Source organism: Homarus americanus, unplaced genomic scaffold, assembly GCF_018991925.1.
Source record: "Homarus americanus isolate GMGI-L3 unplaced genomic scaffold, GMGI_Hamer_2.0 scaffold50377, whole genome shotgun sequence".
NCBI lineage: Eukaryota > Metazoa > Arthropoda > Malacostraca > Decapoda > Nephropidae > Homarus > Homarus americanus.
In genome coordinates, this window is record NW_024713496.1 from 1 (window position 1) to 56384 (window position 56384).

The 56384-nt window shown below is 40.2% G+C and overlaps 1 pseudogene; it reads left to right on the top strand.

The window, feature by feature from the left end:
- The first annotated feature begins 11995 nt into the window (after nt 1-11995).
- On the top strand, nt 11996-32910 carry LOC121872205 (annotated as a pseudogene).
- The last annotated feature ends 23474 nt before the right edge of the window (nt 32911-56384 follow it).

Consider the following 56384-nt stretch of genomic DNA (forward strand, 5'->3'; position numbering starts at 1 on the left):
CTAGAAGTTACGTAATAAGCTTACAGGCTGTCTTATTATAACGGTACAGGGATAGTTATTCTGTTTTCTCCTCCATTTTCCGTTTTCTTTTATTTTTCCTCCATTTGCTTTTATTTTCCTCCATTTTCTTTCATTTCCTCCATTTTCTAATTTTCTCCATTTTCTCCTGTTTCCTTTTAATTTCTCCCATTTCTCTCATACTTTCTCTCTTTATTTCTTTTATTTTTCTCTCCATTTTCTTTTATTTTTCCATTTTCTCCACTTTCTATTTTCTCTCATTTATCATTGTTTTTGTCCCTCAGTGCCTGTGGTTTATCGCGGTGTTCACTATATCCTGTTGTCACGTCTCGTAAATATATATCATGTTTATTAAGGTCACGATGGAGGGTGTGAACGACCTGGGGGTGACTCTTGACCTTTTTAGTTGTTGGTTTCCTGGACGAGTGTGTGTGTGTGTGTGTGTGTGTGTGTGTGTGTGTGTGTGTGTGTGTGTGTGTGTGTGTGTGTGTGTGTGGAGGGATTGAGTGTGGGTGTTTGTGTATGTATGTATGCATGTATGTATGTATGTATGTGTAAGCTCATATCCCAATCAGCTCCCCATAGTCTCTGCTTAACCGAAGCTAATCTATTACATTACCCGGATTTAATTCATCAGTACGGGATTTTCATACACCAATAAACGGATTTTCACCTTCAATTAACCGATTCCACTATGTCTCTTTATCCGGGGGTCGATGAGTGTTATTTAACCCTCTAGTCTTTATATCCGGATTCCATTCACATTAACCGGAGTAAATGATTTTATCCGAATTTGTAATGTTAGTGTCACCAGGCTAATATCCGGTCTCGATCTTATTAACTGAGTGGACTGTTGGCTACCGGTAAGGGGGTGGTCAGTAATCCGGGACCGGTTTCTGCCGGTACTGGATAATCCGTGTTGTCGGAAATCCTCCTTCCTTCTACTCTTTTCCTTCCCTTCTTGTTTTCTTTCTCCCCCTCTTGCTTTTCCTCCCCCTCCTACCCCCCTCTGTTGGGGGACGAATAACCGGGAAACTCTTTGTTTTATGTTTGTTTTGCTTGTTTGTTTATTCATTGTTTTACTTGTTTTAATTTGTGTATTTGAAGGAGGGGAGGAGGAGGAGGTGAGGGGGGAAGGGGAGGAGGAGGGAGGGTGAGGGGAAGGGAAGGAGGAGAGGGGTGAGGGGGGAAGTGGGAGGAGGAAGGAGGTGGGAGGGGGGGGAGGAGGAAGGAGGGGTGAGGGGGAAGGGGGGAGGAGGAAGGAGGGGTGGAGGGGGTAGGGGGAGGAGGAAGGGAGTAAGAGGGGGAAGGGGAGGAGGAAGGAGGGGTGAGGGGGAAGGGGAGGAGGAAGGGAGGGTGGAGGGGAAGGGGAGGAGGAAGGAGGGTGAGGGGGAAGGGAGGAGGAAGGAGGGTGAGGGGGGAAGGGAGGAGGAAGGAGGGTGAGGGGGAAGGGGAGGAGGGGAGGGTGAGGGGGAAGGAGGAGGGAAGGGAGGGGAGGGGGAAGGGGAGGAGGAAGGAGGGTGAGGGGGAAGGGGAGGAGGAAGGAGGGTGGGAGGGGGAAGGGGAGGAGGAAGGAGGTGGGGAGGGGGTAGGGGAGAGGAAGGAGGGGAGAGGGGGGAAGGGAGGAGGAAGGAGGTGGGAGGGGAAGGGGAGGGAGGAAGGGAGGGTGAGGGGGAAGGGGAGGAGGAAGGAGGGGAAGGAGGAGGAAGGAGGGTGAGGGGGAAGGAGGAGGAAGGAGGGGTGGAGGGGTAGGGGAGGAGGAAGGAGGGTGAGGGGGAAGGGAGGAGGAAGGAGGTGAAGGGGGAAGGGAGGGAGGAAGGGAGGTGAGGGGGAAGGGGAGAGGAAGGAGGGTGAGGGGAAGGGGAGGGAGGAAGGAGGTGAAGGGGAAGGGAGGAGGAAGGAGGGGTGAGGGGGGAAGGGGGAGGAGGGAAGGAGGGTGAGGGGGGAAGGGAGGAGGAAGGAGGAGGGGAAGGGGAGGGAGGAAGGAGGGTGAGGGGGAAGGGGAGGGAGAAGGAGGAAGAGGGGAAGGGGAGGAGGAAGGAGGGGGAGGGGGAAGGGGAGGAGGAAGGGAGGTGAGGGGTAGGGGAGGAGGAAGGAGGGTGAGGGGAAGGGAGGAGGAAGGAAGGTGAGGGGAAGGGAGGAGGAAGGAGGAGTGAGGGGGAAAGTAGAAATAGGGAGGAAAACAAAGAGGAGTAGAAGTGAGAGAGAGAGAGAGAGAGAGAGAAGAGAGAGAGAGAGAGAGAAAAAGAGATTTTAGGGACACACAAAACACACAACCACAACACAAACACACACAACACACACACACAACACCTCAGGATTAAGGAGGCCCAGGACAAGTCTGGTTGGAAAAACCTGGGGTAGTTTATTGCCGTTGGTGGGGCTGTTCTGAAACCCAAACCACGTGGGGGGGGGGGCAGGGGGGTGAGGGTAGTGGATGGTGGTGGTGATGGAGTGGTGGTGATCGTGGTGGTGATGGTGATAGTGGTGGTGACGTGGTGATGGTGATATGGTTGGTGATGGGTGAATACCTGCTGGTGATCGGTGGTGATGGTGATAGTGGTGATGGTGATGGTGAAGTGTGGTGATGGTGGTGGTGATGGTGTGTGGTGATGGTGATACTGGTTGGTGATGGTGGTGGTGATGGTGATAGTGGTGGTGATCGGTGGTGATGGTGATAGTGGCTGGTGATCGTGGTGTATGCAGATAGTGGTTAGACAAAGCAATCAACCCAAAACAAACTTAAAACATTTTAAGCCTCACTAAAGACACAGGCTAGTGGGGGGCGCAGGATCACAACACCCAAACTCGAACAGGAAGATATTTACAAAAGTGTTTATAATCTAATTAATGCCAAAGGTTATCCCTCTGGACAAAATAGTGTAGAGAGAGAGAGGTGTTGGTGGTAGTTGTGGTAGGTGATGTGGTAGTTGTGGTAGGTGATGGTGGTGGTGTGGTAGGTGATGGTAGTAGGTGGTGGGTTATGGTGGTGATGGTGGTGAAGTTGGGGTAGATGGTGGTAGTTGCGGTAGATTATGGTGGTGAGGTTGGTAGTTGTGGCAGGTTATGGTGGTGATGGTGATGGTTGTGGTAGGTGATGGTAGTTGGTGGGTAGGTTATGGTGGTGAGGTTGGTAGTTGTGGTAGGTGATGGTGGTGGTTGCGGTAGATTATGGTGGTGATGGCTGATGGTTGTGGTAGGTGATGGTGGTAGTTAGTGGTAGATTATGGTGGTGATGGTGGTAGTTGTGGTAGGTGATGGTAGTTGTAGGGTGATGGTGGTAGTTGTGGTAGATGATGGTGTAGAGTGATCCTCAAGTCATTCATAACACTCTGAGGTTAGACACTAATTGGGGGTTAGGTTAGTTGAGGCAGCTCAACTGGAGTCAACTGGGCCATGTAGAGATAATCGGGCCAGGTGAGGTCATCCAGCACCATCAAACTGTGAGTGTGTGTGTGGTAATAATAATAATAATAAAATTAACTGTTTATTGAAAGAGCTGGCAGCCAGAAGGCTGAAAATATACAGTTGCATATTTGGGGAATGGGTTACGAATTAAATAATATACAAGTAAAAAGTGATGTACAAATAAGACATATAATAATCAGATGGGGAAAAGCCAAACTACAGTTCATTTCAACATAGTGACAGTGCAAGGAGTAGTGTTTACTGGGAGTACCATTTATTAAGTTATGATAATTTTACAATGGTTGGGACTGGGTTGTTCTTATAGCATCAGTCTGCACATGGGCTGGATGCGGTTGAAACACAACCACAACCAAACCCATAGTGGTGAAGCCACCAAATTTCAGATGAGGTCGTGGTGATCCAGTGTGTGTGTGTGTGTGTGTGTGTGTGTGTGTGTGTGTGTGTGTGTGGTGTGGTGACAGCTGGTGTGTAAACAAAACGTGTGTGTGGTGAAAGCTGGTGTGTGTGTGGTGACAGCTGGTGTGTGTGTGTGTGTGGTGACAGCTGGTGTGTGTGTGTGTGTGGTGACAGTTAGTGACAGCTGGTGTGTGTGTGGTGACAGCTGGTGTGTGTGTGTGTGTGGTGACGGTGTGTGTGTGTGTGGTGACAGCTGATGTATGTGTGTGTGTGTGTGTGTGTGTGTGAAAGACAGCTGGTGTGTGTGTGTGAGTGAAGCTGGTGTGTGTGTGTGTATATGGTGACAGCTTGGTGTGTGTGTGTATGTGGTGACAACTGGTGTGTGTGTGTGGTGACAGTGTGTGTGTGTGTGTGACAGCTGGTGTGCGGTGGGTGACAGCAGACAGCTGGTGTGTGTGTGTGGCATGACAGCTGGTGTGTGTGTGTGTGGGACAGCTGTGTGTGTGGTGACATGGTGACAGCTGGTGTGTGTGTGTGGTGACAGCTGGTGTGTGTGTGGTGACGGTGTGTGTGTGTGTGTGGTGACAGCTGATGTATGTGTGTGTGTGTGTGTGTGTGTAGACAGCTGGTGTGTGTGTGTGTATGGTGACAGCTGTGTGTGTGTATGTGGTGACAGCTGGTGTGTGTGGTGACGGTGTGTGTGTGTGTGGGTGACAGCTGGTGTGTGTGTGTGGTAGCTGGTGTGTGTGTGTGTGTGTGGTGACAGCTGTGTGTGTGTGTGTAGCTGGTGTGTGTGTGTGTGTGATGACAGCTGTGTGTGTGTGTGTGTGTGGTGACAGCACCAGGAACCAGCTGTGAGCTTCCATAAGAGGATATATACCTGAGTCTTACAGCTGGTGCGTCTTTGTCCTCACCTGGAATGGACATGTGGTGTGGTCCTGATGTGGGGGCTGGGGGGGTTCTGTGGTCTTGGGGGGAGTGGGGCAGGGGGTGTGGGGAGGGGGGGCAGGGGGTGGTGGAAGTTAATGCTCAAGGTAGCGTTGTTGTGTGTTTGTTTGTGAAGTGAGTTTACGTAAATAGTCTGTTTATTTTGCATTGTTTTTTTTAGTTATTTTCCTCTTTGTTCCTTTTATTTGTTTATCATTTGTATTTATTTATTTATTTATTTATTCGGAAACTCAGCCCCAGACATATAAAGACTTCAGAAAAAAACATTAATTGAAATATAACATTCATATTACAATTTTAAAACGTAAATAAAAAGTTAAATTTATTGATTATAAATAAAATGATATGAATATAAAATTAAACGAAATAAATAATGAAATGCCTTATTGTTAGAGTAAATTTAATTATTTTGAAAACAACTCATTAAATTCTGGTAACACTGATTAACCTCGACTCTATTTTGGTAATATATTTTTTTCCCGGTTGAATTCTTTGGGATGAAAAATTGAAAAAGATGGTTTTATTTTTTGGTTATGTCTTGTGGTCTCCTGAAGGCACGAATACACCAAGGTATATAATATATTTGCGAAGGTGACCAATGTAATGTAATGTCCCTCCTCCTGCCAGTCACCGCACCTGCAGGCGTCTCCCGTGTTATTGTTTGGCTTTGTTGACATTAGACGGATACATCGCCCACGAACGCGCCTTGGTTGACTTATGAATCCGGATCTTGCGTCTTAAAGTCTCAAACAATTAAAATTTAATTTATTTTTCACTAAGATATTAACAAAACTTATTATAAACTGTATTTTGAGTAGGATTAATTTTAATACCATTTAACCGTTGATGTTTGTGTTAATATAAGAGGGTCAGTTAGATACGTAGTGACGTCTTTAGTTACGAGGGAAATTTAACTTAAGAACCTTTGAGAATCGTAATGTTGGATTACCTGTCTGATACACACACGCACACAGGTAGGTTAACGATCAGGCAGGTGTACAGATTGACCCATAGATAGATAGATAGATAGACAGACAAACTGATCGATAAATAGACAGACAGACACAGCTGACGGAAGAGAGGAATGCTTACAACCAGGAAGAGAATGAATAGTGAAAAACCTGCCTGGCTGAAGGTGGGGTGAGCGCCATTTCTTGCTCCCCACCCCACCCACTCCACCCACCCCACCCACACTCCTTTTCCCACCCACACACCCCACCCCAACCCACCTACCTCATCACCTCTCTTCCCACTCCACACTAACCTACACACCACTCCCTTTCCCTCACCTTCCTCCTCACCTTCTCCCTCACCTCCTCCTCCTCCCACCCAGCACCTCTCCTGTCGACCCCTCATTTCCTGTTAACACACCTTTCATCTCCTCCTCCTCCTCCTCCTCCTGATCTCTCTATTTCTACTATCTGGCATCTGTCTCTCTCTCTCTCTCTCTCTCTCGCTCTCTCTCTCTCTCTCTCTCTCTCTCTCTCTCTCTCTCTCTCTTTCTCTCTTCTCTCTCCCCGCCTACTCACCAGCTGATATTTTTCCGCTTGAAGGGAGAGAAGGGGGGAGGAAGAGGCACTGGGAGAGGGGGAGACACCAGAGTAAAAAGGTTACAAAGAATGAGAGGCGTGGTGGGGGAGAGAGGGGAAGGGGGTGCTGGAGGGAGAGAGGGAGAGAGGGAGAAAGAGGAGGAGAGAGGTGATGGAGGGAGGAGGAAAGAAGAGAGGGGAAGAGGGTTGGAGGAGAAGGGAAAGGGACGCATGAGGGAGGAGGAAATGAAAGGGGGGGGGAGGGGGACTGACATCACGTAAAGGGGGGACAGTCTGGTGGTAGTAGTGTGAGGGTAAGAGGGACGTATAAGCCACCCAGGTTAAATAATACAAAGATAAGCCCTTGTTATCTTGTGAGGTGGGGTTAGGTTAGGTGGGCCAGGTGTATGTGTTCTCACGTCTACAGGTAGGAGGAAAATTAAACTTAAGAATTATTTGAGAATCTTTCCTTGTGTTCCGCGCCTGCTGTAATAATAATAATAATAATAGTGTTAATAACGACAGTGGTGATAATGATAAAAAATAAATAATACTCGAAATATAACAACAATAATAATAACAGCAATAACAATAATAACAACAATAACAATAACCACAAAAGCAGGTAAGAGGGCTGTGGTTCCTCGGGTCAGCTAAGGTCAGAGGTCAAGCTGTAATACCCAACGTAAATTTATGGTAATGTGAAGGCTTGGTGTGGGAGGTACAGCTCTTGTGAAAGGTTTGTGACTTTAAATGATGACGATAATAACATCAATAACAATAGTAATAATAAATAAATAATAATAATAATAACAATAATAACAACAGTAATAATAGTAATAATAATAAATAATAATAATAATAATAATAATAATAATAATAATAATAATAATAATAATAATAATAGCCCAAAACAAATAACAAACAAAAATAACCTCACACATTACAGACGCACCAAAATATAGAATGAAAAAAACGGTCCAATATGTTCTACTGTGTACTTAGCTTGTGTATGTATAGATTGGTTCCTAGTGTTGTATGCATAGAGTGTGTGTAAACGGATATCTGTTGCCATAAACATAGACAGCAGGGAACCAGGTCGAGTTACCTCCACTTGAACATATCAAACCATTAAGTAATACTGTTAAAATATCACCTTACTGCTTCAGATATAACACATTTTATAAATAGTTCTTGAGTAGAGAAGCATACAAACTTCAACAGGAGAATAACGAACGAAAATACAATATTATATTCTGGGGAGACAGAAAATCGGCGCCCCGGTATAGCAACATTTCACAATTATCCAGAACAAATTAATATGATTTAGGGAATATTGTGTGACGTAAATTAGGTTGGGCATAGTGTGGTATAAGGTAAAAATTGGTGTTGGTTATGTTGAAAAGTTGATTTGGCTGTCGAGAGTCGAGAGTCGAGTTTCCTTTAAATGGTGGCGGGGTGAGGTGAGTTTAATATTTGTGTTTTACTTGTGTTTTATCATCGTCTCGTTAAGTAATTTATGTCTGCATATATACTTGTTTATATCAACTATATAAAGAGCATGTTGAGACGATAGAGGTAGAGTTAGGCCCGACTGAAGTGGTTTAAAGAGACATTTCTGGTGCTGGAGGTATTAAAGAGTTATGGGCAGTTAAACGTGCAAGAGTGTAATAACGAAGACGTGGAAAGAAGTGAATGAAGTGGCTGAAATAATAATAATTATGCAGCGGCTTCTCTCACGTCCACAAGAAACCAAAAATTACGCCATGTCAAAGTAAAAGTTTTCCATTTAATATGCTGATGGGTCCCCGACTAGGAACTGGTAAGGTTAAGTATGTTTCTTTGGTTAGGTTAGTGCGGTCTCTTGGCGTCGGTTACTTGGTTTTCTTGTCAACTAAGGTTAGGTTTAATTTAGAAGTAACCCCATTTTTACACATTTGCCCGAATTACGACATTATCCACTGTAAAGCACACGATAACTAAACATAGCGGTTCAAATACGCAACTCGCCGGACCGTAAGTTAAATGAAACAGAAATGTTATCATAATTTCACATACGGGGAAATTATGCCGTGTGACCCATGTGTAGTGTAGTTATACTGTACTTGAGTGCCGTAACGCTTGTACCAGTCTGTGAACACTACTGGTCAGCGTCTGGGAGGGTGGCTGGAGGGGTGGGGAAGGGAGAAGGGGTGGTGGGAAGGGGAGGTACAAGGGTGGTAGGAAGGGGTGATGGGAGGGAAAGGGGGTAAGGGAAGAGATGGGGATGTAATAGTAAGGATTATAGGAGGGGGGGGGGTAGGGATGGGAGGTTAGAAAGGAAGGAGAGAGAGGGAGGGAGAGGTAGGAAAGGAAACAGGAAGGGAAGCAGGTAATGTGAATGTTACCACCAGACTATGTTCAGGGGTGGCTCCCTGTGGTCTGGTCACCTGATATGCTATGCTGATGATATCTGCATTATGACACAAACCAAACTCAGGCTCCAAGCCTTGCTGGATGTATTTGCTCGGAGAACTGTTGAATGCGGTCTCATAATATCTGTTGACAAGACGAGGGTCCTCAATCCTCGTCCTGCTCCCCCTCTGCGTCTTGACTATAACATTAACAGCATGCCCTTGGAACTATGTAGCTCCTATAAATATCTTGGAATTTGTGTGAATGATGCAAACTTTGTCAGCAACCTTCGTGACAAACTAATGCAGCGCATTAAACCCCTCAGAACCCTTGTTGGCAAGGGCTATGGAATTAACATCACCTATGCTCGTACTTTCTATCTTCACTTCATTCGTTCTGTAGTTGACTATCATGCTCTCCATCTTGTGACTATTCCGCCTAAACAACTCAACAGCCTTGAGGTAGTGCAAAATGAAGCCATGCTCATCATTCTAGGTTGCCCAAAATCAACCAGAATTGTAAACATGAGGAAAGAGCTTGGACTGCCCTCCCTGTCTGAGAGGATAGCCCTACTTAATACCATGTTTTGTGTCAAAGTTTTGAAGAACAAAGGTTCTCAAACTACAGCTCAAACTGAGTTGATGTTCTATCAAAGTAATCCCGACCATCTCGCTAACCTTCCACAAAAGACTCTCTTTGGGGCGTGGCTGCATAAAAGTGTTGCACATCTCCTGAAACTGAATTTTGTGACGAGAGGTACCGGTATGGCCAACAAGGACAGAACCAGACAATGTGATGTAGTCGTGGCCAGAATTAGGCTAGATACAGACACACCTGGCAAGTTAGTAACGCTGTACCCATACCGGAACACTCAGCATGTAAACTTTGACCTTAAAGCATAACACTTGAACACTATATTATTGAATGACACTGTCAAAGACTTCAGGCCACCTGGCTTATTGTATCTTGAACTATGTAATTACTTCATTGAATCAGGGTGCTTAGACATTCTTGCTGTTATCCCAAATTTGCTGCTGGCCCACACTGATTAGTCTTCAATTAGAATAAGACGTACAATGTATGTGATCCACTGACCCATATATGCTGCTGGTGAATGTGATGTATTTCCTTCTTTGTGTACGAACCTCTGTCCTGTATGGCAGAAAGTGACATTACCCACATGAATCTGACCGACATATGTATGTATGTGTGCGTGTGTGTGTGTGTGTATATGTGCATGTACATGTATATGTGTATGTATATATGTATATGTATGTATATATGTGTGTGTTTACATATATGTATATGTACTGTCAATGAATATGATGCAACTCTTTGTGTATGAACCTCTGTCCTGCATGGCAGTGAACAGTGACATTACCCATATGAATCTGACCTCTATACATTTATAGTTGTTAATGAATATGATGTATTTCTTTGTGTATGAACTGTCCTGCGTGACAGTGAGAAGTGATACCACCTCAGTGCAGACCTGACTGAATTACTCCAGAATAGGCAAACTGTACTACAAGCTTTGCCAATAAATTTGTTAAACTAAAAAAGGTGTGCTGAGAGACTTCAGAGAGAGAGAGAGAGAGAGAGAGAGAGAGAGAGAGAGAGAGAGAGAGAGAGAGAGAGAGACCCCGCTGGCTGTGTTGACTGTGGGGAGGCAGAGACAGGCGTGAAGAAGCTACTGTGTGTGTTTAATAACCATAATAATGCTCCTAACAACAACAATAATAATAATGATATACTACAATGTAAAAGACAACGTGATAATAGTGTAGGAATATATATATATATATATATATATATATAATATATATATATATATATATATATATATATATATATATATATGAATGGTTGGTCCTTTTATTCTCAGTAAACATGGAAAAGTAATTACAACACTTGGGCCATTCTACAGTGTAGTCATCCTTATTATTATTATTATTATTATTATTATTATTTTTATTATTATTCATTGTTGAAGGTTGTCTCAGCCAGAAGGTCCTCACTTACATTGATAAAACACGTTGATAAATGTTTAGAATGGCTACAGGTGTAATAATGTATTTGGAGGTTAAGTTTAAATGCTCGTTTCAATGTATATAGTCCAATCAATCAGGAAGGAAAATATGAATTGGTACATGTAGTTAATACCTGTACATGCATTATTTTCTATTGGACAGAATTGTTGTGTACAGTACTAGCATTTTTATTCCCTCAAATTTTCCCTCAGTGAACTAAAAAAATTAAGGTTTCTTTAAGTAATAGGTTAAGTTATTCCTGTACTAAGGTACCAGGCTCAGGTTCACAGGTGTTAAAAATTACCTCTAGATCTTGATTAATTCAGGTGTGGTTTACTGATTTAAAACAACTTTACAATTCTTTATTATTTACCTGCATAGTGTTTGTATAGTATGTCCGTCAAGTCATCTGTGTAGAGTACAGTAATACGTACAGGAATATAAGTACGATATTCTAGTAATTATGGTAATGTAAATGTACCGGTATTTATAGTAACAGTATTTTCCAGTACAGTACATATATTAGTATTTACATTTGTTTGTTGGTTATACAGTACTGTATTATCTGTATGTATGTGAGAGAGAAGAAGAGAGAACAAGGTGGTACAGTACAGTGATGGTTGGTGGTCAGTGTGTGGTTGGATCCCACTGCAAAATTATGGGTTAGGTTGTGGAGATTCGTAACCCATTCCAGGAAAGAAGACCTCCCACTCCTGTAACATTTAATACAAGAAAGTATAGTACACAGTTTACTCTCTATTATAAACTATACAAAATTGACTTATCACAAAAAACTGTGTGAATTATACCTTTACTTGTTTAATTACATGAAATCGTATTAGACATTAGTTATTGTGAAGATTAGGATCATCTACTTATTTCACCTCATGATTCAACACCTAATGCTAACCTAACCAAACATAACAACCTGTTTTAACCTATTATAACCAAAACTTAACAACCCTTGCCTTACCAAGTCTAATCTAACCATAGTGTAGCCATTGTTAAGACTTGTTAGTTAATATAAGTCACCTCACTCCTCGCCCATGTCACTGTTGTTTGTTTACTCCTAGCTACATGGACACACGCACACACACACACACACACACACCCACACACACACACACACACACACACACACAAGTTTTAAGTTCCAGGAAGAGTTAGCAACATGTTGTGGATTGTAATTGTGATGGAAGTGTATTAGAGGTACAGTACAATTTATCTAATCAAGGTGGTTTGTGTCCACAGACGGAGCTGTCCCAGGCCCTGCAGCAGCTGTCGAGAAGGCGAGGGCTGCCACAGTTCATCCACACCCTAAGACTTTCTCAGATGAGGTCCACGTGAGTGACTTAATCTGTATTTTACTTTCATTTGTTTGTATTGATAAGCTGTATCTGGATACAAGCTGTTGTATTATATTGAATAGCGTGTGTACCTGTTATTACCATTCTCGTGTAGACGTTTTGTATTGGATTTGTTTCTCGTACTGTAGGTCAGAAATACTCATATATAAAATCTTAAACAAATGCCTCTATATTGAGAATGTGTACATAGTTAACCCAAAATCATGCTTAAAGTTAGATAGAGTGAAATAACTTGCTGCATCATAATGAAACCACCCATTAACAAAGTCACACTGGCAGGGTAACTGTCGGGAAGTAGAGGGAGTGATAGTGGCCCAGGTGGACGCCTGGTGGAGGCACTACAGGTCGCCGCACTGACCTCATCAACTGGGTCAGGAGACAGCGAGATACCAAGGTCAGTAGCTCCTTCAGCTTAGCTCTTACTTTTTATGCTCATGACATTAGTTGCCTGATGAGTAATAATAAAATTCTACTGTACTGTATTGTCTTTATTGTGTACGATATTTCCTGCACAGAAGTTAGTTTATCCTCAGGTGATCGTTGACATTAATAAGCTGTGATTATTTTATAGAAACTTCAAGTGTTGACCTTTAAGCAAGAGATGATCATTTGTATTGAGTTCTTCCTTACCACATGCTCTCACTGAACATATAAATGCTGTTACTTATAGGAGCCGTGTGGTAAGGAGGAGGTGAAGGGAAGTGAAGTCTTATAATTCCCTCTAAATCTCTTTGATACAGGTTCATGCACTGAGAGAACAAGTACAGGACTACACCCACACCCTACAGTCTACCACGGCCACCATCCACTTCTGTATCGAGGCTCTCAAGGAGTCTGACCCAGCATCATTCATGGAGGTGAGAGGCAGGATAATTCTCAATGGTTGCTCAGTCATGGCATTTAAAATTATATATATTTATTTTATTAATTTGTGTATTTATTTATTTAATATTTTTTTTTTTTTACGGAAATGAATACCAAATTTTCTTGGCTAAATCCTGAATATTATGATAGAGGACTGCAGTTAACAAGTCATAATTAACCCTTTGTTTATTAAATGTTTGAGTTTATCAAGTGGTTCCAATACTTAAGTCAGTGTAGTGAAAGATGGTCTGACTCTTTTGATCATAGGATATAGCCAGGCACCTGTTACTGCCTCTTATTATAAAGAATTACCGTAGGTTTTATGAGGGTGTTTATGAGCCAAGTGGGATGGTATTAACCCCTTGTGTATAGGCCCCATCTGAGGCTGAATACAATCATCTCACGTTAGCCAAATAAAATATCACAAATAACGTCCTGTAGTGAAGGAGTTAATAGCACAGACCTGTAATACAACATGGAAGATTAAAGTGAGAAAAAATGACAGAACATGGATGGAACTTTTTCTAAAAACTTGTGGTAAGGTGTTCATGCATTACTCTGTGTTTTGGGAGGATTATTGCCACTTACTGTATTACTGCACAGTATTTAAATGTTAAAGGGATTATGATTCTAACTTTGACTTGTATACTTTATGTCTGACCTTTTGAGGCAACTTGTATAGTATTGAGACTTGCCTTACAGAATTAAAGTAACTACTGTACCATTGATTTACTCATTCATGGCCGTTTTAGGTGGAAATTAATGCCAAACACGTAAGGTGACGTATTTCTTCTTGTAGGCATTGTCGTTTTATCTCTTTCTGTGTTCTTTATATATTTATTACACGGTAACTCTAAATGTTACTGTGAATGAAGAAGAGCTCGAGGTGTTGTGTATTGTGATATGGATTTAGAAATGGGTTCATAGGCTGTTACAATAGCTTCTTACCTCACTTGTACAGTTTATTGAAGGTCTGTCACATAATGTATTCTACCTGTTGTATATTGGAGGTCATAGGAGCTGCAGACAACATTGTAGGTGCTGTAGTTATGTTTGTTGTTTTCCTACAGTATGTGTTGGGGTGTCCACTTTTGGGGAGGGGATTATTCCACCTGGAGGCAAAAATATAATAATAATAATAATAATAATAATAATAATAATAATAATAATAATAATAATAATAATATAGTAATAATAATAATGATAATTAATAAATATGATAATAAATAAAATAATAATAATAATAATAATACTGTAATAATAATAAACCATAAATAATAAAAAATAAAAATAAATCTAGAGTGAGAAAGGACATACCCTGTACGTTATGTATGTTGTGTTATCAAAGTAAAAAAGTATTGAGACCCTGCAATTGTGTGTAAATGAGGCAGAAAGTCAGATCATCAACCTGGGACTTGGTCACATTTGGCTTCAGGGTCTACCATTAGACAACACATTATGCTTCCAATATCTTCCCAGGCAGTATACCCCCTGTTTTGGTAGCTGCCTACTACCTACTACCTACATACAATACTTGTTTTGGTAATTGGCAGGTTATGTTGTTAGCTACTACAAGATAAGTTGGTAATTTATTCAATACAGTTTTCTTGTAACTTTAGTTTTGATTTCTGGTAGGTACAGTACACTCCTAATACTGTATTATCTTCCTGTATCTATGTCTTGGATCTTATTGTATTTTCAGGTGGAGTTTTTGTATTGCTCTTATGTTGTGGATGATTCACATGAGATGTACAAGATATTTAAGTGGATGTAGTGTATTTACAGCTTGTTCAAAATCACAAAGTTAGTGTCTGGCTGAGAGGTACTTTTGTCCAATTTATTAGGCCAGTACACAACCAGTCACCCCAATCAGGGAAGTGAGTGCCAGAAAGAAGTTACCCCAAAAGTCTTCCTCCTTTCCTGTGTTCCTCAGGCTCAGGAAATCTTAGAGGAGCGGTGGTAATACGATGACTGGGACTGGGAGCAGTCCATGGTGCGGGCCCTAGAGTCCCTCCCTGTCTTCAACCTGACACTGGACGATAAAACTCTCTTAACTGCCATCCAGCAACTCACCTTCATCCAGCTCAAACGTAAGTGATGAGATTTATTTTTCTCAAATATATAGAAATATGGTCTTCAAAGTTTTTATGATATGGTTTGGGAACTTACGTGTGTGTGTGTGTGTGTATGTATATGTCTATGGGCCTAAAGATAGGTGTGTTAGGATATAAGTGACTATATCTCCGAACACCTGAATTTTTTGTACTTGTTTACCTGTAAGTTCATGAGTTCAAAGTTGTTGGCCTGACTCTTATTTTTAGGTTTATAGACATGCTGTAAATGTCCTCTTGACACACACATACAGGTTCCCAAAACAGTGTCATTTACCAACTTGAAAACCCTGATGTGAGAAGCATTCAGCTGTGGTCATCCTTAAATATTACAACATCAGAGTCAAGAGTCATGGCTATCTAGTATATACAGTAGAGGTTTTACTTCTTCACTTGAGAATATAAAACTAATGTTGGTAAAATGAGTTACTGTATTGACTGAAGAAAGTATCATCCATAATATTAACAAGTTACAGAGTATTACTAACATATCTCCACTTAGTAACACTTGCTATTGGGTGACTTGACTCCCAGTAGTTCTCTCATAATGGTAGTAGTTGTTTCATGAGTATGTATTTTAGTTATTTGATACAACACAGAGGTTAAAATGGTTTTCCTTCCATGCTATCCTAGGCCCAGTTGTTACTCAGCCACAGTCAGATGGCCAGGTGGGGAAACGTTACCCTTTCTTGTTGTTTTGCTTCATTGTGTTGGTGTAGTGTGTGTCCCAACCTGACTCTACCAGTGTCCCTTCAACTAGTTACACCAATCTCTTTAACTTGTACCAGAGAAATAATATTATTGTGTTGGATCTATCAGTACTGTATTTTCTAAAGTTACTGTGCTGGTGTTTATGATACAAACTTAAATTAGACCATATAGTATTCCACTTTATTTTTACTATGTACTGGTATAGTCAGACTGGGAGGTATTCTGCAATATTGAATTGGCATGCTTTATACATGAGATATATTTACAACTTTTATGGCTTATACACATAGTACAGCATCCCATAGTGTTGCCAGTATTGTTTACCTGCATTGTTATACCCAATACTCTTGGATTTAAGGCAGGAGGTACAGAATATTACAGGACTTTTCTGTTCTATTGGTTTGTCTGTCTTTTTCTCTTTCGTTTTATTATAACTATCTATTCATGTCTTGTGTTATTATTCTCTTTGGTCAATAAAAATACAAATTGAGGTTTGATTTCATGAGTGACTGCGGCCAGCTGTTGTGTTGTCCCGTAATCTGCCATTGAACCACAGAACTTTTGGTCCTCTTATAAGTTTCCACAAAAAATTCTATCCCACAAATAAGCTGTGTGAATGTCTCTAACTGTTGTTGTTGTAATGTTATTACCTACGCTCAACAATGAAGGTCTTTAATCGTGTGACAAAGTTAGTATACACTACTCCAACAATGATAAAAACTAATGAGAGATAGAGCTCCCTGTTCCTAACTCACTGGTTGATTGGAGAGATGACTTTCCCAGCTGCCTTTACTCCATTCATAGTTTGGCTCCCAATCAACTGGTCCCACTCCACTTATGTGTCATCCAGTCATCATCCACTAACCACCAACACAGTGGATGACCAGTTCAGGGTCATGGTAGTGTTTGTTAGGTCCTCATGGTCCTGTACATGCTGGTACAGGTATTCACATACATGTTTCTGCTGTACCTTCATCTCCATCCCACCCAAACTTGATAGCAGGATTATGCAGCCAGTGTCTAGTACTGTAAGGAAAATTTGAAGGTTTCTAATTATATCTGTACAGTTAAACATGGCAGTATGTTGGTTAGACTTTCAATTTGTTGGATTTTTATCAGTGAGATGTAATTTATTTCACTGATACAGCTGATGTTTTCCCCTTATCATAACAGCAGATAATAAGCTTCATTAATTTTTGTTGTTGTTTCAAGAATTGTTATCATCCTCTCGCCTTTACAGTCTTGGGAACCTGAATAATTATCTCCATTACCATTTATTGCCATATGTATGCTAGTGTATGTTAACCATGATCACCTGATGGCAGCTCTTGCAGTCTTTCTTGTCAGGTTCTTGTCTCTGAATATGCTATGTGTCTCATAGGCCTGAAAAGGATATTGTAATGTTGTCCCTCCTGTGCTGTTCCTGGACACACACTTCAAATATTATACACAGATATGTTCTTACAAAGTGGAGGTTTAGTCAGTCAGGATTTAGTCAGTCAGTGGAGGATTTAGTCAGTCAGTGTAGGATTTAGTCAGTCAGTGGAGGATTTAGTCAGTCAGTGGAGGATTTAGTCAGTCAGTGGAGTTTAGTCAGTCAGTGGGATTTAGTCAGTCAGTGGAGGATTTAGTCAGTCAGTGGAGGATTTAGTCAGTCAGTGGAGGATTTAGTCAGTCAGTGCAGGATTTAAATCAGTGGCAGGATTTAGTCAGTCAGTGGGGGGATTTAGTCAGTCAGTGGAGGATTTAGTCAGTCAGTGTAGGATTTAGTGGGTTATTAATGAAAAGTAGGATTCCATCACCATAAGGCATGAAGGGTTTGTGAGCCCCACAAGAGCCATTCCTTTATTATTACTTGTTGGTGGAAGCTTATATAATTGTTTGATGTGATTATACTACAAATGGGGATACAGGTATTACTGTAATTGATTTGATGTTTTGTCAACAGTCACCCAACCATGTTTATTTAGTGAAATGGCCACCCAACTATGTGTTTATTTAGTGAAATGGCCACCCAACCATGTTTATTTAGTAAAATGGCCACCCAATCATGTTTATTTAGTAAGGTGACCACCCAACATGTTTATTTAGTAAGGTGGCCACCCAACCATGTTTATTTAGTAAAATGGCCACCCAATCATGTTTATTTAGTATGGCCACCCAATCATGTTTATTTAGTAAGGTGGCCACCCAATCATGTTTATTTAGTAAGATGGCCACCCAATCATGTTTATTTAGTAAGGTGGCCACCCAACATGTTTATTTAGTAAGATGGCCACCCAATCATGTTTATTTAGTAAGGTGGCCACCCAATCATGTTTATTTAGTAAGGTGGCCACCCAATCATGTTTATTTAGTAAGGTGGCCACCCAATCATGTTTATTTAGTAAGGTGGCCACCTAACATGTTTATTTAGTAAGATGTACACCATCATGTTATTTAGTAGGTGGCCACCCGATCATGTTTATTTAGTAAGGTAACACTTTAATTTGGGTAGGTCACCTATATACCCAGACCCTACTAACACTTTACAGAAGAAAGATGTGTGATGCTTCTCTTGGTGTGTGTGTTGTAGGTAGAGCTGCACACATCATGGTTCTCGTGTTTGTGAGTTGTCAGACATAAAGAACAAGTGATGGGTGCTCTACAGGCCTTACACCCTTAGTTATGTAGTAATGCGTAAGCAGACCTGAAGAGCTTGTGTGACAGTATTAGATTAATTACTTGAAAGGCTAGTGGGATGATGGCTTAAGTTGTGTGACAATATTAAGTTAATTACTTGGATGGCTAGTGTGATGGTGGCTGTGTATTAAATCGTATTGGTTGAAGTGATCTTTTTAATGTGATAACTTTATTTGAAAATTATTTGATGATATTTTTAATAAACCACCTGATAGCTTTAGTGCAGTGGGTGTGGCTATGATTATAAGCTTATGATTGATTGTACTGTATTGAGTTTTTCTTCTAAGGTAATACAGTGTTTTTCTCTCCTATTAAATTGATATGTAGGTCACAAACGCATGGAATACTGAAATACCGCACTATACTTAATAGGAGATGTTATGAGACAGTCTCCCAAAAGGCCCAGGTAGTTTTTGTTGATAACTTGCGTTTTGCAGCCCCCGCACCCCGTCCATGATCCCAGAGGAGTGTAGTGCCGAGAACAACAGTGTGACCATCGCGGGCTCCTCACCCCACCTCCTGTGTCACCGGCTACACCCTGGAGATAGATGATGGCTCCAATGGGCCCTTCAGGGTGAGTTAGATTGTGTCTGTGTTACCTGTCTGTCTCCCATCATACTCCTCCTCTCCTTCTGTGGATGGGTCAAGAATGGTTGGAAATAATCTGGTACAAAAAGTGTAGAAAGCCAAACTAGTACAGTAGGTGGAACATCACACGGTTTCTTCATATCCTGAACGTGAAACCAAAACATACAGACAGTAGTGAGTTAAGGAGGGATGAGGTGATGTGCTACAGTACAGTACTTGTATCAAAGGCAGAAGGTACTACATTATGTACAGTGCCAGAGAATAGACACTATTGTATTAATAAACACCAGAAAAAGCCTTCATTAAAGGCATCACATTAGGTTTCTAAAGTTTTAGTATTTAATATTTGAAACTGGTTAGTTGTATTAATCCATTTGGGTAACTGTTACTTTACAGTACAGTATACTGTACATAGTTTGCCAAAATCAACAATATTTAGAATGAATGTAACACCTGAATCCAAAAGGTACTCTATTAGTATAGTTTATAAGAAACTACTATGTCAGTAGACCTAAAGAAACCAACAGGGTAATACAACACCCAACACACCAGCTGCTACTGAATTAATTTCAATATTCAGTAGACCTAAAGTTATTGAGTTAATACAACAGATTAAGTACTGTACTACAGTATTGTATTAATACTGCATGTCCAACACACCAGGTGCTATTGCATTAATACACAACCCAACTGATCGTCTACTTTATTACTACAACATCCAGCAGACCATATAATATTGTCTGTATAGTAGCTCCCAAAGACATTTTTAGTGAGGTAATCTAGTAATGTTCCAACAGTGTAGGAAAGTACAATGTACATAGAGTGCATAAACAATACCATAATTGTGTTAGTCTGGTTTTCCTGCATCATCCACATGGAAACAAAGAGCTGGACCAGATGGATGTGTATTATGATGCCACATTGGTACTGTCCACCACCAAGCAGGCAGCTGACACCACCAAGACAACACCCTTTTAATTTCAATGATTATTATGTTGCTTGTAACGTGAACCCAGAGTTGAGTGACCAATAAAAGTTGACTTGGAAGTAAATACCTTGTGTGCTTCCATCAGTGTTATGTTTGCAACTGATGATCCAGGTACAGTAATTATTTTGGCATTAGGCATCAGGTCATTATAGAGGGAACCACTTTGTTGTGACACATCAGATGCTGTTGTCATGTGTCAGCAGCAAAGGTGTACAGTACCTGTAATTGTATTCTTAATCATCCAACAGACTGGATGTTATTGAATTAATACAACTTAGACAAATCAGAGGCTATTGTATAACTAAACATTAAGATACCTAATACTATATTAATACAACATGCAGGACACCAGAGGCTAGTGTATTAATACAACATGCAGGAGACCAGAGGCTAGTGTATTAATACAACATGCAGGAGACCAGAGGCTAGTGTATTAATACAACATGCAGGAGACCAGAGGCTAGTGTATTAATACAACATGCAGGAGACCAGAGGCTAGTGTGTATTAATACAACATGCAGGAGACCAGAGGCTAGTGTATTAATACAACATGCAGGAGACCAGAGGCTAGTGTATTAATACAACATGCAGGAGACCAGAGGCTAGTGTATTAATACAACATGCAGGAGATCAGAGGCTAGTGTATTAATACAGTACAGTACATCATATATGGAGTATACAAGAGGAGGAACATTATTTTAGATCCCTACAGAGGAGTTGTGTATAAAGGTGGAAGAACAAATGGATTTGAGTTCCCCTGTTGAGTGTTCTTCATGGATAGTCACTCAGTTTATTATGTACAGTCACCTGCATCTTATACATGGTACAGTGGCTGGTGTGTTTTTTGAGTAGTGGCAATTGTGGAATGCTTCTAGCTTCTTTATTCTGACTATTATTGTGTGGTTTCTTAGGAGCCATTCTGGGAGTTTTAATACAATGTAAACAAACACAGTTGCCACATCTCACAAAACATGCCAGCCACTGTGCCTTGATGGCTCATTCTAATTATTTTTTTTTTTACTGTTTTAGGAAGTGTACACAGGAGGGAGACAGTTTGCACCATCGATGGTTTGCACTTCAACTCCATCTACCGAGCCAGAGTGCGAGCCTTCAACAACACAGGAATTCCCCTTCTGAACCATTGTGTTTGCAGACAGCTGAAGGTAAAAGGATTGTATTGTATTGGGTTCTGTTTTGTGTTGGATATTACGGCATGCTGGTGGTAAGGATGATACTACAGTGTTTAAAGGAGGTAATGAAAGGAAAAACAGATTTTGAAAGTATTTTATTTAGTTAAGAACATAGAATACCATTGCAAATGAAATAATTTTAGATGTGAAAATGAGAGGTGATGAAGCCATACTAATTATGGCTTTGTATAAGAAACATTGTGATGGTAGTGAATAGATTAGGTTGTTAAGCTTCACTAATGTCAAACAGAGCCACAGTACAGTACACTGTGTTTACTCTGGTGATGATTCTCTTCACAGTTTCCTCTCATCTGTGAGTCTGTGTCTCTTCTCACTGTAGATCTTAAATCCATAGTCATTTAATATATTAATTAAGGGTTGGCCAATTTAAACCAATAGATTAAACCATAAAAAATTAACTCTGCTCTCATTCTTGGTTTTTAATAAATTTGTCTTGGTTTTTATTACTTACAGATGTTTTTAATGATTTATAGTAGATTTGGAAAAGCCTATGATAGGGTGAAGAGAAAAGCATTGTAGGAGGCATTACAAAGTGTATGGGGTGGGAGGAAGGCTATTAAAGGCAGTAAAAGCATTCTATGAGAACAGCTGGGTAACAATAATAGTAAATGGGAATGAGTGAAACATTTGAAATATATAGGTGTTATGTCCCTGGTTGTGAACTATTATACACTGGTGAAAGTGGTGATAATAAGCTTTCTTACATGGCTGAATAAATGGGAGCATAGTTGCCACTTTCCAATATAACTGGTCACTGCATCTGTGTATGGTTGGGCTCTGATTCTAAAGTCAGATCACATATTATATGGGTTCAGGGGAGCCAAGTTGCCACTGCCTATCTCCCCTCCCTCCCTCCCTCCCTCCCCAACAGTACCTTTTCACAGTGATGTATTGAGATGGAAAAGAGTATAAATGATTGTTAAATCATCCTGAACATAATGTTTAAAATTAATAGCATATTAAAGAGTTATAAAAGGACTTAAAAATACTTAAAACTTATTAAAACAAACATAATAGCATTAAAAGATAATTATAATTGAGCCAATGTTTCTTAATAAACCAGTGGGTTTTGCCAACCCTGCTGTGCCCATATGTTATAAATCACTTTTATATACATTTTCTTGCAAATATAAACTATCATGACTAAATAAAGACGTTAGTTTTCACTTTCCAAACAAATGTCGTTTGACATAAAAAATACGCCCGACCTAATACTGTACAGTACTGTACCTTGATTTTCGGCACTTGGGGTCATACCATGGATTTTGTTCAAGTTTCATACAAAGGCACAACTTTACATGATGATTAAAAGTCTGGTTTCACAAATTAATTATTCGACAGTAATTAGTGTTAATTAATGACCTTTGAAATAATTATAGATACTAATTAGAATACAGTGAGTTTTGCTATAACGGCGTGTTTTGACAATTAACATAGCGATTTATGAATAGAGGAACGATGTTTGTCTTAGCGAACGCTTGTTTGCTGGCTTTGCTTACTATTTCTCCAATTTTGTGGTATTAACTGTGAATATGGTAAAGAAGAATATCTCAAGAAGCGTTCTGTTGATGCATTCAGTGATGATCGAAAAGAAAGGCTATAACACTTGAAGAGAAGCTCGATGTTATCAACCTCAAAATCACCCTTCTCCCCATCAAGTTATATTCATATTTCTTCACAGTAAAGTGTTACGTTTACTGTATGATTTAATTATTAGATATGAATGTAACATTTATTCAGACTGTGCTAACCTTTGTGTTAGGCTAACTACTAAAATTTTTCGATTTGAGTAGTAATCTGCACCTAACCCTATTTTCTCCATATGCCCTGTTATTTCTATTACTGAATTTCTATAACACAATGTTTTACAAGAACACAACTATCGCGTTATAGAAGAACTGACTGTACTGTACTGTACAGGTTGTACCTCTAGTCCGGCAACCTCGGGACCTGACTGGTGCCAGACCATGGAAATTTCGGACCTTGAAATTACCCTTTTCCTGGATAGTTAGTGACTTGTGCATACACTTGGAAGCACTAGCACCACTTTCACTGCCTCGTGGTCTCTCTGAAGACATATTGAAGGGTTAAATGTTGTACAGTAGGTTCTCAAACTTAGCAAATTTTAATTCAACGTTTTTATTTGGACACAAAACTGCACAATTAAAATTTCGACGAGTTTTGTGCCACCACTTTCAGACGTGCACAATTGTGTAAATAAAGCCATTTCTCTATGTACAAAACATTCATTATTGTTTATTACTGAATGTCTTTTGATTGAATTAATGTTTATGTGTGCAAAATGAACAATACAATTCATTAATAATACGTAAAATATTAAAACACACGGAGGCGACACAGCATTGTTTTCGTTGTTTACAAAACAGTGACTGACTGGTTCTACATATAAAACTGAAGAAAATAAGACCTGGTTGTAGCTGTAAAAAAATTAATATGATTGTTTTAAATAATGTTATTTAATGTTAATAAATTGAACAATGGAAGTAGCTAACCATTAATGGTAAAAAAAAAAGAGAGATCACATAAAGTGCACACATGTAAAACATAGTCATTATCTACATAAGAATATGAAAGCAACACTTATTTACTGTTCATATATATTTTAATTAATGTTTCTGAATTTAAAAACAAAATTCTACCCACCAGTGGTGGTAAAGTTGAAAACATAAAAACAGAAGAACTTTTCTGTGTTGTTTTAAGTTTTATTTAACTTTATCTGTGTTATTTTTGTTGGTTTATTAGGATGTTGCTTTATTACAGGTAGTAATTCGCCAAAAAAGTAGGGTAAATAAGGCCAAATTCATCGAAAGTACCAGACTCAAATTAATTTTCTCCATGGGCAAACTAAACGTTCAACCACGAGAGTTTCGACCACAGAATGCCGGACTAGAGAGGTACAACCTGTATTTACAATAATAAACCAATTATGCTGTGCCTTTACTTCACATGAAATGTTATACTGTATTGTAATGTGTTATTTAGTTTGGAGATATTTCATGTGACTTAAAATGATATGCATAAGACAATTAAAACAATATGAATATACAGTAGTTTGTTAAGGCTTCTTCATGTGCCTTGTAAATTACTGAGGTCTGTCCGAAAGTATCAGCCATTTACTATTAAAAAATATTCTACCTAGGACAATGGCCTTAGTCCCCTTCAAAGTACTCCTTGGGACCACACACCTCTCAGCGTCCCTTCCACTTTTCAAAACAGTCTGCAAACTTTTTCGATCTCCATCAGCTGTTGCGCTTGCATTCTCTTAATCTCGTCCACGTCTGACACTTTCAACGGCGATTTTAGCTTTGAGAAAAGCCAGAAGTCGAGGGAGCCAAATCTGGGCTGTCGGGCTGAGAGACCTGGGTGATGCGATGTTTTGCCAAAAACCTGCACGAGACGGACTAAATGGCAGGCGCTTTGTCATGATGAAGCTGCCAGTCACCACTTGCCCACAGCTGTGCCGCTTTTTCTTATCAGATTCCTCAGCCGGCGAAAACTCTCGATGTAGTACTCTTCGCTATTGTTTGGCCTGGACGAGATTAAGGAGAATGCGACGTAGGCAGCTGATGGAGGTCCCAAGGACTTTGCAGACTGTTTTGAAAATGGGAAGGGCTGGAGAAGTGTGTGAGGTCCCAAGGGAAGTACTGAAGGGACGGGCATCATTGTCCTAGGTAAGGTATTTTTTAATAGCAATGGTGGATACTTCTTCCGACAGACTTCTGTGATATGAATTGTCAGAAATCAGCAAGGTAGCTTTTCATGTGATATGTTGTGCAACACTGTACTGTATATCTCAGATGGAATATTGATAGGTAATTTTTTCTGTACACTAGGCCTTGCACAAACAGCAATAAAATGAGTACACCATCAGGTGCTTGCTGAAGGAACAAGCCTACAGTGGACTAGAGTCCCGCCAAAGAGGTGGGGGCAACTCACTAGCTGCTGATACTGTACTAAGAATTCAGGATCAACACCTGTCTCACAATCCTGCATCAAGCAGAAGGCTTGTAGATACATGGAAAAAATATTTCATGGAAATGTAATAATAATCACAAATATTGGATTTTTATATATTGTATGGATTTCAAAAGGTGTCAGCTACGACTATACTGTATGTATATGGCTGACCTGTTTTATTTTTTAAGTTAAACAGTATAAAAATTTTTTTGCAGTTGCTTGGTTCACCTTAGAGTCCAACCACCTCGACCACACACTGTCTGAAAATGGCTTCACTATTTGTGACTCTTATGAGCAACCGAGTGGCTCTTGGAAGTGTTGGTTCCCAGGGCGTCCACTACTGGGAGTTCAAGATTGAAAAATATGATGGAAATGCTGACATTGTTTTGGACTGTCAAGAGTTGATATCTGCAAGGAGATGATATTGGTAAGTACTGTTCAGTTGTGTCGTAATACCTTGTACTGAAGTGTTTATTGCACACTCTTACTATTAGTGTAGTGAGGACTATCAGTAATGTGTGGTATGAATAGAACTCATCATTCATTGGTGTTTACAAGTGTTAGATTTTTACACATGTTGTACTAAATAACTTTGATGAATAATATAAACAACATGGAAAAAAAAACCAATGTACTGTACCTGGGTATACCAAATTTTGTGCTTAGTGAGAATGACTTTTGCAGGTAAATGTGAGGCAGTTGGAGCATGTACATTGACAGCGAGCGATCTTGGCTGATGCACGGGCGAGAACACTCAACCGTCCACTGGAGGGGTGCGGACAGGGACACTGTAGGACTGTTGCTCAATCTACCTGAAAAGACACTTAGCTTCTATGTTAATGGGGAGTTACAGGTAAGTTTTGTAGGTTTTTCCACACACACACACACACACACACACACACACACACACACACACTACTACTACTACTACTACTACTACTACTACTACTACTACTTACTACTACTACTACTTTGTTGTCACTCGGAATTGAGTATGAGCGATCATCCAGTTATGAAACAATAATATGAGTTATTCAGGATGTCACCTTCGTTGGTGAGGTTTGAGGTGACTAGAGAGACCCGATATGGACCTGCAGAGTTGTTCACAGATGTTGCCTACGTGGAGGCTACATCTAGTGCGGGAGGAGGTGGCAACATATCGCTGGCGCTTGTCTGCCTGGGTATGCAGTTGGGCTAACTCGAAAGTAATGACACTCATGTGGTGCTCCTCCAGCTGGTGTGGAATAATAGTCTCCCAGGTGAGGGGTCGATTTTATACTTTTTCAGGTTTGTTTTAAGACTATCCTTATACCTTTTCACAGCCGCGTCAGCTTTACGTTACCATTCGTTAGAGACTGTAAAGTAGCTGCTTTGGCAGTCTACTGTCGTTTATGAGAGTAACATGGCGAGTCCAATGTAGTTGTTCATGGATAATGGTAGCCGCATGCTCTTACAGTTGGTGTCAGCGAGAATACTGGCATTTGTTCTCTTGTCTTCCCAGCGAACTCGGGATGGAACGAGACTACATTGGTGAAAGTTTTCGTGCTTTGAGGTGCCTCCTGTATGTGACCCATGTCTCACTGCCATATAGTGGTAGGAGGACCACTGCTTGATATATCGTGTAACTTTGGAGATATCAGCCCCTACAGCTGAAAGAACGGGTATGATTCTGCCAAAGGCTTGAGATACACATCTGATCTGATGCTGAATCTCTCATTGTTGTCCGTGGTGGACAGGTGAGCCAGGTACTGGAATGGGTAGCATTAGAGAGGTAGTACCATTAAGCTGCATGGATGGTGGTGTGGCTGAACCAGGGGCAGGCTGAAAGAGAATCTGAGTCTTAAGTGCATTCATCTCAGGGCTGAAGTGTGCATCACGCATTCGCGAGGTATTCAGGATCTTCTGTAGGTTTTGTTTGGGAGCGACTAGTGTGAGGTTATCTGCATCGAAGTTCAGTGATGGACTCAGCTGACAACTTTGTTCCTGCCTGGAGTTGTCTTATGAAAAAGTCCTTCATGGTACTTGATGTCCACCCCGCCAGCAAATTGGCACTGGCACGAGTAAGGAAGGCAGCCAAGACCATAGAAGAGAGAGTTGGTGCCACTACACATTCTTGTTTTCCCATGGGTGGGTAGAACTCAGACTGTGCCATTGTGCAGGACACTGCCGTTCATGCCATCACGGAGTTGCCTCACAATGGTGATGAATTTTGTGGGCAGCCAAACAGTTGAGGGTCCGCCAGAGGGCTTCCCTGTTGACCGAGTCGAAGGCCTTGTAAGGTCGATGAAGGCCATGTACAGGTCACGACTCTGTTCTCTGCACTTTCCTGTGTCTGGCAGAGCAAAGATCATGTCAGTGGTGCCACTTGATGGTCTAAAGCCACATTGAGATGCTGGGTGAAAGTTTTCTGCCTCTGGAAGAAGTCTGCTAGGAGGACTCGGACAATAATCTTGCCAGCTACGGGAGCAGTAAGATCCCACGGTAGTTGCCACAATCTGACCGTCTCCTTATTCTTATAAATATTGACGATGGAGGCATCTTTAATAGCTTGGGATTTCCGCCTTTTCCCATATATTCTCCAGGAGAGAGTGGAGACGGCTGGTAAGCAGAGGTCCTCCTGCTTTATACACTTCAGGGATTCCATCAGGCCCTGTGGCTTTGTTATATTTCATCTGCTTGATGGCAGTAGCTACCTCTTCCAGGGATGGAGGATAGCTGAGATGGGTCAGCTCTGGGTGTTGAGGACCTCCTGGGTGTTATAGGGTTTGATGATGAGAAGTATGATAAGCTGGATGATGTCTGCAGTGATTTGATTTTATGTGAGGCAGGAGCACAAGCTGCAACCTCACATCTTGCCTCCTTTTCCTGATCCAATGGTGCAAGTAGTTGCAATGACTATGGAGAGAGGAAGAGAGAGAGAGTTGCAATGGACTGCCGATAGCCTAGCTTGTTGGGTTTTGCCTTAGTAGTCTGTCTATCATGCATTGCCTTCATCCACTGGTATAGTCAGGTTCCTATGGTGGTCACCTCTTCCGCTTACGCTGCTGGGTCTTATTGGAGCTCTGTAAACATGTCTGCATGATGCGGGCCCACTGCAGATTTTTCGTTTGGAGTTTCCCCAGCCTTACACCTACCAGAGTTCTGCAAGGCAGCGGACAGTGGTTGGTAGGTGCCAGGGAGTGTCCACATGTCATTGGGCCTATGCATTGTCCCTCTGGGGCCCACTGCTGCTCTTAGATCCCCTACTGGTCTAGCCTGGCCCACAGGCACCTGTGTTCCAGTGCCACTGAGTCTTGAAGGTGAAGAGGCTGTGTACTGATAGGGAAGACTTACAGGTTGCTCTTTTCACCACGAGGGCTAGCCAGCGCGTGTAGCTGAAAGCTAGAGGAAGCTAGCAGTGCTCACACACACACACACACACTATAATAATTTGTATGTTCAATTCATGTTCCTTCTTTTATCAGTAATGAAAGTTGTTAAATGACTACGTCTTTAGCGTAATAAGTCATTTTTGTCCAATGTATATTTTCAGCCTTCAGGCTGCCGACTTCAATAAACCATTAATTATTATTATATATTACACAGAGATACCCACTTAACCTGTCATTGAAATGTAGGAGAAAAGTCACTACATAAGTTATAAAAAACATTATACAACTAGGGACCATTATTCTGTAGAAAAGATGATAAGTTCATTTTAGTTAGAATATGCATCCCAACCCAAACTAACTGTTGTTAATGGCATTTAAATAAATTGTCTATTTTCCTAGTCCAAATTTTGACTATTTTCCTGTGACTTTAATTTATTAGAGAAATGGAAAGTGAACAGAAAAGTGATTTCATATCCTGTATCCATATTGTATAGTTAGATCCTGTGTGTGTTAATAATATAATAATAATAATAATAATATTAATAATAATAATAATAATAATAATAATAATAATTAACAGTTTATTGAAAGAGCATGGCAGCTGGAAGGCTGAAAATATAGTTACATAATTGGAAATACTTGATTTACAAATAATATACAAGTAACATAAGTGATACAAATATGATATATATAATAATTAGGTGGGGAGAAGCTCAAAGTACAGGGTATTTCAACATAGTGACAGTGCAGAAACTAAGAGCGATGGGATTGAACAAACTGGTTGATTACAAGTTATTGATAATTTTTACAATGGTTGGGACTGGGCTGTTCTTATTACGATCAGTTTGTGCTGTGGCTGGATGTGCGTGTGGTGTCGAACAGCAATTCTTGGACGAGGATCTCGGGTGGTAGTAGGAGCCGGTGTTGAGGATGTGTGTGTATACAGTGAATTTGATGAAGGAAATTTAGCAAAGCACGTCACTGAAGGCATTATATACCTGTACTATATGCTAAAAAAACACTCATAATTACTGTATCTGTGTAAATATCAGGACGTGACCCATAACTACTTCATCATTTGTTTACTGCAAAGCCTGGGGATATTTTCGTTCAGTATAACAGAAGTACAAGTTATTTTAGGAGAAAGTTGTGTTAAACTCTTGTCTGCAGTGTCTCCTCTGAGCTGACGAAAATCATCTGGCATTAGCCGAATAAAATATGAAAGTGATGTCGCTGTAGTGAAGGTGTTAAAGGGATGGATTTAAAGTGTTCTGTGATTAAATACAATGAAATTAATAACCTAAGATGATGGCTTATATGTAGAGTTTTCTGTAGGGGAATCAGAGTCGAAAACTATGAACACTTGCTCACTGATCAAACACGTCAACACAACCATGACATTTATGAGAGCTAACCAGTGAACTAGTCTATAGACTGGATTCTACTAGTGCACAGTATAATAGTACAGTTGTTAGATGACTGGTGTACTGTAGAGGGATGGTAAATCACACGGTGTACTGTAGGGTGTTAGATGACAGCCGTCCGTGTACTGTAGGGTTCTTAGGACTTGTGGGGCCTGGTGTAGTAGGGTGTTAGATGACAGCCGCCTGGCGACTGTAGGTTGTTAGGAGGATGGGGCCTGTGTACTGTAGGGTGTTAGATGACAGCCGGGGCCTGTGTACAGGTTGTTAAGGGACTGGTGGGGCCTGGTGTATTGTAGGGTGTTAGATGACAGCCGGGGCCTGGCGTACTGTAGGTTGTTAGAGGATTGGTGGGCCTGGTGTACTGTAGGTGTTAGATGACAGCCGGGGCCTGGGTGTGTAGGGTGTTAGATGACAACCCGGGCCTGTGTACTGTAGGGTGTTAGATGACAGCCGGGGTCTGGTGTACTGTAGGTTGTTCGAGGACTGGTGGGGCCTGGTGTATTGTAGGGTGTTAGATGACAGCCGGGGCCTGGCGTACTGTAGGTTTAGAGGATTGGTGGGGCCTGTGTACTGTAGGGTGTTAGATGACAGCCGGGCCTGGTGTACTGTAGGTTGTTAGAGGACTGGTGGGGCCTGCTGTACTGTAGGGTGTTAGATGACTGGTGGGGCCTGGTGTACTGTAGGGTGTTAGATGACAGCGGGGCCTGGTGTACTGTAGGTTGTTAGAGGACTGGTGGGGCCTGTGTACTGTAGGGTGTTAGAGGACTGCTGGGGCCTGGTGTACTGTAGGGTGTTAGATGAGTGCCAGGGCCTGATGTACTGTAGGGTGTTAGATGACTGGTGGGGCCTGTACTGTAGGGTGTAGATGAGTGCCAGGGCCTGGTGTACTGTAGGGTGTTGAGGACTGGTGGGGCCTGCTGTACTGTAGGGTGTTAGAGGACGTGGGGCCTGTGTACTGTAGGGTGTTAGAGACTGCTGGGGCCTGGTGTACTGTAGGGTGTTAGAGGACTGCTGGGGCCTGGTGTACTGTAGGGTGTTAGATGAGTGCCGGGGCCTGGTGTACTGTAGGGTGTTAGATGAGTGCCGGGGCCTGGTGTACTGTAGGGTGTTAGAGGACTGCTGGGCCTGGTGTACTGTAGGGTGTTAGATGAGTGCGGGGCCTGTGTACTGTAGGTTGTTAGATGAGTGCCGGGGCCTGTGTACTGTGGTGTTAGATGAGTGCCGGGGCCTGTGTACTGTAGGGTGTTAGATGACTGGTGGGGCCTGCTGTACTGTAGGGTGTTAGAGGACTGCTGGGGCCTGTACTGTAGTGTTAGATGAGTGCCAGCCTGGTGTACTGTAGGTGTTAGATGACTGGTGGGGCCTGGTGTACTGTAGGGTGTTAGAGGACTGGTGGGGCCTGGTGTACTGTAGGTTGTTAGATGAGTGCCAGGGCCTGGTGTACTGTAGGGTGTTAGAGGACTGCTGGGGCCTGTGTACTGTAGGGTGTTAGATGAGTGCCAGGCCTGGTGTACTGTAGGTGTTAGATGACTGGTGGGGCCTCTGTACTGTAGGGTGTTAGAGGACTGCTGGGGCCTGGTGTACTGTAGGGTGTTAGATGAGTGCCAGGGCCTGTGTACTGTAGGGTGTTAGATGACTGGTGGGGCCTGTGTACTGTAGGGTGTTAGAGGACTGCTACTGGTGGGTGTTAGATGACTGGTGGGGCCTGCTGTACTGTAGGGTGTTAGAGGACTGCTGGGGCCTGGTGTACTGTAGGGTGTTAGATGAGTGCCAGGCCTGGTGTACTGTAGGGTGTTAGATGACTGTGGGGCCTGGTGTACTGTAGGGTGTTAGAGGACTGCTGGGGCCTGTGTACTGTAGGTGTTAGATGACTGGTGGGGCCTGCTGTACTGTAGGGTGTTAGAGGACTGCTGGGGCCTGGTGTACTGTAGGGTGTTAGATGAGTGCGGCCTGGTGTACTGTAGGGTGTTAGAGGACTGGTGGGGCCTGCTGTACTGTAGGTGTTAGAGGACTGGTGGGGCCTGTGTACTGTAGGGTGTTAGATGAGTGCCAGGGCCTGTGTACTGTAGGATAGATGACTGGTGGGGCCTGCTGTACTGTAGGTGTTAGAGGACTGGTGGGCCTGTACTGTAGGTTGTTAGATGAGTGCCGCCTGGTGTACTGTAGGTGTTAGAGGACTGGTGGGGCCTGGTGTACTGTAGGTGTGCTTGTCTTGTCGATGAAACCCATCTGCTGACATTTTAGTGGCAAATAACTGCAGCTACAGTATGTCATACAGCTCTTGTAATTCAAGAAGTATAAAAAACAAAGATGGCTGATCCACCCCAGGTGGTGCCCAGAATGCATTGTGGTAAACAAAATGATGTAATTATGCTTAGACCTTATTGTGTAATGATTACTTGGCAATCACAGAAATTATGCACCAACAGGGAACTAGAAAATATTGAGTTGTGTTTATATTGTCAGTAGGGATGTCTCTCGATAATATGTTTTTGTATAATTTAAGTGGTGCTTTGATCTTCAGTATAGAAAAGAGCCTCTGAATTTGGACACAAGTGAAGCCTACCAGAGGTCCGGGGTATTAGCATTACCGACTACCCTTTAGCTCTAGTTCTAAAGGTAGCAGAGATTGGTCAAGCTTTGGTCATATTTTGTAATTATTATTTTTTTTCTTTACAGGGACATTTATCTCTGACTGGAGTAAGTGGAGTTCTGTATCCAGCCATTAGCTTAAATAGAAGTGTGGTCCTGACTGTGCAGACTGGCCTAAACCTCCCAAGCACTACCTGGGTGTACCTCCTGATGCTGAGACATAGATGCAACATTCATACTATTATTAATATCTTTATTATTGTCTTATCTCCAATCTGATAGTTTAATTTGTTGTGTGAATTTTGTTACCCAAATCCAGTCATGTTTAATACATATGGATAAAATATATATATATTAACACAGTACTAGAAATTTTCCATTGTACTTAAGTTGATTAGATGATTTAAAATTTGTGTTTACTATCCATAAAGTAATAAGTTGCAGATTCTGATTAGATATAAGCATTCCTTTAGAGGACTACATTCTTGTCCATAATAATAATGTTTTACTGGTATTGTGAGCAGCAGTACCTTTAATACTGTCAGGAACATTGTGCTTCTTTGTTGCCAAGTACACTTTTCTTTATGATTGTATACAAAATTTTTTAAGTGTTTTCCATGTGATAGTATATAAGTGACCAAAAATTACCTATATGAGTTGTGGATCTCCTGATGTGTCTCAAGTTTATTTCATGCAGGTGTATTTCCCAAGAGTACTTATTACCTGTGGAAATTATGTAACAGATGGATAAATTACTGGCATATCTTTGTATATATTGTATATAACTTGAAAAGGCATTGCCACTGAACTGGCTACAAATATTACATTAACAATTCTGCTATTTTCTAGTCCAACAAGCTTGAGAATCATAATGAGGTTTTGTATGAATGTGACACTATCTGAATATATATATATATATATATATATATATATATATATATATATATATATATATATATATATATATATATATATATATATATATATATATATATATATATATATATATATATATATATATATATATATATATATATATTGTGTGTGCTAATATTATGCTTGGCTATTTGCATTTAACTAGTCTTAAATTGTCAATAGGTCCTCTGATATGGGACTTAACCAGTGACAACCTCCATCATGAAGCGATTGCAACCCTGTACTGTATACTGTATCAGTACAAAGATGGAAACTAATTACTATAGACCACACCTCATTATTTCAAAGACTACTAAACTTGCCTTTATATTGTACCAAGAAACAGAGCTTGATTTAATGTTAGAATTTTTTGTATATTTTATAACGATTTCCATTTAGGGATGGCATTTAATTTTATGGCTTAGTGCCTCCCTCCCCTAGTGTCCCAAGTAATGTGCTAACCAAGATTATTGGGGTTAGGGCGGTTTGATTTAATTTTTATCTCTACCTATGTCATGCAAGCAGGGCCTTCAAGAAAACCACAAACCAAGCAGAGGTTGTCCTCAGACAAATGAGAGCTAGGTGGTCGAGTTGACACTCTTGCATGTTACTTGTTGTTAACAGGTCAGCCATCTTGGATGGCTGCATCCTCCAGTCTAGCTCAATTGTTTTGCTTACCTCACTCTGCCTCCTGCTGAAGATACCCCTTGGTGACTGACATTCCCTGATGTATAGTTCAGCCTCCTGTTGGATACATTTACTGGATGAGAGGGTCTCGTCCTGAGGTAGAAGATACAGTACTATGGTGGATCTAAAATAGGATTCCAGGAAAAGATCTAGCTATATTGAATGTATCCCAACTTTGTGAGTAAGCCAAGGGTGATCGATTTCTTACCACAGCCTTCACACCAGAGAAGGCACGTATTATCAACTATCAGGTCATACCAGGTGAAAGATACTGGTTGTAATCTTAACCCAGATCATACTGATGGATCATCTTGTATGTATTAATGGTACACCAGATGTATTTACAACCAACACCATAGACCAGGAATCATATTCAGCATTTATGCTGATTTTGTTGCATTTTTTATATATATTATTTTAAGGATAGGTTGCAAATCACTACTGTTATGTACAGAAGGGTTGGTATGTGTAGCTGTGGTATACTGACCCTAATAAATACACATTGCATTACTTATGTGGACAGCTACTTTAAGATACTGTACATGATGTTGCAATTGCCATGTTTGGGCAAGAACAATTAGATTGCTGTACCATAAGGATAGCTGTTGAAGAAAAATGTGCTAAGCCATCTATATTTAATTTTGGAACATATTTGCATAAAGGGATCCACAATGACCTATTAGTCTCTTTTGAGGAGGTGGCTGTAGATTTAAATGCCGCTCAATCACAGTCGTGTTGTGAGTTTTGGTGAAAACATATGCTGAAGGGATAAACTTTGTGTGCTCTGCCTTGTGGTAGGCCTCTCATAATGTTTCACGACTTTTGTCTTTGATTGTACTTCTGTTTGTAGGGTCAGAGACTTTAGTCTTCTTTTTAGTGGTTTGTCTGGTCATTTTTGGCTTTCGTTTGTAACTGGAGGATAGTGTTGTTCTTCCAGCTTCTGCTACCTTGCAGTATAGTTTGTATCAAGTTTTGGGGATCATTTCCATGAAGTATAATGCCAGTACTGTAAAGGTATTCCAGAGTCAGCACTTTTTTAAGATATACAACATAACATGACTTTGAAACAATTTGAAGATACTATTTGGTTGGTATGACGAGATACTATTTTTGTCTTTGGTATTGTCCCCTTTCTCTCGGCGGTTAGTGGAAGCTAGTTTGAATGGATGATCGTGGATTTTTCAAGATAGCACACCTGTTTGGCTTGCCAGCATGCAAGAAGCATTGGCCTTTCTGCCTATAGGGAAACTTGTAATTTACAGCAGCTTGGGGGGGATGTAACAGGAAGGTCAGTGATCCCAAGACCAGTCCCAGCCATTTTGAATGAAGAATCCTGTGTTGTAATTACTGTACGATAATCCTGGTTGGCACATTACTTGTCCCCAGCAGAAGAGGACATTATCATAAAAGGCGTTTTAGAATTGGTCCTACATTTTGCATTATTCACTCACACTGTGCATAACACTATTGCTCGCATTATTAATAGCCATAACTGCCACTAATGTTGTAAGGAGACGAGAAAAAAACTTGGAAGTATGGTAACATGCCGCTACTTCGTCCTAGTATTTTGCTTCCATTCTTGTAGATGCATTTAATAATTATAATGGCATTTCTGTATTAAAAGCATTTTTATATTTCTTATAACCAGCATTGTAAATAAATGGGAATATATTAGTTTGTACTTCTTGACTGTCCTTGTAAACTGGCGAGTCGGAAAATATATGTATGTTCATAATCATAGTCCTGTGTGGCAGGCTAACTCAATTACCGTACGTTACAGGTATATGCATGTATAATATATGTTACACAAGTTCCAAATTTCTAACAAATTCCCATTTTGTATGATAAAACATTTCTCATTTACTATGGAAGGAGAGGGAGGAATGAAAAGAAATGGGAGAGGAGGGTTGGAAGGAATAGTTAGGGGTAGAGAGGAGGGGGTGGGAAATAGGCAGGGTTAAGAGAGCAGGAAGGAAGAGAGGGGAGGGTGGAAGGAGAGGATGTGGTGGAAGGAGAGGGATGGGGTAGAAGAGGTGGAGAAACAGATAGAGGTGAGAGAAGCAGAGGAGGTGGAAGGAGAGGGTGTGTGGAAGGAGAAGGATAGGGGTGGAAGGAGGCAAGAAGGTGTGGGGAAAGGGAGGAAGAAGAATAGTGAGGAGGGGTGGGGTGGAAGGAGGGGGAGGAGGTGGAAGGAGGGGAGGAGGTGGAAGGAGGAAGTGGTGGAAGGGAAAGGGGAGAGGTGGAAGGAGAGGGAAGGAGAGGGAGGAGGTGGAGGAGGTGGAAGAGGGTGGAAGGGAGGAGGTGGAAGAGGAGGAGGTGGAAGAAAGAGAGGTGGAGGTGGAAGAAGAGGAGGGAGGAGGTGGAAGAGGAGAGGTGGAAGAGGAGGTGGAAGAGGGAGGAGGTGGAAGAGGAGGAGGTGGAAGAGAGGAGGAGGAGGTGGAAGGGAGGGGAGGGTGGAAGAGGAGAGGAGGGAGTGAAGAGGTATATGCCAACACTGGATGCAGAGGATGACATCAAGGAGGCCTTTATGCCGACCTTGACAAAGTGCTAATCTCTATCTCCAGAGATAAGGCTGTGCTCCTGGGCGACTTAATGCCAGAGTTGGAAGAGATGCTAACATATGGCAGGGAATCATGGGGAGAAATGGATTAGGCAGGTGTACATGTTCCAACATCCTCCTCCTCCTCAGCAAGTGAGCTGCACACAACCTCACTATCACCTTGTTTAGGCAGGCTGTCAAGTTCAAGGGTTCGTGGCAACACCCATGATCCAAACACTGGTATCTATTGGTTACACCATTGTCAGAAAAAGAGGCCGAGATTTCCTCATCACTTGAGCCATAACGTGGCTCAGACCACTGTGACACTGATCATTGGCTCATCAGAGCCACATTCACTTCAAGTTCAAAATGGCGAAGGCAACAAGCCTCCAGAAAGAGTTTTAACACTAAACTTCTGGAGGATCCAGGTAGCATATGCTTTCAAGAGAGAACTCGAACATGGGCTGATAAACAACTCGACAACAAACCCAAATCCCAGTGCTCAATCACGGTATTCTCGACACTCGACAAAACCTGAAGGCAGACCCTCGGCCAGATCAAAAGAATACACCAAGACTGGTTTGATGAAACTGACCCAGCAATCAATGTACTCGTTGATGACAAATGTACTGCTTTGAACTTGGCAGAACAACCTCAGTCTCGACCAAAGCTGATACCTTCAGCAAAGAAGAAAGCGGCGGCCCAGCGTGAACCGCCAATCTAAGAACGAATGGTTGAAAAAAAAGCATGTGAAACTCAAAACTTGCCGATCAACACAAGATGAGTGGATTTTTCAATTCCACTAAAACATTTTTAGGCCAATCACTCATGCAGCCTCTCTCTGCTCATCCGGCGGTTACTCCCATTCACTTTACAAGCATGGTTTGATTGCACCTGTTCTCTTGCATGGGGAGAGAGATAAGGCATATCAAGTTATGAAACCTCTCCTCCTATTACCCACTCCTCTTTCATTACTTCTAGGGCCACGGAATTTTATAAAAAGAAAGACCGCTGTCCTGATTAACTCTTCTTCTAGTAAATCCTTCTGGTCCATAACCAAAACATGTTATAACTTCTGCACTCCTCTTTTCCTTCTGACCTGATAACTCTATAGCCAACTCTCCCCTGATAAAGCCAATCTTCTTGGCACCTATTCTCCTCTAACTCCACCTTAGACAATTCCAACTCTATCCTTCCTACCCTTGCTCCTCCTACTGAACCTATGCACTTTCCTATTATTCCACCGAGTTGCTGGCGTGTTATCCAAGTTGGATGCAGTAAGGAGTATGGACCGGACGGAATACCCTCGTGTTCTGATGATTCTGCTCTTCACTCTTCTTCACATCTTCCCTTCCCAATTCTGAAACTCGATCTGTTTCTATAGCGGATATCATTACATCTATCAATGCGGTTCTTTGCAGCATCCCAATAGTAATAAACTCGGTATTTACCAATTACACTTTCCAAATTAGATGATTCCCCACCAATCACATTTCAGGATGCAATCATTCTGCCAAATTGTAAAATTCATATGCTAGGCCTCACCATTTTCTAATATGTCATGGAAGCCACACATCCACAACATTGCTAAAGCTGCCTTCCAAAGCTGGGAATGCTGTACAGATGCCACTGCTACTTCACTCCTGAGCAGTTGCTTCAAGTACACAAGGGATTCATTCATCCTAACTTGAGTACTGCTTGGGTCATATCTGATGGCTCCTCTCTGTCCAACTGTTAGATAGGGTGGAATCAAAGGCATTTCTTTTATTAACCTTCTCGTTCAGTTGATAATCTTTCTTCCATTTCTTACTGCAATGTTGCTTCACTCTCTTTCACAGGTACTTTAACGGGCATAGGGAGTAGCTGTAATAAGGTAAAAATAATATTGTACTGTACTGTATATGAAGGGTACAGTACTGGTATTAATAAGTTCAAATTATTACAGTAACATATCTTTACTAATTAATAAATAACAAATAAACAATATTTTGTCCAGTTACAGTAAGAATGACAGGCAGGGATGAGTGGTCAGTTTCTTCCCTAAGGTTCTCCATCCCTCCACCACCAGTCTATGTACAGAACTAAAAGAATTTATTTGAAATACTCTAACATTCAATGCCATAATATCCAGACCACTGGACTCAAATGTACGAAGTTAATAACTAAAATATTTATGTTTAGTGCAACTATGGATACTTATACTCAAATTAATTGCCATCTTGCAAGAATTCCAGCAATGCAAATTATATTCTGCCAGTCAAGTCTGACATTTTATAAGATAAAACCGCCGAAAATCATCTTCATCCCAGTAATTGTTATCACCCACACCATCTACCTCTGTTTGGCTGGGTGGAAGGGAGGGGAGATGGGTGTTGACAGCCAGGAGGAGATTACTGGGTATAGTTATCAGTGGAGTGGCATGGACGCAAGATTATAAAAAGACGGAGTTTAAGTTTTTCCTTATAAAATGTCACTGACTTAGCAGAATATACTGTAACTTGCATTGCTGGAATTCTGTATGGCAATTAATTTGAGTATAAACATCCCATAGTTTGCACTAAACATAAACATTTTAGTTATTAACTTAGTACATTTGAGTACAGGTTGTGATAATTTATGCATTGTGGTTGCAGTTGAAGCTTGTGATATCACTAGTGTATAATGTGTCTAGATAAGACCTGGTTTATTCACTGATCTGCTTCAAGCATTAAGGGATTCATGCGCCCTAACTTGGAGTGCTGCTCTCATATCTGGGTCTTCTTCTGTCCAACTGTTAGATAGGGTGGAATCAAAGGCATTTTGTCTTATTAACTCTCCTCCTTTAGTCCCAATCTTTCTTCCCTTTTTTTGCCGCAATGTTGCTTCACTCTCTCTTTACCGATACTTTAACGGGCAATGTTCGGTGATTTGACAACCCAGACTACCGCAAGGCCAGGCTCGTGAACACACGTCTTGCCCGCGGTGCCCACCATTTTCTCTGTGGATGTCGGTCACACTAGAATAACCCGTTACAGTACATTGTTGTGTATCGATGTCCAGTTGTCAAATTTTGTTAGGTTCACATACATACATATGCCACATGTAGATCTTGCAACTAAGAATGAAGGTGAGAAGGGAGACTCACTATGGCGTTTTCTATATATATATATATTATATGTACAATGCAGTGCTAGGGAGTTGCTGTGTGGTGAGGAGCTTGTTGAGAGTTGGTCTTCTGTTTGAGAGCGTTGAGTAAAAATCCTCTCACGGTTGTTGTTGTGTTGTTAAGATTGTCCGTCCGAGATCCGACACGGGCCTTTGCCTATAGGCGTCTGCTATGGTTCCGGCTGGAGCTCCTGGAGCAGCCAGACCGGAGTTAGATTGAGGTGGTCCCACTATGGAGAGCATCTTGTCTAGTGTGTCTGGTATTCACGGCCTTCCGTGACCGAAGTCCTCTTCACGGTTGTTGTTGTGTTGTTAAGATTGTCCGTCCGAGTCCGACACGGGCCTTTGCCTATAGGCGGCCCAGGTTCCGGCTGGAGCTCCTGGAGCAGCCAGACCGATAGGATTGGAGGTGGTCCCACTACATCTTCAATAGAGTGTCTGTGTGGCCTGCGAAGGCCTTCCTGTGACCGAAGTGATGCTCTTCACGGCGAGGCTGGGGTTATTTATACGATTCTGATGGAAGTGAGCGGCGCTGCTGATTGGCTGAGGTGAAAGGCGGTAACTGGTCAATCAATCACAGCAGTCCGAAAACGAGGCTTGGTCTGAGGAACTCGGCCGGTTGGCTGGTCAGCGGACAAATCGGCAGTTGTAGGGGAGAGTATGCTCTACAACATCCTTCTTCTTCCTCACACAGGTAAACTGCCTTCTTCTGTGTTTCCATACTTGTACAATCTGTCTCACTTTAAAACGCTGGTTTTTCCGGCATCCTCGTGGTGTACATTAACACAGTTTATTGGGCACCCCTTACATCCTGTGCAAGGTGAAGCACAGAAGCATTTACAGCGCCCATCTGGGAAGCATGTTGACCCCGATGTTGTGCTGTGTCTCACGTCTCGATAAGTGTTATGAAGTAAGCTGGCGTGGCTACAATTCATACCATCACAGTTCTTTATCTATAAGTTTAAGTGGACATTGTGATAAGGACCAACAGAACAAGAATTATCCGGTTCTAAGGCATCAGGTACTTGTGTTTTCAGTACACGCTGAGGAATTACATAAAGATCACTGCCAAGGTTTTTGTTGGGATAGGTTTGGTTAAATTGAGTCGAGTTTTGTTAGTTAAGTTAGGTTTTCTTAGATTGGATTGTTAGGTTAGGTTGGGTTTGCCTAGGCTGGGTTGGTTAAGTAAAGGTGTAGATTCACCTTTTATCCTCTTCACTGCACTGATCGGCCTGTTCGCCGCTTCAAGGATCGGTCACGTCTCTGTACACGACTGTTGGCAAGTACTGGGCATGCACCGGCCCTGAATGTACCTGAACCTGCTCCAGTGTTGGTCAAGTCTTGTCTTGAAAGAGCTCACACTCAGTGCCGTCACAACACTTTCTGGTAGATTGTTCCAAGAGTTCACAACTCACCTCGAAAAGTTTGTTCCTCACAGTTTTCTGGACTTGCGGCTTCTTCAATCTTGAGCTGTGACCTCAGGGGCGAGCGTCCGCCAGCAACAAGTAAGGACACTCGACTGAGTAGTGCCCTGAGAAGGGCAGGCACCAGTCTGGTGGCCTCCTTGAACATTTTCAACCAACTGACAGTCCCTAGCATATCTCGGGGACCAGACGGGTGACAGTACTCCAGATGGGAAACACTTCACTATTGAAGATCGTTACGAGGAAGGACCGTCTAGATGTCTGAACGACCTTCTTATAAGACCCAATAATTTATTTGTTTGATTTACTTCTTCACGTATGTTTGTACTGTACGATAAAAAAATGTAACTGAAGGTGTGAGAATGTACAGTACCTATTAAATACAGCAAAAAATAATGTAATAAAATAATATAATTTTTTTTTTCCATGACAAGAAAAGTTCTTTAACAGTTAATGAAAAATTAACATTGAGAATCTTTGCATAATTTCCCATTGTACCGTTAAGAGACCAAGATTTCAGTTCACACAAAAAAAAAAAAAACTTAATTTTGGTCCAAACTCAGTTTAGTGCAGGTATCAAGATAATGTAATCCTGCAAGTTATGATATTTAGGCAATACTTTTTATATTTTAGTTTAAATTAGACAGTAGAATCATTTCTTGCATCATCAGTTACGGAGAAAATTCAGCATATTAACCTTTGGGAACCGTAGATGGATCATTCTTACACGGGGTACTTGGGTCAGCCTCTGGAGTTGTGAATGACTAACCGATACTGTACTACTGTACATATTTATCATTCAACAGCCGTGCGGTATCCCTTGGCTGATGAGTGATGATAAAGGTCCTCTATATACACGTATTTAACAGTTATTATAAAGTGGCCGAATTAATTGTGTTAACTAAATAAAAAATTCCAAAGGCGTTGAGTACAGTGCTGAAGTGACACCAGGAAGGCACTGTGTACTAAACTTCCAAAGACCACAATTGATGGCATCCACCCTGAGTCTGTAATATAACAAGGTGTCATTATGTCATATAAGTAGAATATCCACCCCGATGGTAATGTCATGCAGACTGTGTCATCAGGGGACACGTGGTGATACAGTGATAATAATCATAACATATTCCTCTTTCTCTGATCGCCTCTCTGTTAGCCACTTGGGCGGTCGATAACGCATGCTGTTAGCATCCCCACTCGGTGCAGCATCACCAACACTCTCTGGCAGGCTGTTCCAAGAGTTCATACTCACCCCAAATAAGTTTTCCTCACAGTTTTTTGGATCGTGAACAATAAGCTTGTAAGCATGAGACTAATGCCATGCCATAAGCTATATAACATTATCAAAGGTTTATCCTATGTAACCAATTATGTGCTGTCATATAATAAGGCACAAGTAGTGAAACTATTATGATTTGATGAATTAAAATTTATTCAGCGTGAGAACATTGTGGGACTGCAGTCAGTGACTTTAAGTAACAATTCAACTAATTCTTCTATGTGCTGCTATGTACTGGATATATTACAGTATACTAATTATACTAATCATCTAATTATACTGCATTTCATATAGTTCACCACTATAATTTAATATAATATATTATTGACGTATGATAACTGAAACAATCAACAAAAGTATTTTAGGTTCAACAAGTGAAGTATATTTATAAAGTTCTCAGTTTAATTAAATATATATTAATTCATCATTAATAATAGTTCTTTATAATTATACTGGTTAAATCAGCATTATCTAAATAAACTATTATAATATTAATAATTTGTAAAGTCACAAAATTCTGCTAAAATAACAATAATAATAATGACCATTAGAATACATGGCAACTGTGCATAAATATTGACTCTGTAATAGGTTTAATTCGATAATAATAACAATAATACAAATAAATGTAATAATAATAATGAAAATAAGTTTAATAATAATAATAACCGTTTATTATAGACAAATAATAAAGGTTTTGGTGAAGTCAAACTGTTCCAGGACCACCAGAGACCACCAGTCACCCGGACGCTAGGCAAGGTAACGTCATATTGGCAATGTGAGTAAAATACGTTCTTATAAATAATTACTTGTAATATTAACTTGTCATGGTTTATCATTCACGGTCTTAGGTTTTATTGAATGATATATGCATGCCTGTCATAATAGTGTTGAGTTACTGAGAGAAATAAATGGCGGGTGTGTTACCAAGAGCCCATTGGTGACCCTCGACTGTGCCAGGAGTAAACTTGTTTAACAACTTATATACCATAATGCCATGCTAAATATCCTGAGTTAGTGTGATTTACATATATATGGCTGTTATATTAGACATGAATTATTGGGTAATATGCTTGGTGGAATTGTTACTAGGTAATTAAGGAGGCGTCTATGTACAGTAGAACTCGTACCCAGTAAACTTAACCTTGAACTTAATGCCAAGTGTCTTTCTGAACGTAATGCCAAGTGTCTTTCCAAAGTCTTATAACACGTATTTTGAATGTTGTTGTAGTAGGTGTAGTGGTTGGTGAGGTGGGATTTAAACATTACCTGGTCGTGGGCTACAGGGTCGACACTACTGTATTTCATTATTTTGATGATTTTGTATATTTTATTAATGATCAGAATGGAGTCCAGTCAAAGGAAAAGAGAAGGATTGTGAAATATTGACAATTTTATGTATATATTTTTTGGTATTATTTTCTTGTAGCTCCGTTCATTCCTACCACTAATTTTATTATCATATTCGAATAAGACGTCTAATTATAAGATATTTTCATCCATTACACATCGCGGAAATGTATAATAACGAGGCTTTTCCAAAATTTTTTCTATTTTCTTCCATTAACGCCGCCTATTTATCGCTCGCTCTTGCCTAACACTGCGCAGTCTTCGCGTCTCCTTCATAAATCATGACGCAGTATGCACTGTACATGTCACGCGGCCAATCAAAAGTATTTTGCTAATTCAGAGTATATTTGCCCAATCAAAATTAGAGTTTTATTTTGGGTCTCATATTTGAAATTCAATTTCAGTTCCAACCATGGAAGTGTGCGATGTGTGTCACTTAAAGTATATGGAGCTAATTAGAGTTTTGGGAAAAAATAACGAGAAACTATAGCATTTTACGATCACATGGTGTTCTTCCAACCTTAGTAAAGTGTACTAAGAGCAAGACTGAATGTAAATATCGCAAAGACCAACGATGTATGTAGTGTAAGAATCCCAGAATGCAACGACGTAACAAGAACCAGGCCAATAAGGTAAGAAATAGGATTCCAACATATTGTGAGTCAGTTAAGTCAGGTTAGGTTTGGTTATTGTTTTTCTAGTGTTTTATTGTGTACGGTATTTGTTAGTCGCTAAGGCACTTTTTTTCTGGAAACGTCAAACGAAAAAGAAATTGCTAAAAACCCGCTAATTTCCGCCAAAAGAGGAAGGTCATATTCAGTCTCAGCAAAAAACAAATAACTAGAAAATATATTTAACTTGTTACAAGTGAACGGAGCTTCAAGAAATCTACCTATTTTTTACTAGGGGTACAAAACTTAGTATATTTTAACCTCTCCTATAGCTCCTGCAAGTTTATTAGTCATAGGTTTAGCAGGAGGAACCAGAGACAACTCCTGCATATTTGGTAGGTTCACTGGACAACACCCTGAAGGGGGTCCAACAATTACCCAAAAGTACCCAAAAGTATATTAAATCAGGGTAAAATTTAATCTAATATCTGTTATACATACACAAAACATGTCCAATAATATTTTTAGTTTAGTTAGTATAACAAATTTATTGGCAAAGCTTGTAGTACAGTTTGCCTATTCTGGAGTAATTCAGTCAGGTCTTGACACTGAGGGTGGTATCACTTCACTGCCATGCAGGACAGAGGTTCATACACAAAGAGATGCATCATATTCCTTGACAGTACATATACATATATGTACACACACATACATACATATATACATATACATGTACCATATATATATACACACATGCACACATACACACATATACACACATATACACACATACATACATACATACATACATAAAACGCCGGTCAGATTCATGTGGGTAATGTCAATCTTCACTGATACAGGACGGAGGTTCATACAAAGAATGCATCATATTCATTGACACTATATATACACATATGCACACATACAATGCATATACACTCCCTTGCACTGTCACTATGTTGAAATGCACTGTAGTTTAAGCTTTTCCCATCTAGTTATTATATATCTTATTTGTATCACTTATTTATTTGTACAGTATATTATTTATAATTCGAAACCCATTCCCCAAATATGTAACTGTATATTTTCAGCCTTCGCTGCTAAGCCCTTCAATAAACCGTTAATTATTATTATTATTATATACACACATACATACATATACGCCAGTCAGATTCATGTGGGTAATGCCACTGTTAACTGCTATGCAGGACAGAGATTCGCACACAAAGAAGGAAATACATCATATTCATTAGCAGTATATATAGGTCAGTGGATCACATACATTGAGTCATATTCTAATTGAAGACTAATCAGTGTGGGCCACAAATTTGGGATAAACAGCAAGAATGTCCTCAAGCACCCCTGATTTAAATGAAGTAATTACATAGTTCAAGATACAATAAGCCAGGTGGCTTGAAGTCTTTGACAGTGTCACATTCAATAATATAGTGTTCAAGTGTATGCTTTAAAGGTTTATCACAAAGTTTACATGCTGAGTGTTCCCGTATGGGTACAGCTACTAACTTGCCAGATGTGTCTGTATCCTAGCCTAATTCTGGCCAATGATCACATCACATTGTCTGGTTCTGTCCTTATGCTGGCCATACTGGTACTCTCTGTCACAAAATTTGTCATATTTACTAATGCTACAACTGTCGGGTCTCTGCATTTCACTTCTTCTAGATCAGAGTTCATGATTCTGACTTGAATATTTTTAATTACAGCATTGACAGGCCAAGGTCGCGTCAACATTTTCTTTCTTACATGCCTCATTGGCCAGTCTATCAGCACGGTCATGATACCTGATCAACATGGGACGGAATCCACACAATTGACAATGAAAGTTGTTCTCATTGGCAGTTATCACATTCCTTTTAATATCACATACAACTTTAGACATAGAGCCTGATGGGCTGTTCATTGATTTCAAAGTGTAATTTGTAAAAATAATTTGTAAGATGAATAATAAACAGCAAAAACTTTCAGTATTGGCGAACGCTAAATTCAAAGAGTTCGTGAATAAGGGAGATAACTCAGATCCATCGTGATGCACTTTGCTAACTAACCTAACGAAAAGTAAATCCTATAGCTGTAAATACCCCAAAGTAACAGAAACATAGGTAATTATATCTCCATTTTGGATTGGTGACTCTTTGGAATTGCATTTTCGCTGTTTATTATTTCATTATTTTGACTACATTTCAATTAAAAATTTTTAACCATGTTTTATTGATGTAAAACATATATTCGATTAAATTTTACCCTGATTTAATATACTTTTGGGTAATTCGTTGGACGCCTGAGGGTCCTTCCTGGGATTGAACCTGGGTCGCTGTAGCAGAGGCAACATACTTTACTGTTGTACCTCAAACATCCTCATTGGTAGCCAACCCAACAAAGTGGTCATATTATTTTTCTCAGGAAGATGTGTGGCTCAACCATTATTGACTACAGACATGACCAATCAAACCTTACCCAATAATGTCAGTGGTTAGTGTTGCATGCTGTCATAATGGTTTATTATCTGTAGTGTCCTACAGGCAACATTGTTGACATGACTGCAGTGTTTTGTATACTTTATCATAAGTTCACATGAATTTTTGGAGTAGTTATTTGTCTGTCACCCACGGACCTTTCCTTCTGCTAATTGTCCAACATTCATTCTGAGTGGTCAGGCTGTTGGCCAAGGTAACTGAATTAACTTGCAAACATGTTATTTATGTTAGGTTAGGTTTGAACAGAATAAATGTCAGACAAATGACCACTGCATAATTTTTGTGCAGAAAAAGGTACAGCAGCCTAATGTGCATGGGTTGGCAGACTAAAAAATATAGTTACTAAGATGGCCTTCATTCTGGCTAACCAAACCTAACCTTAGCAACACAGTCTGCCAGTACGACTGTCATTCCTACAGTATATTTAGTGAGATTTTTCCCTTTTTATTCTGATCAGATGTTCATTCTAAATGATCCTGTTGGAATAAACGAACAATATGACAACTCCTCTTAACCTTCAGTAAATTATGATACTCTGTACAGTACTAGAGAAGTGATGAGTGAAAGTTGAATACGGACTCCAAAAAACATGACGTTCTTCATGAGCAAAAGTTATGATTCCTGGAGTGTTTCATTAAAGTATTATCTGCTATTTAAGAGGATAATACTGTACACTGGGGCAAAGTGATTGCTGTTTGATTGTAACAAACAAGCACTCAAGTACTGCGGGAGTTTGAATGCAGTCGATACATGACTCGCTGGTATATTCCTGCTAAAATCAGATGTCAATACAATACAGTACAGTACAGTACTTCAAATTGGGTTTTGTCAGTTCACCAAAGTGTTGAAGGTGCAGACACCATAATTTAATTGTTTTAAATGAAATTTAAATGGAATATCTCGTAGCAGATCCCTCAAACCGAACTCTCCGATAGCTGGAATTGAAATTTTATGAAAATCTTTCCTAAAGTCGTAATTTTCCAGAAAATTCGGCTTGGGAACGATATTCCAAGGGCACATTTTTCGAAAATTCAGAAAATTTCCCAATACCGGAAATTTTTGGGGATGAGGATTTTTTCCGGCTTTGAAAAAAGTCTCATTCGAAGTGCTTTTTATCAATTGTTCGCTAACGGAGATATCACTGTACAGTACTGTACAGCACTATATTACAGCTACTGGATGAAACTGGAGACTTTCCAGAAGTTTTCTTGAAAATTTACAGAAAATAGGCTGATTTTCACGTCGGAAACTCGTTCACAGATCTGGGTACAGTGCAATATTGGAGAGGACAGTTAACAGAAATATTACTTACGGTAATCATCCTTTGGGTTACGCTAATTGAAGGTGTTGCAGATATGTCATGTGGCTGTTGTTGAATTGTATGTTATTGCAGAATTTGTTGAACTACTCTCTACACTGTACTGTTGTTTCAGTATCTTGTTTATTGTGTCGGCAATTGTAGAATTGCATGATACTGTTGGTCTACTGTTGTTACATTGTCCTTTATTGTTTAGTTTGGGCAATTGTTTAATTATATTGGCTGTTGTTTAGTTCATTAGGCTGTTGTTTAGTTACATTGGTTACTGTTTAATTATAATGGTTCCTGTTTAGTTATATTGGTTCCTGTTTAGTTATATTGGCTATTGTTTAATTATATTGGCTACTGTTTAATTATATTGACTACTGTTTAATTATATTGGCTACTGTTTAATTATATTGATTTACTGTTTAGTTTACTGTTTAATTATATTGGTTACTGTTTAGTTTACTGTTTAATTATATTGGCAATTGTTTAATTATGTTAGCTATTGTTTGATTATATTGGTTACTGTTTAATTATATTGGCTGTTGTTTAATTATGTAGGCTATTGTTTGATTATATTGGCTACTGTATAGTTATATTGGCTATTGTTTAATTATATTAGCTACTGTTTAATTATGTTAGCTATTGTTTGATTATATTGGCTATTGTTTGATTATATTGGCTACTGTTTAATTATATTGGTTACTGTTTAGTTATATTGGCTGTTGTTTAATTATGTTGGCTACTTCTGAGATGTCGGTTTATATTTGAATTACAGGTTTGCTTACTAGGTCTAGTTAGGCATGTTAGACTCGGGCAAGTGCCACTATGGCCCTGTCAACACTCCCAGACTGGCACCTGTCTCCGACGATACTTGCACTATAGTCGACCGCAATTGGCCAGTTCTCCCAAAACTTATCTAGGCAGCGCCGAAGGTACCATACTGTATTGATGTAGGTTGTTGAATTATGTATCCAGTATTGCAGGATAGTTATGGTAGCTATTGTTGTTTTGTATCTTGTTATTGTTAACTTGTCTTTTAGGTATCTGAATTGCCCACATGCTGTACTGTATGACTGGGTGGTATAACAGAACTTGCCTTGTCAACTGTGGTCGGGATCAGTTGTTGAGAGACTGCTTCTCTATCAGGGTGTGTGAGACTGAGTGGTCCCATATAGGTGAAATTTGAGAAAATTGCAAGACTACTGTACTGTATTACAAGTAGCTAGACAGGATGAGTGAAGATGCTAAGAATATGTGAAACCAGCATTGTAATCTTTAGCTACATAGAGTACAGTATACAGGTCATTGGAATTGGGGATGTTGTGAAGAGTAATCCCCTCCATCTTATATTACCCGAGATTAAACCCTTAATGGTACCGAAGGACTGGAGTAATCACAAGGTAAAATAAGCTGGGATGCCTAAAATTTATGATACAGAATTGATTGTATGACTAACATTTAATGGTTGGATACTCCTGAACAGATTTACATGCTACCCTGTGAGTTTTTTATTTTACTGTATTTTATACCATACAGGGTACTGTATTGTACTAGTATACCCAGGTAAAAATTAAGTGAAGTTGAAATCTTGGATGTTTAATTGTACAGAAATTTTAATGGTAGGAAAGTGGTGGTGATAGTTGTATGTATTGTTGTTTGTAATACTGGGCAGTACAGGTGTACTGTAATAGATGTCTTAGTACCTGTAGTAGACTCATATACAGCTCCTCCTGACTTAGGACCTACTCAACTTACGACCACCCTCATGAACTGCCTCTGTCGCACTAAAAATTTTTAAAATTACGCCAGTACAGACAAAATTTCCATTTGTAATTCACTTTAAAGTGACTCAAGCTTAAAAGTGAGAGTTTTGTGGTGCTGAGAAGAAAGAGACATCCATTTTAGATTCTCTGTATTATTTAAGCATTTTCGACTTACAAACTGGATTTGGGTCCCTAACCCTGTCGAAGTTGGGGAGGAGCTACAGTACCTGTATTTGTTAATGAAGTGGGCTCAGTATTATGACTTTACTGGTACAGTACTGTATTTATATTGTTCAGTACTGTATAGTATTTACATTGTCTTTATATTGTCCAGTACTGTACAGTATTTACTTTGTCTTTATATTGTCCAGTACTGTATTAATGCTGGACTTCAGAAGTACTATACTAGGGCCTGATTACCATTGGTATATTTAGTGAGGAAACTTCTGATGACAGATGGTCATTTTGTATTACGGTACAGTACTGATGTTAACATGATTAGAAAATTTTGAACCCAGTTTTATCTATACAGTACTACAGTACACTTTGATGCTCAGACACCCTAAAGAGGCTCTCTGAACCTGTTTTACTAATACTGTACAGTACACACATGTTTACTACAAGTAATACTGTACAGTATGCACATGTTTACTATAGTACTGCACATTACTGGGTCTGTTTGTCAGTCCATCTTCCAGTTGACATAGGACATTGATATTTGGAACTCGATACAGTGGTCCTCGGTTAACAAACGCCGGTTAATGAAATTTCGGTTAACTAACTGCCTCCCATAAGATTCTTAAATTCGTTAACTAATTTTTACGAAGCCACCTCAACATGTTTCGCTGCACTGGCTGGTCAACCAGCTGTATATTAGTCAGCCAATACATAAATTGGCTCTAGGGCTTAAATTCTTACTATTTCAGTTTATATCAAGAAGTTTATACTATTCAATAATTTTAACAATTATTGAACATAATTGAAGGTAAAGTGACTAGTTTAATGCGGGCATCCAGCCTCTAACACAGCAAACAGGCGTTAGTCTCTCTGTTTTCACTGGAGGTAACATCTTGCTTGAGACTCTCTTCAACTAAACGCTTTTTTCTGTGTTTCCAAGCAAATTATTGGTCATTTGAAATATATTTTACATATTGACAATATATAATGCAGTGCAGTGTTGATTTAAAAAATAATCTTGAATACACCAAGAGAACTAAAATTTATGGTGAAATGGTGCCAGGGGTGACTTCTCTTCCACCCCAATGCCTCTCTTCTTCCTTTCCTCCACCCCATTCTAATTCCCATCATCATCATCCAGGAGCCTTCTACATACACACACACCTCAAAGTAAGTGAACTTTTCTACCATTTTTGTTGAATTTAGGCAATTTCGGTGAGTGGAACCATTGCCCAAAACCCATTGAAAGAATGGTTTCGTTATTCTTTCGTTAACTAACGACCTTCTGAACGGATTGTGTTCATTAACCCAGGACCACTGTAATTAATATTTTACTGTTCGTAATGTATAAATTTTACAATAGTACAATACAGTACAGTACTGCAAACACATTAATGGAAAAGATAGTTGGCCATTTCTTGGTAGTGTTGATGTAAAAATTTAAGAGGATTTTTTATATACATTACTGTACTGTTTGTACATGTTTTATGTATTGTCTTTTATTTTTTTTAAATATGCTACTAAAAATTCACTGTAGTGACTAAGGTATTAGTGCATTTATACTACTGTACTGTAGCCAAACTGTATCACAGTTTATAAAATTTCAAAGCCCTTACTTTGTATTAGCTTATTATATGACTAGTGTCTGGGGTCTCATATGACAACCCACCTTATGAACCAAACCTAAACTGACCAAAATTTACATAATCTAACCCAACCCAAACTACAAGTATTTAAACAAATCCAACCTTTCCACAAATAACCAGGTACTGTATGTGTAATCTTTGCAAAATAAAGATAAAATTAGGTCCCAGAAACTACCTTTATGCACAAAGGACTTTTGACAAGTTGAAATACAGTAATCAACTACAGTATATATTGTTTGATATATTTTCATACACAATAAAGTTGAAAGTGTGAGCCCATATCATGCAATTATTCATGAGCAGAATCGCATAAGTACTGTATTATACAGTACAGTAAGTCTCAGTTTAGCAGATTTTTATACGCAGTTGGTCATTTACGCCGCACCTGTCCAGGCGCGCCAATTATTAGTTACGCAAGTACATTCCTGAATTTACGCTGAAGCGTCGCGGACAAGCTCGCGCTGTCGCTTACGTCACGCTGACGCCGATGACATTTCGGACTGTGATTGGGCCACGATCCTTCCACCCACGCATCCTCCGCCCATGAGCTGTGATTGGTCTATTTAGCCTTGCTTGCCCAGTCAACAAAAACATTACGAGTTCTTCACCCGCCACCCACCACAGCCAGCCCAAGTCAGTGATAGTAGAGGATATGGACTTAGAGGGTTTGACAAGGAGGCCCTGCTAGCCTCTGTGGTGGATAGTGATACAGTGATACAGGTAAGGGCCAATAATCTGCCCTGTGCCTCGAACCAACCCCAATCCCCGTGTGCCCAGCCAACTCTTCTACTAACGGTTAAAACTATTGATATTTCTCTTAAATAAACTGTGTGTGCATACCATCATAAAATTAAGATGTTATTTTACTACAGCGTACGTATTGTGTCGGAAAAGGGTAGTCTGGGGTTGGCCCAGTCTCTATTTCAATTAATCCCATATGCTCTGTTATTTCGTTTACGCTGTTACGCGTACGCGGACCCTCCATGGGTTTAATTGACCGTAAAACGAGACTATACTGTATATTGCATTGAGACAGTCAGGTGCACTATGAAGTGTAAGTAATAAGAGTCCGAGGTCTTATTGCAACTTTATCTTGCGCTAGTCAGGCCGTACCTTGATTATGCGGTTCAGTTCTGGTGCCCTTATTATAGAATGGATATAAATTCACTAGAGTCGGTGCAGAAGAATGACGAAAGTGATTCCGATTTAGAAACCTTCTATATCAGGATAGGTTAAAGAAACTAAACTTGCATTCCTAGAAAGACGGCAGGGGAGATATGATAGAAGTGTTTAAGTGGGTGAAAGGAATCAATAAAGGGATATAAAGTTCTTATAATATCCGAGCAGGATAGGACTCGGAGCAACGGATTTAAGTTGGATAAGTCTAGGTTTAGGAGGGATAGAGGAACTGGTTCACAAATAGGGTGGTGGACGAGTGGAACAAGCTTAGCACCTTTGTAGTAAGTGCTGGAATGCTGGAAAGTTTCAAAAGGAGGCTAGATAGATTCATGGATGATAGAGAGTGGTAGTAACTCTCCACAGGAGCTGCCATGCACAGGCCAACCGGCCTATTGCAGATTTCCTATGTTCTTATGAAATTTTCAACTTTATTGAATTTATATTGTAGAAGTTAAGGAATAGAATTATGTAAACTCCATCATTATCATTTGTGATAATGAAACAAGTGGAGATAACAAGGAGGCACCTCTTGTGTGGTGGAGGGTGTGTGGGTTAGCCAATCAGAGGATAGAGAGTAGGGTGTGTACTATGAGGGCTCCTGGTTGGCTTGTGAAACTTAAACTTACCCAGTGTACTGTAACAGGTGATAGATACACACTGAAGATAATAGCTCAGACAGGTACCTTGAGGAAATTTAACAATTGCACAATATACAATACTGAATTAATTGTATGATATTGTTTTCAGAAGTTAGCTACATTCTTATTTGTAAATGATTTTGTGGGTCAGGAGTAGTGTAGTATGCTTTGAAGGATAGAACATTGTGGAGTCTTGTGGGAAGGTTGAAGTCATGCCCTGAAGTTTAATAGTCAGGGTGAACAAAACTGAGTCTGCTTGTCTCAAGGTCACCTCACACCACCACTGGGTACTGTACTGCCATGTGCTAAACTTTCACTTTATTATCTCCAGCTTATATCATTAACAAGTGTGCTTTTATTATGATATTAAAGAAGCTACCTTACTTTTTACTTACATTTAATTAAATAAAACTTGCCTGGTAAGATGTTAGATTGTTCTCAAAAATTTATTAACAGCTGGCAACTGGACCACGTGGTAACATGTGCTTCATGTTGCTGTTTTGTTTTATTTTATTTTCCTGTAGTACACTTAATATCTTGTATGTATAGTTTTAAAATTGTACATGACTTACACATTTTGATATAGAATAATGTATATCTATGTACATTACAGTATTTTAAAGAAACCTGTAATAATTATAATAAGAGTTAGGTTACAACTTGAACATGTTATCTACACTCTGGTTAGTTAGGCAGTCTGTTCACCTGCAGGTACTTGATAGCTGACACCACAAGTTCCTTCAGGCAGGTGGGTTTGAACCTTCACCATTTTGTTATATTGTTGTTAACTTGCATCTGTGAGTACAATGAGGTGACAAGTGGCTGAGAATCTCCCTTGGTCACATTGTTGGGTGAACCTTCCTGGGAGTGTGTTATCCTTCCTCGTGGTTCAACTCATAACCAGGGTTCTGTATGATATTGACTAATGGATGTGATGACACTATCATTATGAAGTTTCAGTTATTTACAAGTGTGAATGACATGTATTACCTACCATATTGTCAGGCATCAAACACTTTCTTGTCTGTGGCAATGAATGATTAATAATTTACCAGGTTGTATTGACACTGGTGGTGGTAATATTCACCGGTTCAGAATTGAGTCGTGGCTGTGATTGGCTGATGGACCTGCAAGCAGATTTTTTTGTATTACTGATATAATGTTAAGTGAAAAGATGTGCTAGAGTGTGTGTGTGTGTGTTTTGTGTTATCCAGGTAAGTTTGTCAGTCTTGTAAGTTTTGGTGATGTGAAGGTTACCTTAACCTCTACCTATGTTTAGGGTTGCCATATGTTAGTATTTTCCCGGACATGTCAACTTAGCTGCTAGTAGTTTTTGGGCGAGCATGTAGTGCCATGTACTGCTTCTTTGGTCTTCAGCCACGCCGCATTTTTATGATTTTTTTGTTTTAGTGTTATTACAGCCATAAATGAAATGTTGTAAGTATACCATTTTTCTTATGGCTTTTTTTTGCACTTTACATTTGTTTTCTTATCCCATTTAAGGCATTTTAGCATCAACCATAATCCAGCCACTTTCACTAAACAGTGGTCCTCGAACTAACACAATTCGCCTTGAAATCGTTACATAACTTAAACCATCGTTTCAAGGGATTTTGGGTAATTGGTTCCAGCTCACTGAAAATTACATACAAATTAAAAATAAATGCAGTAAAAATACATTGACAGTATAGTCTGGCTTACTCTCTAATTTAACCCATGGAGGCCGCCGCATAACACAAAACACTAAATAAACTAACAGAACGTATGGGATTAAATAATAGAGACTGGGCTGACCGCCAGACTACCCTTTCCGACACACAAGACGCAGTAAAAATAACATCTTAATTTTATGATGGTGTACACACAACTAATATTTAAAATACATCAATAATATTAGGTTTTTTTAACACCTACCAATAGAAGAGATGGCTGGGCACAAGGAGGGGGGTCCCAAGGCAGAGTGGCAGATTATTGGCCCTCACCTGTATCACTTGTATCACTATCCTCCAAGGCTTGCAGGGCCACCTTGTCAAACCCTCAAAAGTCCATATAAGTCCATATCCTTTCTATCATTGACTTGGGCCTGCTGTGGTGGGTGGCGATCAAGAACTCTTAATGTTTGATGACCTACTTCTACGCACCCTACTCGCCACACACTGCGAAAAGAGTACATGCACCCCAAAAGTAAGCATTCTGTGTTCAAAAGGTACCGTGTAAACGCGGAAATGCGCTATGAAACAGCGAAAGCGGGTTTACTGTACATGTTAAATAACTGCTCAGGGCATACAAGCTCTTCCCTACATTCCTTTAATACCTGGCAAACATCTCACCGACCTGGTGACTTATTAGGCACAATTTTGTCCATAATAGGTTCCTCGTTAACCTAACACAACCGCTCCAACAAGTTGTTCGTTAACCCAAACAAACTTTCAATGGGTTTTTGTAATTGGTTCCAGCTCACCGAAAATTGCCTAAATTCAACAAAATGGTAAAAAAGTTCACTTATTTTGAGTGTGTATGTAGAAATCCTGATGATGATGATGCATTTGAAGTGGAGGTGGAGGAGGAGAAGGAGAAGAGAAGAAGTGAGTGGAAGAAGC